The sequence below is a fragment of the Erpetoichthys calabaricus genome, chromosome 14, assembly GCF_900747795.2.
Source record: "Erpetoichthys calabaricus chromosome 14, fErpCal1.3, whole genome shotgun sequence".
In the NCBI taxonomy this organism is placed as follows: Eukaryota; Metazoa; Chordata; class Cladistia; order Polypteriformes; family Polypteridae; genus Erpetoichthys; species Erpetoichthys calabaricus.
In genome coordinates, this window is record NC_041407.2 from 111,761,037 (window position 1) to 111,821,984 (window position 60,948).

Sequence of the window (60,948 nt, forward strand, 5' to 3'; positions counted from 1 at the left end):
GGAGCAATTAACAGATCTGAGGCAGGAGAATCCATCAGGCTGAAAAGGAGAGAAAAGTCATCAGGCACGACTGGCACGAGTGCATGTGCCCACCTCCAAGAGCCCCCGGCAGCACCCCACCGCTCTCTTCGGCATTCTTCACTCATTTCCCCCAGAGTGCCAAGGGGGCTCCGCTGGCAGGTCCTCACGTGCCAGTCATGAGGCAGGGTGCTACTCTGGGCCAACCAACCAACAGCACCAGCTTTCTTTGAGACGGATCAGGCTTGGCCCTTTACGCTCAATAAAGATGGCAGGAGGAGGCACATAGGGCATCATGTCACTTTATTAGAAATCAGAGACAAGTGCAGAAGATGCCAGTCGATACATGAAGGTAGATTGTGCGGTTGGCTTCCTGGATGTGGCGCGTTGTGCGGGTCCTGCTCCTGCGGCATGGCGCTGCCTTTAGAACGAGGGTCCGTTCTTCTTGAGCTTGCTGTAGTCCACGTTGACCGAGTAGAACTGAAAGACAAGGAGCAGACAGACAGGTGAGCGGCGCGCCAGGCACGGCTTATCTTAAAGCCCCGCTTATTACGGGCGCGCTGGCGCCGAGGCTCGCTACAATTTAAAAGAGTCGCAGGCTCAGACTCCAGAGAGTCTTAAAGTTTAATAAATCGTAATCCTGGAAAAGACCCCCCGAGATTTGTGCTGCACTACACCCACCCACCCACACTCACTCACTCACTCAACACGGGCCATAAGACGATGAGTGCCAGGCACATGAGTGGCACTGCATACCTTGTACTGGTCAGTGGGGGCCAGCTTGTTCCAGGGCTCTGGGTTGTTCTTGCGGTCCCAGCTGGAAAGATCAAAAGGCACAAAGTTCAGTCATGAGACCACCGGGCAGCCCCCTGCCCTTGGCCCAGAGAGGCTTAGCCAATTCCAACCCTAGCTTAGCCATCACCGGGCACCCCGACGATGAACTGGCAGGGCAGGAGCGTCGGTCTTCACTCCTGCCACAGAGTGCCAATTAAAGAACCATCAATCAAGTGAGCAATCAAAGCTGAGCTTACCGGTGATACCCGTGGGCATCCGCGCCAGGCCTCCTCACTTAAGACCAAAGTAATTAAAGGAGGAGGTGGCTGTCAGCAGTGGGTGCAGAAGGACTGGCATGACAGAGCCAGCGGGACAAGGAGGTGCCAAATGGCTAAGCGGGGCCACAAGACCCTCACTGGGTAACACAAACCCACCAGTTGTAACTTACCAGACATCAGGATTACGCATAGCCAGGCGGGCAAGGTAGAGGGTGGCACCAGCAGATCCAGCACCAATGAAGAGGAACAGCGGGATCAACTGGAAGACAAAAAGACAAGAATGAGAATGACGGCCAAGGCAAACTGTCACCTGGGCGCAGGCGGTCAGTCCAGAGGTGTGCCACTCAGTAATGCCAGGCGTGCCCTCATCAACAAAGCCAGTGCAGGTCCAATACTGGCAGCAGCTGCCATGAGGTAACGCTGGGACATCAGTGCTGCCGAGACCACCACAAACCGCACAGGCCGGTTGGACGCAACCCTGGCCAATGAGATGGCACTGCCGAACCCAGGTCAGACTACTGTGACTGGCACAAGTCCACGGCAGGGCCAACTCCTTAATCTGAAGCTGCAGCTATGCCGTGACGAGTGCCAGGTGGGCCGCGGTTAACAACAGGAGAATAAAACCTCCATTAACCAGCTGAGACTTGGCGAGTGCCAACATGCTTCTGGATGGCAGCCGGTGCAGGACGGGTGGGGAGGCACTGAATGCCATTTTGGGGCCAAGGCACTGGGTGCCAGGCCAGTGTGGTCCTGCCAATCACGTCACCTTGACATGGAGGACAACGCGAGAACGGTGGCCACGGCCTGGGGCACCGTACTGCCTGGGTGGTCTCCACACTTCCACCACCGACTACAAAACAGGTGCCCAATGCGTCAGCGCTATGCCCACAGCAGATCCACACCCGAGAGAATTAAACTGGCACTGAGATTACTGGGTGGGCCTCTTGATCACCTGTCCAGTAACTGGCAGGCACCCAACCTGGCAGCCACCTGAATTCATTTATCAAAGGGGCACACGGTGACTGGCAGGTCTGTCGACTCAGACACGGTGCCCCTCTTTCTATGCTGGTGCTCTTTACGTTGAATGGCTGGCACGGTGACCCTCACAACATACAAACGACTTGTCATTCACTGGGCATGGTGACCAAGGGGTGCCAACACTAAAGCCACAATGATAGACCCTCTGTCTAAAGCTCACTGTGACCCCCCCCCCCCCAAACATTCCCACAATTCTCAGCCCCCATTTTTACAGAGAAGCAAACCACAGAGCGGGCACTCTGGCAGTGACAAAGCAGGGGGCATCCATGTGCCCCTTTAAGCAAATTCAATTTAAAACTCCAGAATTTACGGCAGACTCCAAAGACGGCCCACCCCCACTCAACAGAACTTTCTAGTGGAGACAAAGGGGGGGTGCTGAGTGGTCCTAGGGACACCCCAAGGTATGTGGGGGGGGGCGATGCTCAAACCATGAAAAACAACAACGCGAAGCCTGAGAAGATGAGACCACCGTGGGCACAAGCAGCCTGCCAACAACTGAAATGAGAAATAAAAAAGCAGGCAAGCAAGTGGAGTGCCAACTGGGGGGCTCAGGGATGGCAAAGGAAATAAAATCAGAAGACGACGATGGCAGAAAACAGAAGCGGACCCCGGGGGTCCTGCGGCGCTTCAGCAACCTTCAAGTCGTCACTTTAGCCAGACTGACCGTCTCCTGCCTCCCACCCTATGCTGCTGTGACCCCTAAATGGACGAGTGGCTCTGCAGATGGCACTACAGGACTGGACTTCTGAGTTGAGAAACGTGGGCACATGCGGGCACTAAGTCACATACAAAGTCACACAATCACGGGCCGGGCACTTGAAAGTGGTGGTCGGAACAAAGAGTGAGGTGCCAGGCTCTGGATGAGAGTATAAAGATCATCAGGTGAGCGGGAGACGGGGGGGCTCAGCGGACCCCCAGTCACACAAGTTCACATTCTGCAAGGAGACAAAACCAACGACCAAAGGGGGCAGTTTGGGGGGGGATGGGCTTCAAATCGCAGCAAAATCCAAAATGGCCAAGGTGACACCACAGACCAGGGGGCTACAGCTTTGTGTCCCACCCGCCTCTTCTCTTCCTGTGTGTGCGCCTCACAAACACGCGAGGACAATCGGGACGAGACCACCAAAGACTGCCAGCCTCGTCCACTTAATTCTCTCAAAATACCATCGAGTGGCGAGGGTCCCTAAAGCCGTCCTGCTGCCCACCCCACTACCCGTTCTCTTGTTCCGTGGTCCTCGTTCTAATGTCTGTGTGACGTTGGCACTTCAAGCCTCCCGCTGTGTCCCCGATGGTCTCATTTTAAAGTCTCCCTTCATCTCCCCTCATCACTCGGCCCCCACACGTCAAGGGGCTATATAACCGTCAGCCCTCGTCCTTAATAAAGAAATATGAAGGCGGTCAGGAGGGTCCGGCTTCTGGTTTTAGCTGCCCTTCCACGATCAGCCTGTCGTGATTGGTCAGTTGGTGGTCTTCATCAGTGGCCTTTCAGCCGGACCCCCTCAACCCTTCTCTAGACACGTCTCCTGTGCCCTCCCTCATACACTGGAGACCCCAGACAACACTTTAAAATCCTCGCCAGCCAACACGACGTCTCCCCCCCGTTCTTTATGAACACACTGCTGCAACTGTAAGGGACAATTAAGAGGACAGGTGGGCTGTGCGGACCCCAACTTGATGCTGTCTCAGAATGTCACGTTCCTCACTGTACCCTGCCGCTGCCCGTTGGTGGGCATGTTTGATTATTTTGGAGGGTCCATCGGCCAGCCTGCCTTTTCACTCCCCTCACTGTTCTCGGACCACCTTGCCAGCTGAGTGGGGCACATCACAACACATTTGCCCACAGGACTCTGGCTGAGTGTGTCAGTCGTGGCGCTGGAGTGACCCGTAATAACATTACTGACAGTAACATGGGGGCACACGGTGCCAGTGTGTGTGTGTGTGTGTGTGGGGGGGGGGGGGGCGGCTGCCTGTGCAGCTCGTTCTCCCATGAAGGACTTTCACGCCCGGCTGTCACAGGGGCTCAGGATTTTAAACATTGGTGGTCCGAGCACTGCTAAGACCCCCACCCCCCATTTATGTGTGTTAAAATAATTGTACAGATGTACATCAAAGTCTGAATATTCCCATCTTCAAGCCCACTCACAGTCATCTGTGCTGCCCACCATTAGTCGTTGGCATTTGGGTGCCACTAAGGCAGCAAACGCCACAGAAACCCAAAAAGTAAGCAGTTAATGACAGAAGCACACGAGAGCTCAAGAGGACAAATAAGACAGGTCAGCTGATTAAACAATGGCATCTGGGGCACCCCCCCGATGAGGCCCATCCCACCAAACTGGTGAAAAGCTGGTAGCCTGACTGGCCACTTCAAGAGTGGGCCGACAGACACTCGATCACAGACCACCACAACCTCAGCCTTCCTCAAAGACCACCTCAGCTCCCCTCACCACTACAAACCCGTGGACCGGTCACTATGGCGACTGACTTGAGTGCCACACTTGGCCCCGCCGACCCTCCGGTTTCACCACACAGCCTGGCACATGGGCACACTTGGTTTAGCGCTAATGTATCAGCTCAGTCCCAGTGCAGGCAGCAATGCTCACCACACCCAGAAGGTAACTATGGTGCCCACTGGATCGTCACACGTCTCCACCACTGTCACTTGTGCACGGGTGACACCCACCAAGACCAAAACGGCAATACTCCCCTTGTGGATGTGAAAGACTCACCTCGGAATACAGAAATGGGGCTCTGGGGGGTGTGATGAGCCCACCACAAATATCCTGCCTTGGGTGTTACTGAATTGGGTGTTAAAGTTCACACTAGCATGTCATTTTAAGCCACCCAAGATATGTTCCCCCCCCCTCGTTTTCCTCCACCTTAAAGGGGGCTCATTCTGTGCCATTTGTCTACCCGGGAACTTGTCACAGCACTATGTCTTCACCCAGTTAAACGGGACTGCAGCATAGCAGGTGGTCCTCAACCACACCTGAGCTCTGCCCACAAGCAGGAGGGTGAACCAAACATGGACATCAGCCAGCACTGAAATACGACGAGCCCCCTGGCATCAGCTGCGCCACCACGTCACTCTAAACACGGGACAACACGACTCCCATATCCCTGGGACCCTTGACATAAACTTGGGCACAGTTCTGCATATCCAGTAGGCGCCTGCCAGCTCCAGTTTACCTATGGACTGAGCCTACAGTGTGCCCAGCGCTGGCAGATGCAGCCCACCTTCAGAGGTCAACCATCAAAGACCTCACGTGAAGAAAACCTTGAAACTCACTTTAGAAAAGCGAGCGACCAAAGAAAGGGGTGTGTGTGTGTGTGTGTGTGAGAGAGAGTGGACAGCCACAAGGAACGAGGGGCTCTGGACCACCTGCGTAAAAAGACATCCTCTTGATGGTGGCTCATGTCCATCACACCACAACAAAACGCAAAAAGAGTGAGCAGACCCTCCAGCTGAAGCCACCAGGCCTGCAAAGCATCCCAGCAGCTCACAAGACGTCCCAAAATGGGCATCGCCAAGGCAATGAGAGCCAGGCCTGCCCAGTTACTCCTGACTTGGCCCCCCGACGAGCAGGCGCCTTGTGCTCTGGGGGCCGTGATGTACACTCGTGAAGATGTCTGCTTCAGGGGTCTAATGCCACGGAGATATCAAGAGGACTTCCAGTGGGAATTTCCAGCACTTCTAGGTATCCTGATGTGAACTGCCAGGGCGGCCATCGCCAAACGTAAACGCATTTCACATCCGTCCCTCCTCAGACCGAAAGAACACGTCAGGACATCGGGAAAGGGCGGGCAGAGTGGCGCACAGAGTGGCGCAGGGGTTACGGCTCTGGACTTCAAACTGTCAGGCTGGGGGTTCAGATCCCACCACGGAAGCTGGGTGACCCTGAGCGAGTCACCTGACCTGCCTGGGCTCCAATTTGTGGGGGGAGTAACCAAACATTCTAAGTCACTTTGGATAAAAGCGGCGGCCAAAGCAACAAATGTAAAGTGGTCCCTACTCCATTTCTGGAATGCATGTCAAGTTAATCTTAAGACCCCCAGATGATATTTCAGGAGACGTCAATCCTCAGGTGTGCTGCCACAAATGTCCCAACAGCAGGGAGGCAGCGTCCGCACTGGCACATCAGTTCCTCAGTTACGCCAAGATGTCTGCCTGCATGCGAGGTCCCAGTGTGACCCCGACAAGCCAAACCGTAACTGGAATATTCCAGTTGTGTCTCCGGTTATGATCTGCCTAGCAACTGCAAAGGCACGGAGGGCAAACCGTTTCAACGTGGTGAACACGCCAATGTGCGTCTGCCACAGAAAAGGAGCAACTGGTGAAGTTTAACAGGAGAAAGCGAAGATCAGAACCAAAGACACAGGAGCCGTTCCTCCACTTTGGTTCTTCACCTGTTGTGACGTTTTTCTGGAGTTCTGGGATTTGTTCCTTCTTAAATTCTCCCTAAACCTTTTTTAAAATGAACTTCACTGGACCGAGACATCCCTTCTGTCACATGTCTGATGTATGATGGATCCCACCTCGTCAGCGGCTCGATTCTGGGAACCTGAAAACAAACAAAACAGCACATCTCTGCCACACGTCTCCCCTCCACACTTAAGGATGCTGTTTGAGGGGCAGGAGCGCCGCTAGCCACGTTAAGAGTGACCCGGCTGGTAAGTGATGTGCCCGTGTGCAGCACTCGCATGACAACAAGGGCCATGGACCACAACTCCTCGGAATACGGGAGAGCAGCCAACCAGAGAAGGAGATGCTGTGATGTGCACAAGCGATTAGATAAGGGCGCTGTGTGACAGATCTGTACGTCCGCCCGTCCACTTACGACACTCACAGGCGTACGACCCTCCATTCTCAGAGGCTGAGAGACCAACGCCTCCGTTAACACATGTAGGGCGGCGCGTGGACAGGCCAGAAACGTACTTGAGACCGGCCGGCAGAAACCCTACAGGAGATCTCGCAAAACCTTAATACACACAAAAGGTCCAAACGTAGAGGAACGTCCTTTTAAATTCCTTCAAACAATAAGCTCACGGCCATTCTGAGATACCTCCCAGTGCCCACTGGCAGGCTGCAATTTGTGGTCCCAGTTGTGGTTTTATGAGAAACAAAGCTGCTGGTTTGCTCTGCTCGACATGCAGTCAACTATTAGCTTTAAACTAAAGATGTTGCGCGGGTATCACAGAGCTCCACATACGTGGTGGGCACAAAAACGCCAGTCCTGAAGGTGGTCACAAGTCAGCCTCACATCCCAATTCAGCTCCTCCGACTGCACCGTTTTCTCCAAATTGTCCCACCGAAACCCTTTCTATGGCATTCATGTGAAACGTCCTACTGGGATACTCCTCACCCACACCTGAGCCAGGGCACGTGGGTGTGCAAAGGTGAACTTGACAAACGCGCACACAAACAATGACCTGACAAGGGTCAACAGAATAAAAGAAACTCCACAAACCAACAGGCGAGGAGGTCCATGTAGGCTGTGAGACGGGCCGTTTCTTGAAAGCTTCATTATTCAAAGTTGCTCACTTCTGGGTATTCAAAAGTGCCAACTTAAAACTACTAGCATGGCACACTCAACATGCGGTCCACGTCTACCATCTCATCCTCAGTCCACTATCACAGCTGCTAAAACTCAAAAATCTTCAGAAAGCAAAGCTTTAAAAGGACAGCCTTCAAACCTTCGGGGACGTGTCCTGTCTCCTACTGCACGACCCTCGTTTTTGAGACTTGCCACCCTCTCGCAGACTTTAATTACAAATCACAGCAAGTGCTTATTCTGCAGCTTAATTCGCTTACAGAAAGCGCTGAACTCAGCAAAACCATTAGGCTGCAGTGAGCGCTTTAATTGGAAGAAAGGGAGACGCAATAATTAGGCACCTCAAGAAGACTGAGACGCGTGTGCGCGCGCGGGGTCTTCATCTCGTGTGTGTCCCCCTCCAAATTCAGACAGCCGCTTTTCTGCAGAAGGGCCCCGGGACTGCACCGAGTGCCCTTGACCCCGACTCCGCCGGTTGCCCTCATTCAGCAGCCACAGCCCCTGCACGGTGCGATTTCTATTAAGATCGTGGAATTTGAAATACAGAAGTCCGCGGAGGTGAAAGTAACGAGATTGGTGGGGGGGGGGGGGATATCCTGCGATAGTCAATTACTCCACGAGCGGCCCGAATAACAACACGACTTGGTGGTCCGCTAACCCGAACTCCTCAAAGCCCGTCTTTTCGTGGAGACAGCCCACCGGGGTTACTTCTCACGGCGATGCCCACTCCACTTCGGCGAACTTTTACCCTACCCAAGTCGTCGACCCCGAGGCTCCTAACAAGTGGAGATCGCGCAGGCCGCGCACAAGGTCGCTCGACAGCGGGGGGCAGACGACATTCACTCCACGGCTCAAGTCCTCCTCCTCTGCTCTGGGCCAAGTATCGGGAGTGGCCGGTCGGTTCTTACATGTCCGCCACACGCAACAGGGCGCGCAGCTGTTCGACCGAGTGAGTGGCAGACCGACCGCCTTCTGTCCTTGCAGCGTGGCGCAGAGCCGCCGCCTTCTCAATGTCACACCTGAGCAGATACGGGATTACTTAGCTCTACTTACACTGGGGTGTTTCCTCGCCTGAACCACCATAGTGCGAAACATGCTGGCGATTTAAATTCACTCCGCAACTAACGAGAACTCAAAAGGAATCACGAATGTCAAACACCACCGTGCAATCAAGGCGAAGGCGAGCCGCGTCTGAAAAGAACTCGGCGTCAGGACCCCAGTGTGCGCTGTCTGTCGAGCGCCTGTCTGCAAATTGCCGGTTTAAAAAAAAGGGGGGACGAGTAATACCCATGAACGATGAAGGGACACGCGTAGCTCATAACTGAGCTGTCGTGCTCACGCGCTTTCGCGTGTTTCCTTCTCTATTAATTGTCGACGGTTGCTTCAGGCACAGAGGGAGTCAGCTATGTGGGCGCCAATTGCGTAGGCCCTCGTGAGACGTGCGTGCGGGTGCCCGTAAAGTCACGCGCTTTAGTTGCTTAATACACTGATGGAGGCTCGCCTTTTTCACGTAAGCAGCCCCCTTGTTGTGTTTGCTGGTGGGTTTTATTACTGAAGACTTTGACAAACCACTGCTTAATCTTACATGGAACACCAAATCACGACGGCGGAAAGAAACATTCTTGTGAAACCCGAAAGTCAGCGCGACAATCAAAGTGGAAACCTGCTGCACGTCGACTTGCACTTCCACCCTTTCACCTTCTAAATACGCCTCATCCCGATTAGCCCCGGACTCCGTACACGTGACTGGGAGGACCCTGCAAACCCCGACATGAAACGTTTAAAAATCCGTTTGGAATTGTGAGACCACCTGGAACCTCGCGAGGGCTTCAAGCTTGTAGTTGGGAACCCACCGACGGACACTGCAACTGAAAATTATACTGATGGGGGTCTCGTATGAAAATCGTTCACCATATCATGTCCATGAGCCTTGGCATGTCAACCCACTGGGCACCCCTCACAGGAGATGGGCACAAAAAAGAAGATACAGTATTTGGAAAGATGCAGAGAAGGACAGGCTGGTGGGTGTCGATCTCTGGACATCTTGGAAGTTACCAGGGACAGGCAGGTGACACTGTGACCGTCACTAGGAGGACAGTGAGGCTTGACTGGAGATTCAATTCTAAAGCTCATTGGCTCACACACCTAACATGTCCACCTTGGGCATGCCGGACAGTGCCCAGAGAGATGCCCCTGGGAGCTCTGAATGACCACTTCACCATCCGGACGCAGAGGCGGTGCCACAGCTAAATAAACCCGCAAGTGCCAATGCGTTACTTGTCTGTCCAGCAGTGGACATAGAACCACCACCATCTGCAGGTCCTTGTATTGCTGTCACCAGTGCTAACTGTCATAGCCAGAGAGCGAATCACCAGGGCGTCTGTCCGTCTGCTGTCACTCGCCTGTAATGTCACCCCGTCGGAATTTGGTTGTCCAACCTGAAATTGGAACGTTTCAAATGGAGCCACGATTTGTTCCCATTTCCCGCAGCATTTGCCCCTTTGCCACGTGTGGCGAATTTGCATTTCTTGAGATTCAAAGCAAAGGGCCATTGTCAGAGTGCCCAAATCTATGTGACCAACACTGTGCCATGTCCTCCCCCTGGTATGCGCACAGTAAGGATGAAAATCCATCAGGTTTGTGTGACACACGTGAGGCTGGACTCCTGACCTGCCCAGGGGAGTTTTGTGCCAGCAGTGACCTTCTGGCAGCCATTTTTGCATTGCGATTTCAGTGCCATCTTCTGATGCCATCTGGCCTCCTTGTGTGTTTTTCTTTTTCGGATTCTGATGTCCTAAGAGCCTTTGCCATGCACCTTCTTCCCAGCACATGGCATGACATGCCCATCACCATACAAACACACATTACTTGTACACACTCGGGCACCACTTTATTAGACACACCCATTCCTCCTCCCAGCTAATCACATGGCTGAGAATGTTGATGACCGGAGTAATTCTGTCCATGGCATGGTCGTGGTGCCAAGCAGGAGCCTCCTAACACCTCCTGGAAGTACAGAGGATGCTGGGAAGATTAGCTGTGTGAGTGGACACACCTGAGAGGAGACGGGCAGACTGACCAGGCCGACTGAAGGGTCAGCAACAGTGGGCATCAACGAGGGCACAAGAGCACACCAACAGAGAAATGGAAGAGGAGGTCAGAGCGGGCATGTGGTCATCAATGATAGGCATCTTAAGACTGGACAGACCTTAATGCCCACCCAGACGTGCAGATGAGACAAGTCCTTGCGTCCCTTTGGTGCAGGCTGGGGGTGGCAGCTTAATGGCAAGTGAAGGTTTTCTTGGCACCTCTTCGGTCCCTTAATTACAACTGACTGTCCTTTAAATGTGCCAGTGTGCCCAACTCTTGTTGCTGACCACCTCTTTGTGGCTCAGTCCACCCTTCATCATACGGATGCCCCAATATGCATTGGCACATCGAGCGCATGCCAGCTCAGACTGAATTGACAACACTGCAGGCTGAATGTTGGCACAAGAAACTTGAAGTCATTAGGGCATGTTTGCGGCACCATGTGGGAGACGTCAGGTGGTTCTGACAGATGATGTGGTCCTCTGCTTTGCATTCAATCCAAGTGACACTCAAATGACAAAAGGCCACTCGAGACAAATCATCCAGTGGGCAGGTGCTGGGAGCCCCAAAGAGAGCCAGGCATACAGCTCAGATGGCAGCTGGCACATTGAGGATGTCCACGTGGTGGTGGTCATCGTCAGGGTCTGCCATATTTGACGTCACTTATTATGGGCTGCGTCACCTCGCTGTGATGTGGCTGCTGTTTTCGGGTTCCTTTTGACTATCGCAGGATTGGCGCTGCCATTTTGGACAAGTGTTGCTAAGACAAGGTTAGGTTTCTAGGGGCGCGTGGCTCAAGGATGTCAACGTTGTGCCAGTTCATGACACTAACTTCTCCTTCATGACCTTCTCAAGTCTTCACCCTGGTTGCTGGCGAGAGAGAAATTGGCTTTGGTGGTCTCGAGCTGCGCTTGGCTTTGGCTGAGCTCGCTGGGGTCTTCTGCGTGTTTGTTGTGCCCGGTCGTTCTTTCTCTTTTGTGTTCCGTGGTGTCCGTGTTCCACCCGTGTGCTGCTGGCTTTCTTACTGGTGCTTTGTGGGGTTCTCCTGCGCTGCCCCCTGCTGCTTGGGTGCGATTGCTGTGTTTCCATCAGTGAGTTTGGTTTTGTGCCCAACTGCTCTGAGCCTGTGGATAGACGCTGGGCAGCCAGGGCATCACCAGCAGGGGTTAACATGTGGGTTACATGAGTGAGGGGCACTTGAGGGGGCAGTGGAGTCACAGATGCCCATTTGCTTTGCTTTTACTGATTTTGCCCTGCAGGTTCTTTGGATTTCATACAGCCCTGGCGTTTGTGCCAGTGCCACCCATTACAGCTTGCTATGAGTGTTGCTTTCATTTTTTTCAAGTGACATTTAAAATTTTATTTTTTGATTTGACACTATGTTGTGCTGCCACCCTGTGACTGGTAGTGGAACTGAAGAATGTGGCCAGCAGCATCTCGATGCCCAACAAGGTGACGCTGCTTTGGTGTCTTTGCCAACTCATCCACTCAATCGCTGGCCTCTGCTATCCCTCTGATGGCAAGTGCCCATCCAGTTGAACTCCTGTAAAGGTGCACACTGTGGGCACACATGCTGACCCGTAGTCACGATATCCGAAGGCCACAGGCTGCCAGTTTGTTTCTGGCTTGTCGTGCCCGCTTCATGAACGTCCATCCTCATTGACTTGCTGGTACTTTGGATGTCATGGACACGTGCCACCTGAAATAGACACCTCACTTTGGGGTGACATTCAGCTGTTAAGGGTGCTATTCAGCGCCACAGGTGTTAAGATTGATGGGTAGTGCCAAGGCTATTGTGTCTGACGATAGATGGCCATGAGTGCCAGTATGGAGGATGCAGATTCCCAGACACAAACAGAGAAGCTGCAGCTCGGCCTGGCACACACGCCAAGGGCGTCAAGTTGTGCATCTGTAGGCACCATCAGCCGTGCGCCCCCCTTTATGAGGATTAGCATGTGAATGGCAGCCGATTTGAATAAGAATGGACGGGCCGATTTATTTCCCGGTGGCTCCAGGCGCCTCATATGTCCTGCACAATGCCAACAGTCGTCACAGCAAATGAGAGACGCGGCCGTGCACCTGCCCAGGGCATCTCCTTTTCATATCGGGCACTGCCACTCCTTCTGAGCATTTCCATGGTGATTTTATGGTAGACAGGCGCCCAGACTCGACTGGCGTTTCAGGTGCCCTTTCAGCGGTGCCATGCATGTTTATATAAATGTAAAATGTTGAACACCAACCCAATGCCAGGCACCCATCCTCATCACACCCTTTGGCCCGATGCCCTCCGTCTGTCTGCATTTGTCTTTACCAGGGATGGGCATTGGCGCCTCACCCCACTTCACATCATGGGTGCAGACTGAGCCCCCCAAAGCCCCCCCGCCCCTGTAGCTCACACTCGAGCCGCGGTAACGAGGGGCTCTGCTTTGTGTGCCGCCGCTCCCCCCCCCCCCCCCCCAATTAACTAATTAAAAATCCACTTCAAATGCAGAGAGCGGCGGCTCGCTGGACGCACATCAAACACGGGACACCCACCCCTCCGCCACCAAGAATCCCCTCAGGGCACAAGAAATGACAAAGGCATCTTCAGGCCGCCGCTAATGAAGTGAAAGTCGAAGCAGGAGCGGCAATTAAATCATCTCAATTAGAAAATGCTAATGAAATTAAGGCACGGAAAAGCCGCGAGTCCTTTGAAGAGCGCCGGCCGCGCCCCTCGGTACACACGGCGGCTCGGGGTTCAAGCACGTGAGGCGGCCACCCCTCGGACCCCATCTGGCCAGCCGGCGAGCGCGCACTCCGACAGATGGGCTGTGAGGGAACAGCTGCCCCAAATTCGCTTTAATGTGCAAAGTTGGATCTTCGGAGATTTCGCCGCTCCGACTTGAAAGAGATCGGTATGCAAATGAGGCAGCCGTCGGTGGCGGCACCGGCACACTGCAGGCTTCCCCCCTCTTCGGAGCGCAGACGCCCGTCAACCCGACGCCCACTCGGCTGCTTGCGCAAGACCCCCGGCAGCCCGCGCTTAGCATGCGACACGCGTGTGCTGAGCCGGCGAGGCGTCGGAGTAACGTGGCGCTCGAGCGGACGAGAAACTTAATTAAAACGATTATGCAAATGCGCTTCACAACAGAAAGCGCGGGGCTCTCGCTGGCCGGGCCGCCTCACGGCTCGCCCCCCCCTCGGACCCCGGTGCCCCTCGAAATGGCCAGCCATGGCCAAAGCTTCCAAGAATCAAATAGCGGAGATGATGCAAAGCTAAACGTTCATAAATAAAAGGTGCCACTTCGCCCAGGCCTCTCTCTCACTGATTGCCCACTGTGCCCAGAGTGCCACCCACTCCACTAATTGTGCCGCTCTCGTGGCGTTTACCTCGGCTGACTTTTAAACGCCATTCTTGACAAAAAAAATATCAAGGAGAGTGAAACCGTCTCTCTGGGTGAAAAGCCTAATAAATCACAGCTGCGAAAGTAATTACGGGAGACGGGAAAGAAAAAGAAAAAAAAAACACCGGGATTTTAATTAGAAACCCTTAGCAACAGCGAGCGAGAGAGAGAGAGAGCGCCGCCTCAGCAGGATTGGACGAGATGGATGTCAGGGTCAAGGGTCAGGCCCACCACTCCGCCCCCTCCTGACACTCATCATCTGGGCACGCACACCTGGCAGGGTCGACGGGTCAGAGGGACCAACGCCACGACAATCCCACCAGGGCACGCAGGCCTCTAATTAGCAGCATGTTGGCCGCTCGGGACCCCCGCTGGAAATGAAGGCACACCGGGAAGCTTCACCTGCCCGCCGTCCTCCTTTATTTAGTGAATCCGCCACATGATAACAATCAGACTACCAATAAAATACAAAAGTCCTCGATAATTTGAGCCGTGCCAGTCTGGATGGGCCACCTCGGGTTCTTCCTAATGGGACGTCTTTTTGGGCCCCTTTCCAAATTTGGCATCGAGTCCCAGGCCTGCAGGGAAATAAGAAGAGAAAGGCGTTTCAGGGGAGACGGTGAAAGACAGCGGACCCCCAGGCACCCAGCGGGCCCCCCACCTCACCAAGGAACACCAGGAACGTGCCGGTCCACTGCATCATGGTCAGGGTGTTGCCGAAAATGAGGACAGAGCCCAAGATGGTGAAGAACTTGCGGGTGGTCGTTATGATGGAGCACGTGAGGGGCCCAAAGTACACCACCGTCATGAAGATGAAGCTCTGTGGAGAGAGGGGGCCGAGCCGTTATGATGCCAGTCAGGCGAGCTCATCCACACGCCCACACGCTCGTTTCCGGCAGCCAACGCTTGAGTCACTGGCACTGGCCAGTCCCCCAAACGCCTGACAGGTGTGCTGCGGACCCCCAGGGACCGGCCCACAAGAGTGCTCCCCGCTTTGATTGCTCGGCTAAGTGGTTCTTTCCCCACAGAGTCACACGCCAGGGATGCTTGCTTTGCAGATGCGCCTGCGGGGGCCGCCATGTTAAGTGCTTCCTCTCCAGCCTACCTGCCCAATGGCACTCGTCAGTCCAAACAGCAGGATGTTGTAGAGGATGCTGGGATAGCGATCGGTAAAGCTGAGGAACTCCCAGAGTTCACCGCTCCACAGGATGCCTGCAGCAACAGAGAAAGAAAACGAGAAGGCTCAGCAGGAATTGGAGACCCCCGGGCCTCGAGGACCACAACGGGGGCTTTTCTCCGAGATGCCATACGGGTGTCGTCAGCAAATCCATCACAATGGCCGCATGCAAATAAAGTGGGCTGGTTCTGCCCCCCAGTGGCAAACTGGCAGTAAGACAACTTCTTGGCCCTCGCTACCCACCTGCCCCCAACACGAGGATCGACCAGAGGTTGACGTTGAGCATCATGTGATTGGAGCCCGTCTGGAAGTGCGCCCTCATGTGGTCCTGTGCCACGCCGGTCAGACCGTCCAGCGTCAGGGAGAGCACCTGCAAGCAGAGAGGGACCGAGAAGGCGGAGGGGTACAAGCAGAGTGGCACCAACAGGCGGCCCACCCGGGGGGCAGTCTTACCAGCAGCATCTCGCCGAAGCCAAAGATGTGGTCGTCTGCATCGGCTGTGCCCTTCTTGGGCCGGTACATGAACAGCGCCACCCCGCTGACGATCAGCAGCACGCAGAGGTACTTGGCCAGGGGGTACTTCTTCCGCAAGATCGTCACCCCTAAAATCATCACTGGAGAAGGACAAGGCCGTCAGTCGTGGGGGTCTGTGCCCCCTACAGAGCTAGACAGGAAATGAGCTGCCTACCTGGAATGGGCTTGCAGGACTTGCCAAGGACCTGCAAAGCAAACACAAGACGTGAGCGCCACCTGGGCAGCATGCTAGGCGGGGCCACGTGGGTACCTCGATGAGCAGGCCTGGCGACCGACTGGCACGAGGTGACTGCAGTGGCCTCGCTCCTTCACTGCGACCTGTAGGACCCCCCCCACACCACACGCGGGGCTTGCTCAATTTGTGCATCGCCAGGACGTCTCCTAATGAGCTGGCATGATTTATCGAGGCGCCGCTCCAAGTAAACGACTTGGGGAATTTATCGAGGCGCTCGTTGAGCTCCTAATTTGCGCCCACGTCTTTGTTTTCCGCTGCTTGATTCATGGCTGCTGACCCCAGCAGATCTGTGCACCTCAGCCAGCTGGCACTCTGCCTGTCCCTTGGCATCGACCTCTGCGACCATGCTGTTCAGTACACAGTGCAGGGCACAAGGGGCACGCTGACCTTCCTCTTCCGAGAAGCACCAGTGTGTCCTGGTGTCACAGTGGGCCACCCCAGGATGTGCCAGCTGTGGCATGCAGTACCGGTGATGCCATCCCCAGGCGGTCACTCACCTGTGTCGGGTAGTTGACGTACTGAAGGGCCGAATTGCTGGACACCATGGCACCCAGGTAGGACAGCGAGCACACTGCATAGAGCCAGCTGCTGGTGCGGTCAGGCTTGGCCTTCTCGAATATCTGGATGACTGGCAGACAACGAGATACAAGAAGGTCATGAGAAGATGGGGCGGGGGGCACACGTGCCAACACACACACACATACACACACTTACGAAGCCTGGCGAAGAAGGCGTTGATGATGCACTGAATGAAGACCAGCGTCGTGGCATACTTGAACTTCTCCTGCACGTCTCCTGTTCGGTACTCTCCTCTCGTGCTGCAGATGGGTGGGCAACAAAAGCAAACAGATGTACCCCAGAGGTCTTAAGGAGGACACCGAGACTTTTAGGAAGTCACTGCACCCTGGGGGGGGGGGGGGGGGGGGGGGGCTCTGAACGACTGGAAAATGCAAGCTTAACAGGCATCACAGGGAAACGAATGGAAGGAATAAGACAGACTGGCACAGGACAAGGGCAGTCAGAGTGGGCTCAGCCGAGGTGGGGGTCCCGTTTTACTAACAGGCTGGAATTCTATGATGTTATTTACCAGAAGGTGGCACACGAGAGAGAGGGTGGGCATCCAACTACAGGAAGGGGGAGTTCACGGTGTGGTGTGTCAGTTGGAAGCAGAGGGTGGTGGCGTGATGGTCCTCAGAAGAATTGGCCGGCTGATGTTAAGAGTGCTGACCAGCAGGGGGCAGTGATGGGGGGCCGCTGCTGTTTGTAATAATTCTAAATGACTCAGATATGAATATAAAGGACAAGCTGGTGAAGTTGGCAGAGGATACCAAGAGAGGTGGACTGGCACAATCTGTTGAATCATCACAGAGGGCCTTGGACAGCAGGCAGGCATGGGCAAATTTGTGGCAGATGGCATTTAATGTAAAGTGTGACATGTGGGAAATAAAAATGTGAATACACATAGGGGGTCTGAAAATTGAGAGACCACCTTAAAAGAAGGACTTGGGAGTCGTGGTGGACTCGATGACAAATGCCAGTGTCCGGGTATATACAGCGCCTTGACGTGTGCCATCCAAGTCCCTTGAGGGTCTGCTTTATAACACACTGGTGAGGCCTCAGCTGGAGTCCTGGGGGCAGTTGGAGTCCCCATGAAGACACCACAGTGACAGAGAAGGTCCTGATTACAGGGGGCAAGTGATCAGAGAGCTGAGACCTGACTGAGGTGTTTGAGTTATGACAGGAGTCACTCCAGGGGACCGAGGTGACAACTTTAAAGTGTGTCCTTCAAGGCCACAGGGACACCGCTGGTGACTTCAGGGAGAGCCACAAAGGCGTGGAGTAGGAGACCACCTAGTGTGCTGGTCAGGAGGACTGCAGAGACCCTCATAACTCGACTCGATGCTTTAAGTGGACAGGACTGGCGAGCTTCATTCTCGTCCAGATGGTTCTAATCAAGAGGGCGAGGGGCAGAGGTGCCAACACACTGGCATCAGCACATTTACTCACTTTGGTGCCTTCAGCTTCAAGCCCTTACTTTGGTGCCATTTTTAAATCTTCCACCATGTGAGGTGACTGGGTGTAGAAGCCCTGGTGCCAGCCGTCTCTGCCCAGTGCCCTGTCCCCCTGAAGCTAATCCTCTTTGGGCCCTGCCAGTATTTGGATGGAAGGCCTGGGCCGCTGCTGGAAGTGGTGTTGGTTTGGCCAGCAGGGGGCGCTCAGCCTGTGGTCTGTGTGTGATGGGCACAGTTGGCACCAACTTTTGGGTGTGACATAAGGCCGGGGTCCCAACTCTCTGTGGTCACAAACGATCCCTTCAAAAAGTGTGGGGGGGTGGTCCCAATGTTAGAGGCCTCGTCCACTCTGACCCCCTAATCACCCCTTTGGCACCTGAGAGCTAATGTGAGGTGAACGTACTGGCACAAGAATGGCTTCACCCCTGGGTGTTACACCCCTATGGTGGTTAATGAGGGTCCCCAGTATAGAAATGTAACGCTCTAACCACATATCTGTGAGCCAAGTGCCCTTCTCCCCTGTGAGTGCCAACCCCCCCACCCTGTGCCAGTGCCCATTTCCTTTCTGTTCTGCCATTGTGCCTTTACCCCGCTGCTTGTCTCTCCTGGACAAGTGGCACTGAAAATGGGGAGGGGGGGGGGATTAATGAACCCGCATCAACAGCGGGCATTCCCAGGACCTGAAGTGACAATGGGAGGACTGGCACTACACGCCAAGCTCTGCTCTGCCTTACCAGCTGACAGCGTGCAGAGGGGAGTTTGCCATGGGCACAAGACTGGGCACCACTCAGGGGGGCTGCAGCACCCGAGGGTTCAACTCGAGCCACTTGCACCGTAGACGACTGGCTGTGTGTGTGACACGTGGAGGTGGCCTGTCCTCGTCCTCAGACCTGGGGGGCACCAAACAGGCAGCCCCGCTTTATTTTCGTCCACGTCTGCTGTTTCTAAATTCGGACCAACGCACCAGACGGGCACATTCCTATTACTACTTGACCTCTGACCCCCCCCTCTGTAGGAGGCACCGGCGTGTGGCTCTCTGCAGTGGGTCCCTGCCAGCTGCCAAAGGCGCTATATAAAGCCAAACAATAGGCCTGACATACAACACCCACCGCCCCCCGGCGAACCCCCGGCCCCTCACATGCTCTCCTGCAGAATTCCGTAGTAGAAGTAGCAGACGAACACCCCCAGGAAGCAAACCAGCAGCCGGACCCTCTCGTTGTGGAGCAGCCACCCTTCGGGGGCGCTGCTCTGTCCCGGCGCCATGGCCGGCCCCCGAGCCGGCAGAGTGATGCTCACAGTCCCGCTCTCCTGCTCCGCTCCCACCTTGGAGCCCGAAATGATGTGGCCGGATCCCCCGAAAGGGGGGCGCGTGCTCCCCGGGATGAGGGCTCCCGATCTGCCCGCGCGGCGCCCGCTCGAGTCTTGTCCGCTGCGGTCGCACCGCTGTCCCCGTGCGCTGCTGTTCCGCAGGCCGCTCCTCTCGCTCCTCGGCTGGGTGTTCCCGGCACTCCGGTCTGCCTGTGCGCTGCTGCCCGGCTCTGCTCTCCTCTCCGCTCGGCCTCCCGGCTCCGTGCTCCCCCTCCGTCTGACGGTGCGCTCCCCGCTCCTCCGCGAGGACCCCGGCGGCGGGCATCAACGCGCTTAGGGTGTCCGTGTCGCTGCCTGACCGTACGCCGCACGTCGGCACTCTCGGACGCGCGTGTAGCCCTCTGAGCGGACAGTCGCTGCTGGCACGGGTGCCAGTCTGGTGCCCATTGGCGGCGGAGGAAGACCAAGGAAGCTGCCATTGAGGACGTCATGTCACCTGGGTGGGTCCTGCCCGGGTGGTCTGTTTTGAGAGTAGCTGTAGGGCTCTTGCACATGCACAATCAGGCACAAGCCAGGGCACATTCAGGGTGGGGGTGGATTTATGGGCACACTTGCATGGACGCCCAGCCACATTCACTTTCATCAGGTCAGTTGTGGGGTTTGGGAGCCCCAACTGAAAATCCACACACAGACTCCATGGAGGCTGGGACCGGGCTGTCGATTGAACCCAAGTCCCAGGAGATGCCAGGCAGTGCCACCCCACGACATGATCGTTTTGGCCTTTCAGACTTGTCACTGGGGGAATGGAGTGGGCGGTGAATGGTGACCGTGAAGAAGAAACCAGTCCAGTCAGTCACTGGGGCTGTAGCAGGTTGCCATGGGCTCGGCTGGCCACATGACACACAGCGTGGGCACCAGAGCTGGCATCTCAGAGTGCCACCCAAGTGAAGAGTCCTTGTGTGGTTCAGTCTTAGTCCATGGTGCCAGCGCCCACACAGTCACTGCTTAGGAGGGTCCCCATGGTCATTATAATGATTGCTTATCCTGCCAGAACCTGAGGTGACTTACACCATTTGACATTCAATAGGACACATGTCACTTATTGTTCCCCGTTAGAGCACAGGCAGGTCATGTGACTTGCTCAGGGTCACACTGTGTCAGCAGCAGCTCAGAGTATGAAGTTCAAAGGCTTCACCCTCGTGCCACGCTGCCTGCCCATTGGCGCTGGCACACTCCTTTCCCATTTTGCAGTGTCTTTGCACAGCCTTGGAGAAAATTTCAGGTAACGCAATTGTGATGTCTTCAGGACAGGAAACATTAAACCGCGGCATTAGGGGGCTTCTAAATGTATTTATTCATTTATTTTGTAATCTCTCAATTGGGAACAAATAAAATATCATCATCATCTATCTATCTATCTATCTATCTATCTATCTATCTATCTATCTATCTATCTATCTATCTATCTATCTATCTATCTATCTGTTATATAGCGCCTTTCATCTATCTATCTATCTATTATATAGCACCTTTCATCTATCTATCTATCTATCTGTTATATAGCGCCTTTCATCTATCTATCTATTATATAGCGCCTTTCATCTATCTATCTATTATATAGCACCTTCCATCTATCTATTATATAGCGCCTTTCACCTATTTATCTATCTATTATATAGCGCCTTTCATCTATCTATCTATTATATAGCGCCTTTCACTTCTATCTATCTATTATACAATGCCTTTCATTATCTACCTATTTATTATAAAGTTCAAGTTTAGTTTATTAGCCATATCTAAAGACGAGAAAATTTCTCAAAACCAGAAAATGACCAAAAGAGGGAAAGCCACAAAAAATAAAACCATAAAAAGTCAATAAAAACAGTACAAAGACACTGCTAAGTTTGCCCGAGTCCAACCAATATTCTAGTTAAAAATATGAAATAATAAATTAAAAACTGCAGTCAAAAATAAATAATTAGGTGTATTAGGCGGAGTGGTGGCTCTGAGGTTAAGGGTCTGCACTGGCAATCAGAAGGTCGCCGGTTCGAATCCCGTAAATGCCAATAGGGACTCTGCTCTGTTGGGCCCTTGAGGAAGGAAGGCCCTTAACCTGCAATTGCTGAGTGCTTTAAGTAGTGAGAAAAGTGCTATATAAATGCAAAGAATTATTATTAAAGGCTGTCTTCACGGTGGCGCAGTGGTAGTGCTGCTGCCACGCAGTAAGGAGACCCGTCTGGGTTTGCTTCCCATGTTCTCCCCGTGTCTGCGTGGGTTTCCTTCCACAGTCTAAAGACATGCAGGTTAGGTGCATTGGCGATCCTAAGTTGTCCCCAGTGTGTGCTTGGTGTGTGTGTGTGCCCTGTGGTGGGCTGGCGCCCTGTCCGGGGTTTGTTTCCTGCCTTGCGCCCTGTGTTGGCTGGGATTGGCGCCAGCAGACCCCCGTGACCCTGTGTTTGGATATAGCGGCTTGGATAAAGCCTGTCTTAGTCCCTCTCGTATCTATCTGTCTTGATGCCCAGTGCTGATGCCCCTTTTTATTTATATGTAAAGAATTACAGAAGTAAAAGGCGCCATATAATGCAGCGGTGTCACAAGCAGAGCTGCGCATTCAAAGTGCGCCTTCTGCACGGCTCACTCGATTCGGGTCAGGCTGTCCATTAAAGCCGCAGTAGAATCTCAGCTAAACCAACGTGTGCCTGCTGCAGACTGAGGGCAGACCATCCATTAAGGACAGGGGGCATATTGCCCCCGAAAGACAAAGTTTCCCGGCATGGCAACACAAGTCAGACTTAAACGCCGAGAGCGGCTCAGGCACTACGACGGACAGCCGCCCCCATTAGGAGGGCGGGGCTACTCGGCTTGCAGGCCGCGGCACTCTGTGCTGACGTAGATGAATGTGGCTGACAACCATTGGTGGAAGTGGTGGGCGGGCCGATGAGGCCAGACAGTGGAGCCGGAAGCAGGTGGCTGACGACTTAGTAATTCTATAATTGCCTGTTATTGTGGAGCGGGCAGTCATAACAATAGTTAGGAGGATGTTGCGTATCACGCGCGTATCTGGTATTGTTTGTGGTTTATGAGGTGCGTCTACGGCCGGGCCATCAAAAGTTCAAAACTCTTTTCATTTTTGTCAATTCGTGTCTTTGTGTTTTAGCAGCTTTTGTAGTCATCGCGCGAACAACGAAAGCCTTTTGTGTAGAGTCACCGCTGGTCAAGAGCTGAAAGCGACCCGTGAACGATAACGTCATTGCTCACATCCACCGATAAAAGAGAACGTAAGCGTGCCCGTAGACTCGGGGTCGGTGGGACAAAACGCGAGGCGAGCACTGAGCTCCCGGGCCGCAGCCATCGTTCACGTCCGTCAGGTGGCGCTCTAACTGCGCCTCGGTGGTCTTGTATGTGGTACACGGAGCGCGTCATTAGAAGGTGGCCAGCAAAAGAAATCAGTAAAGCTGTAAAGTGTGCGAATGTAGCGAAGCCATGGACATCTGTTGTTGGAAGCCGCCTTATTCTATCTGTCTATCTATCTTTCTTTCGGCTGCTCCCGTTAGGGGTCGCCACAGCAGATCATCTTCTTCCATATCTTTCTGTCCTCGACATCTTGCTCTGTCACACCTGTCACTTGCATGTCCTCTCTCACCACATCTATAAACCTTCTCTTAGGCCTTCCTGTTCTTCTCTTGTCTGGCAGCTCTACCCTTGGCATCCTTCTCCCAATATACCCATCATCTCCCCTCTGCACATGTTCAAATCAACGCCATCTCGCCTCTCTGACTTTGTCTCCCAACCGTCCAACTTGAGCTGACCCTCTAATGTCCTCATTTCTCATCCTGACCATCCTCGTCACACCCAATGCCAATCTTAGCATCTTTAACTCTGCCACCTCCAGCTGTGTCTCCCGTGCCACTGTCTCCAGCTCATATAACACAGCTGGTCTCAGTACCGTCCTGTAGACCTTCCTTTTCACTCTCGCTGATATCCGTCTATCACAAATCACTCCTGACACTCTTCTCCACCCACTCCACCCTGCCTGCACTCTCTTCTTCACTTCTCTTCCACAATCCCCGTTACTCTGTACTGTTGATCTGAAGTATTTAAACTCATCCACCTTCACCAACTCTACTCCCCTCATCCTCACCATTCCACTGACCTCCCTCTCATTTACACACATGTATTCTGTCTTGGTGGTCCTACTGACCTTCATTCCTCTTCACCTCTCCAGGATCTCCTCAACCTGCTCCCTACTCTCTCTACAGATCACAATGTCATCAGCAAACATCACAGTCCACGGAGACTCCTGTCTAATCTCGTTTGTCACCCTGTCCATTACCATTGCCAATAAGAAAAGGCTCAGAGCTGATCCCTGATGTAATCCCACCTCCGTCACTCCTACCACAGACCTCACCACGGTCACACTTCCCTTGTCCATATCCTGTACCACTCTCATGTACTTCTCTGCCACTCCTGACTTCCTCATCCAATACCACCGCTCCTCTGAATCACCCTAGCATTTGCTTTCTCCAGGTCCACAAAGACGCAATGCAACTCCTTCTGGCCTTCTCTCTTCTCCATCATCATCTTCAGAGCAAACATCACATCTGTGGTGCTCTTTCTAGGCATGAAACCATCCTGCTGCTCACTGATCATTACCTCACTTCTTAACTGACCTTCCACTACTCTTTCCCATAACTTCATGCTGTGCTCATCAATTTTATCCCCCTGTAGTTACTGCAGTCCTGCACATCCCCCTTATTCTTAAATATCTGCACCAGTCCACTTCTTCTCCACTCCTCAGGTATCCTCTCATTTTCCAAGATTCCCATACACAATCTGGTTAAAAACTCCACTGCCATCTCTCCTAAACACCTCCATGCTTCCACAGGTATGTCATCTGGACCAGCGGCCTTTCCGTTCTTCATCCTCTTCATCGCTGTCCTTATGTCCTCCTTGCTAATCCATTGCACTTCCTGATTCACTATCTCCACATCATCCATCTTCTCTCTCTCTCCTTCTCTTCATCCATCTGCTCAACACACTGTCTTCTCTTGTGAGTACGTTTCCATCTTTCTCCTTTATCACCCTAACCTGCTGCACGTCTTTAGTCAAAGTGAACTTTATTGTCACCTCAGCCATATACAAGTATACAGATAGGCGAAATTGTGAAGCTCAGGGTCCACAGAGTAACAACATGAAGTGTGAATAATAAATTAATAATAGAATTAAAACACAAACAGGACAAAGAAGTAGCAGCAGTATTGACGAGTAGTTAGCAATATGAACATTGACACACTGGATGGTATTTGCAGTCTAGATATGTACATAAATATAGTCAATAAATATGGAATATAATAAATACATAATAGACATAGATAATACAGAAACGATCAGCCTACGATAATAGTTGTTTAAGACGTGTAGACAATGACAGGTGAGGCCCGGACACAGACAGGCAGACATGGTTTTAAAGCTCCACACACATTTATTTACACAAACGAAGCACAGAACCCAGTGGCGCAGCACCAATCACCCTCAGTCCAGGGGCCTCATGCATAACGGCGTGCGTAGAATTCACACTATAACATGACGTAAGCACAAAAGCCAAAATGTGCGTATGCACAGAAAAATCCAGATGCATAAATCTGTGCGTATGCCAACTTCCGCGTTCTTACGCTACATAAATCCCAATCAGCGTGAAAAGTCGTGCATGCGCCTTCTGTCCCGCCCCAACTCCTCCCAGAATCTTTGAATATGCAAATCAATATAAATAGCCTTCTGTGAAAAGACAATGGGAAAAGTACGAGGAAAAATAGAAGAATTTCAGCGAATACCAAATGGAGGCAAAGAAAAACGTAATATTTGTGGGTTTAAACAGTGGGATAAACAACAAAAGGAAGTTGATCGAGTGACAAAGCGTGTCGGAGAAACTCGATAGCTCAAGTTCACAAAGTCGCACAGTGCCCGAAATAAAAAAGAAATTGTCAGATATCAAAGTCGGTATGAAAAGGGGAGTCATAGCCCACCGTCTGAGTGTCATATGAAGGCTTATTAGGGTACAGAGAAAAAAAATAGGCACACAGTGGGAAAAAAAGCATGAAATGTCAACTTTAATCTCGAAATTTCCACTTTAATCACGTAGTTTATTTTGTCATTAAAGTAGAACATCATAAACTTCATCTTAAAATCATTTAATTTGCTAGATTCTCAAATCCCATCGTAACTAAAGTAGCACATTAAATGCTTTGTTGTGTGTTTGATCTTCTGTGTGCTCAGTGTGTGTGAATCACGACGTGCTCTTCCTCCGACAGCACACAGAATCCATGACGTTCGTGATATTACAGCTCTCTGAATAATTCAAATACTGAGATGTATACGTGATATCATTTTCATGATGAGGAGTTAAAGCGTGTTATTAAACATGGGCACACGGTGACACAGTGATTGGTCGTGTCTCACGCAAAAGGCTTGCTGCGCCATACGTGACCTTCAATGAAATAATTTATCACAGCAGTCTTGTCTCTTTCAAACATACGAACCCCCAATTCCTGTCCTTCCTTTTCTTTCTCCAAATATCCAATTGCCAAACAATTTAAGGAACATTGAAATATCTTCGTAATGTTTAATTATTCTATCCGTCTATCCTTCCAGTGTCGCGCCAGCCACAGCATGAATACAGCATGAGGCAGGAACAAACTGTGAACGAAGCTCAAGTTTCTCGCTAGCGCTGCGGCACCGTGTAGTTAAAGTTAAAGTTTTATCTGTATAATATAATCAATATATTTTGCTGCATTTCATCTTAAAAATGATATTGTCATCATACAAGCTTTATAAAGGGGGTCAGGGTGTGTGATATTAAAACTGTATCATAAGTACAATTACCTCACGGTAACTTGCAAGTCCAGACAGTTCTACCAGGAGCACTTGATGGACTGATGGAGTGCGTTTAGAGCTCTTGGGATGAAACTGTTTGTGAACCGCGAGGTCTGAACAGGAAAGGCTGTGAAGCGTTTGATGTATGGGAGCAGTTCAAATAGCAAATGGCTGAGGCAGCGAGTGTTTGATTCTGTATTCCTGATAATTCTCTTTCCAATCGCTGTAGATCTGTGATTCACACTCAGATACAGTGATATAAACACTCCGAGTGGTGCAGTGAGACTAATTTGGATAAAGATGATCCGCTGTGGCAACACCTAACAGGAGCAGCTGACAGAAGAAGAAGAAGGTGCAGTGAGAGTCACAACGCTAAAGCAGTTCTGCTATTTAGAATGGTTTGACCATTCTGTGCACCATTATATTGTTACTTGTTAATTACAATCAGATGCATTAAACTAATAAACGATATGCGGTAATTTCAGTGTATTTATAAAGGCGTGTCAGGGATGTTGATCTGAAAAAGAAAGATAAACCACACAGGAACAGTAGCACTGCTTTGACGCTGGGTGCCGCCAGTCTGCAAAACCGAGCAGAGAACTTGCGTACGTCAAGGTATGAGCTACCGTGGGAAAGTGCGTGGCTTTACGCCAAGTGTAGGTTTTATACATCGTGATTTGAACATGGAAACAGGAGTACGCAACATTTCTGTGCATACGCACCGTTTATACATGAGGCCCCAGGCCTCTCCTCTCCTCCAAGTCTCCGTCCTCTTCCTCCCGACTCCAGCCATCGAATGTAGGGAGGCGGCCCCTTTTATCCCCACCCAGATGTGCTCAAGGTGCCTCCTGATAAATTTCCGTCGGCCCTTCCTGGTGTGGCAAAAGTTCCGGCTGTGCACCTGGAAGCACTCTGGGTGTCCCTGGTCTTCTTTCCCCCAGTGCTGAGGGCCAGGGCTCCATAGGCATCGGGGCGACCCCTGGCGGTGACCACGGGCCCCTATAGGGTTGAGCTTCTGAGCCACGGGTGTCGAACTCCAGTCCTGGAGGGCCACAGTGGCTGCAGGTTTTCATTCTAAGCTTCTTCTTAATTCATTTGCTGATAATTAACTTCTTTTGCCTTAATTTGAATTAACTTGACTCAGGCCCCTTAGTTGTTTCTTTTTTTGCTTATTTAGCAGCCAGACAGTAACGAGACACAAAATGAGGTGCCACACGACCAACTCGCCTGTGCCATCAGACAATATCTGAAAATAAAGAAAGGTGAAGGTCTTGATAAAGTTGATCTCTCAGGCCACCAAAACAATTTGACATTGGTGTTCTTAGAAGACAGCAGATAATCAATAGTTTTAGGAATGTCTGCTGTGGCAGAATGAGGACATCAGTACATCCTGGAATTAAATAACAGCAACAATCGGCTTCTTGTTAAGTAACTGGTTGGAGTCTGAAGCTCCAGTTTTGCCGGCCATCTGTTGACTTGTTTCACATCTCATTTCTGTTTGGCTGCCATTTAATGAAGAAAAGGATCAATTGAGAGGAGTGAGTCCTTAAAAACAGGGGGGCCATTCAAACGAAGGGAAAACTGGTCACTGATTAGGAAAAGAGTTAGAATGAAAACCAGCAGCCACTGCGGCCCTCCAGGCCCGGAGTTCGACACCCCTGTTCTAAGCTCTGGTGTAAGCCCTCCTCCGGTCCTTCTGGGCGCCCCGGCTGGGTAGCACCCCCAGCCAGTTGCCACACAGGTCAGCAAAGTCCTTCGAGGTCAGTAGGAGATTTTCAGTTCTCCTCTCCCCGCACACTCGTCTTCACAGCACAGTGGCTCGCATGTATAAAAGTTCTGTTGTTAAAGGTGCTTGAGGCCGTGAGGAAGGTCCCAGGGGGCAGCCTGGTGTTAAGGAGTCTGACAGCTTGGGGGTAAAAACTCTCCTGCAGCCTGGCTTTGATGCTGTAGTATGTTCTCTTGGATGGCAGAAGTGTGAAAAGTCCCTGTGAGGGGTCTAAGGGCTCCTGCTCAATGCTGCGTTTGTAAGACGTGTCCTGTAGTGAAGGGAGAGGCACCCCAATAATCTTCTCTGCTGTCTTCACTATCTTTTGCGGTCGGACATGTTGTAGTTTCCATACCAGACCGTGATGCAGCTGGTCAGGACACTCTCAATGGTGCCTCTGTAGAACATGGTGAGGATAGAAGGGGGAAGACTCAGGAAGTGTAGTCTCTGCTGGGCCTTCTTGTTTAGTGATGAGATGTTATGTGTCCACGTAAGTTCATCAGTTATGTGCACACCGAGGAACTTGGTACTCCTAACAGTCTCCACAGCTAAACCGTTGATGCTGAGTGGGATGTGCGTAGGATGTGATTTTCTGAAGTCCACGATGATCTCTTTTGTCGACATTGAGAGATAGATTGTTGTCTTCACACCATGTGGACAGCCGTTCCACCTCATCTCTGTATGCTGTTTCTTCAACCCTGCTTATCAGTCCCAGCACCGTCGTATCAAAGTTGATGATGTGGTTGGTGTTGTTGTGGCTGTGCAGTTGTGAGTCAGCAGGGTGAAGAGCAGTGGACTAAACACGCAGCCCTGTGGCGCTCCAGTGCCCAGTGTGATGATGCTGCTACGAATAGCATCCTGACATAGGTGTGTCTCTTTTGTCCAGATGTGACAGGGAGAGGTGAAGGGTGAAGGGCCGAGCATATGGCATCCTCAGTTGACCTGTTTGAGCAAACTGAAGAGGGAGATTCGTCTTTATGTGTGACGTGACTAACCTTTCGAAGCACTTCATGATGATTGGCATGAGTGCCACTGGTCGGTAGTCATTCAAGCATGTCACTGATGACATCTTCGGCACTGGTTTGATGGTGGTCGACTTGAAGCATGCTGGGACTGACGACTGGCTCACAGATGTGTTGAAGATGTCTGTGAGGACGCCAGCCAGTTGACTGGCACATTCTTTGAACACACGGCCAGGTACAGTATGTTGTCAGGTCCTGCAGCCTTGCGTGGATTGACTCTGGATAGAGTCCTCCTCACGTCAGTTATGGAGAGACAGTGGAGGGAGGTGTTGCTTTTCTCACAGGCTCTTTGTTCTGCACCTCAAACCATGTGAAGAAGTTGTTCAGCTCATCCAGAAGGGAGGCATCACCATCGCTGCTGTGTCAGTTGGGCTTGTAGTTTGTAATTGTAGTCTGAACGCCCTGCCACATGCCATGTGTGTCTCTGGTGCTGCTGAAGTGTTCATTAATCCTCTGTGCGTATGCCAACATAGCTCTCCTCATAGCCCGAGACAGGCTGGCTCTGGTCACCCTGAGGGTGGTGTTTCTGATCTTCAGCAGCGTGCGCACTTCTCTCCTCATCCAGGGCTTTTGGTTGGCTCTTGTGGTGTCCAACCCCTCATACCACTCATCATACGCCTTTTCTTTAGCCTTCATCACCTCTCTCTTCACCTTGCGCCTTATCTCCTTGTACTCTTGTCTACTTTCTGCATCTCTCTGACTATCCCACTTCTTCTTTGCCATCCTCTTCCTTGGTATACTCTCCTGTATTTCTCCATTCCACCATCAGGTTTCCTTTTCCTCCTTCCTCTGTCCAGATGTCACGCCAAGCACCCTTCTTGCTGTCACCCTTACTACATCTGTTGTAGTTGCCCAGCTGTCTGGTAACTCTTCACTGCCACCCAGTGCCTGTCTCACCTCCTCCCTAAACTCATCCTTGCAGTCTTCCTTTTTCAACTTCCATCATTTGATCCTTGGCTCTGCCCTCACTCTCCTCCTCTTCTTTTTGATTTCCAACGTCATCCTACAGACCACCATCCTATGCTGCTTAACTACACTTTCACCTGCCACCACTTTGCAGTCTTCCGTCTCCTTCAGATCAACTCTTCTGCATAGGATGTCATCTACCTGTGGGCATCTTCCTCCACTCTTGTACGTCACCCTATGTTCCTCCCTCTTCTTAAAATACGTATTCACCACAGCCATAACTCCTACCCCATTTCTCCTCCCGTCCACACCATGATAGAACAATTTGAACCCCCCTCCGATCCCCCTGGCCTTCCTCCTCTTCCCTTTAGTCTCACAATATATACAATACAATACAATACAGTTTATTTTTGTGTAGCCCAAAATCACACAGGAGTGCCGCAATGGGCTTTAACAGGCCCTGCCTCTTGACGGCCCCCCAGCCTTGACTCTCTAAGAAGATGACGAAAAACTCCCAAAAAAACCTAGTAAGGAAAAATGGAAGAAACCACCGGAAAGGCAGTTCAGAGAGAGACCCCTTTCCAGGTAGGTTGGGCGTGCAGTGGGTGTCAAAAGAAGGGGGTCAATACAATACAATACACTACACAGAACAGAACAAATCCTCAATAAAAAAATAAAAATTTTTTAGAAGTACAGAGCAGAATTTAACAGTAGATGATATCCCATAATAAGATTTAGATAATTTTAGACTCCTGGAGACCTCATCCTTCAAGCTGCCTCCCCCATTTGGCCATTTCACAGCTGAAACAGCGCTGGGCCGGCCATCCGATGAAAGGACCCCTCTTTCTCACGATTCCTGCGATCCTCCATCAGAGATGACTTTACCTTAGGCAGGCAAAACAACTTGGCAGGTGGGCCATGGCACCAAGTGCCACATTTGAGTACCAAAAAGAGAAACAGAATAAGTGAGGGTTAGTATACAATTATAACTGTCATGTTACTTATGTTTAAGTGCTAATGACTAACAACAGAGATGCAGTCTGTACAGTTAATCAGCAGCTCTAGTCAGGGTGTGCTAAACTGAAGTAGTGAGTCTTCAGCCTGAGACTGAAGGGGCATCTCTTATAGTAGCAGGCAGACCATTTCACAGTTTAGGGGCCCTGTAACTAAAAGCTCGACCCCCCACTGTTATTTTATTAATCCTTGGAATCCTAAGCAGACCGGCATCTTGAGATCTTAATGTGCGCTGAGGTTTGTAAGTCATGATAAGTTCAGACAAGTAAGCCGGACCTCGACCATTTAATGCTTTATATGTTAAAAGGAGGATTTTGAAATCTGCCCTAAACTTAACCGGGAGCCAGTGTAAGGATTTAAGAACTGGAGTTATGTGTTCGTATTTTCTTCTTCTTGTAATAATTCTTGCAGCCGCATTTTGGATTAACTGGAGGCTGTATAAAGAACAGTTTGAACATCCAGTGAACACCGCATTGCAGTAGTCAATCCTACTAGAGATAAATGCATGAATTAGTTTCTCAGAATCCTGTTTATGTAGAAAGCGCCTTAATTTCCTAACATTTTTAAGATGGAAGAAACATGATGTGGACAACTTTGTAATATGCGCTTTAAATGACCTGCTAGAGTCAAAGATAACTCCTAGATTGCGGGCTGATTCAGTAAAATTGACTGGGATTCCAACTGAGTTAAATGATGACAGAATATTGTTGTGATCAGCGTCATTCCCTCCAACAATTAACATCTCTGTTTTATCTGTATTTAAAGACAAGTAGTTCTTATTCATCCACTCCTTTAATTCACTAACACAACTAATTAAAGACAACATTGGAGAAACTTCATTTGATTTAAATGAAAGGTATAACTGGGTGTCATCTGCATACGAGTGAAAATTAACATTATGTTTCCTAATGAGAGATCCCAGTGGAAGCATGTACAGTGAAAACAGTAAAGGTCCCAGTACTGAGCCCTGCGGGACACCATATTGAACTTCTGTGTATAATGATGGAGTCCTGTCAGCACATTTCTGTACATATTGGAATTGATTTGATAATAAGAACTAAACCAAGCGAGCACGGTGCCTGTAAGCCCAACATCATTGTCTAGCCTGTGCAGTAAAACAGAATGGTTGATGGTGTCAAACGCTGCACTTAAGTCCAACAACATCATTACAGTGGAGTTTCCTTCATCAGAGGATATCAGAATGTCGTTAGTGCCATTTCTGTACTATGACCAGTGCGAAAACCAGACTGGAATTTCTCAAATAAATTGTAATGCATGAGGTGTGTCTGAAGCTGACTGGCGACTACTTTTTCTAGTATTTTAGAGAGAAATGGTAAATTTGAAATAGGCCTATAATTATTTAGTATATGTGGGTCAAGGTCTGACTTTTTAAGTAATGGTTTAATGACTGACACTTTTAGTGTATCAGGTACTGTGCCATGCAATAATGAACTATTGATAATGTTTAGGATAGGCGCTGCAAGAACATCCATTGCACTTTTTATTAGTTTTGTTGGCACTGGATCAGAGAACAAGTAGTGGGCTTCATTTTAGAAATTAAAGTTAAGACTTCCTGCTCAGTTACAGGATTAAAATGACTAAAGTGCTGAGTGCAATGTGAGACAGGGTCTGCTAAGCTAGTATTTGGTTTGTACTGTGATGCAGAGATCTGGGATCTTATATTTTTAATTTTCTCATTGAAGAAGTTCATAAAGTCTGTACTGCTAATGTCTGTTGGTATTTTGTACTGTTGATCTGAATTTCCATTTGTTAATTTAGCAACTGTTCTAAACAGTACCCGAGGATTTTTATTATTGCTATCTATTAATGTAGAATAGTATTCTGAGCGAGCTTTAAAGAGGGCTTTTTTATATTTATTAACACTCTCTGTCCATGCAATTTGAAAGACATGTAGCTTTGTTGTTCTCCATCTGCGCTCCAGTTTTCGACACTCTAATTTAAGAGCTCGAGTGTTTTCATTAAACCAGGGAGAGTTTCTATGTGCTTTGATCACTTTTGTTTTAAGGGGAGCCACTGTGTCCAGAGCATCTCTCAAGGTCACATTATAATGTGATGTTAGCTCATCTAAATTGTTTTCCGTGTTTACATTTGATGTTAACTGATCTAAATGGTTTTCCACAATTACACTCGACTTACTCAAAGTATCTATAAATTTTGAAGCAGAATTACAATCTAGATGTCACACTGTCTTTGTTTTAATCTGGGAGTGTGTTGGCAAGGGCAGGACTAAATCAAATGTAATTAAGTAGTGATCAGAAATAACTTCATTTAATTGAGTAATAATTAAATTTTGAATTTCAACTTTGTAAGTTATAATTAAATCTAATGTGTGGTTATGATTATGAGTTGGACCTTTGACAATCTGACAAAATCCTGCTGAATTTAACAAATAAGTAAAACATTTGCTAAAAGTGTCAGTTTCCACATCAATGTGTACATTAAAATCCCCCATCAGTACTACGTGATCATAATTTATAGCCAAGTCAGATAAAAGGTTGCTAAATTCAGACATGAACAATGAATACGGCCCTGGTGGTCTATAGACTAGCACTATAATTGTGTTGGAATCTGTTTTAATATTTAAAATGAATGCCTCAAAGGATGTAAAGTTGCCTAAATTTTTAGAAGTGATTTGCATTTTGTTACGATGAATTATTCCAAGGCCTCCTCCTCGACCTGAATCTCTAGTCTTATGAAGGAACGAGTAGCCATCTGGTGACGCCTCAGCTAGGGGACAGTGTCACATTTACTAAGCCAGGTTTCGGTGAGAAGACACAGATCAGATTTTGTACTTAATATAATATCATTTACCAAAACAGCTTTAGTGCCAAGAGAACGAATGTTCAATAAGCAGCATTTAAAACTGTTTGCTTCTTTCTGAACTGCTGATATACTTTTGTAGTAAATTTCTATTACAGATGCCCCTGGTGGAGGGTCTGGTTTTATCCCTTGGTCTAATTATACACCTTATTTTTTGGTTATCAATTAATTTAAGGTTTGTATCAAGACTAAATTTACTGGATGCCCCAAGACAAGGATTATGGGTAACAGCTTCAGGAAAGTAACAGGTGGGATAAACAACAGCCTGTGATTTAAGATCACATGACTGCGGCCTGGATGGTGTTCTAATCAGTCAACCAGGCAGTTTTGCTGCCATATTTTGGGATAATACATAAGATCCCCTCCAGTTAGGATGAAGACCATCTCTTCTGAAAAATCCAGGCCTTTCCCAAAAATCCTCCCAATTGTTCACAAACGCTATGCTTTTGTTTGCACACCAGGTTTCTAGCCAGCAGTGAAGGGAATGCAATCTGCTATAAATCACATCCCCTCTATGTAATCTTGGTAAGGAGCCAGATACAACTAAATTCTGACATTTTCTTTTAGCTTTGATGCATAGAGAGATGAAGTTCCTCTTTAATACCTCAGATTGCTGTGAATAAATATCATTAGTGCCGACATGCAGCAATAAGGTAGATACTTCATCGTCGGCGACACGGTGCAATGCGGCCTCTATGCCAGAAATCTTGGCCCCTGCGAGGCACTTAACATGAACTGCTGGTTTAACACAGTTTGGAATTCTAACATTCCGCACTATGGAATCGCCAATTATGAGCACTTTCTTATTCTCAGTTTCCACAGGCGCGCTGCGGAGTGCTGAGAATCTGTTCTGGGTCCGAATTGGTGACCTGGGTGCCGGGGGACTACATTTTGGATTCTTAGACCCCCGTCTTACTGTCACCCACTCGCCCTGTGGCTGAATTGGTGCTGCTGACTTCGGCCGTGCACTGACTACAGTGGGACCAGGAGAGACTGAAGCCGAATCAGAAGTAGCCGAATTGTCTAAACAAACCGAGTCGATCCAATTTTCGGTTTGCCTAATCGCTATCAGATTCCTAACGCGGTCCTCCAATTCGCGTATTTTCCTGACCAACTCTAAATTAACTAAACACTTTTGGCAGGTGAAGCTGTCTACAATGTCAGCCGGAAAACCTGAAGTGTACATGCTGCAGGACACACAACATATAAACGTGCCCTCAACGGGCAGAGAGCAGATAGAACTTACGTTTAGTGTTGATGTCATCTTCTCCGTTTTCTGTAGTTACTTAAGTGCTTTCTGCTTCAGAGACCGCTGGCTTTAAGTTTCCACCACCCGCTGAGCGATCGACTTTAGTTTCTCACTGCCGGTTATTTCTGCTGATCAGCTGCCGGCTTTACTTCAGATGAACTTGCTCAGGTGTTTGTGAAGGGCTACGTGCCTGTGGGAGACGCCGCCGCTCGGTGCTTACACTCGCTGCTACGCTCGGTGTTTCTGCCTGAGAGAGACAGAGATTAGATTATCAACCTTCCTTCTCTCCATCATATCGGCTAACTCTCTCCCCTTGCCAGTCACACTGCCAACATTCAAAGTTCCTACCCTCAGTGCCACTCTCTTTACCTTCCTCCTGTCCTCTTTCCTCTGGACACGTCTCCCTTGTCTTCTTCTCTCTCCCCCCCCCCCCCCTTCTTCTTCTCCTTTGGCCAACAGTAACCCATTTTCTGCCAGTACCCTGTTGGCTAACAGTACTGGTGGCAGTCGTTGTTAACCCGGGGCTCGATTGATCTGCTATGGGAATTTGTATCGTTGTCCACATATTGATTTGGCAAAATTTGACACCAGATGCCCTTCCTGACGTAACCCTCCCCATTTATCTGAGCTTGGGACACACTGGCTTGTGCATCTCCTGTGGCGGGGTTATAAGCCACCTTAATAATAATCATAATACATTTTATTTGTACAAGGAGCCTTTCTAAGCACTCAAGGACACCAAACAAACAATAAATAAAAAGACACATTATAATCAAAACTTAAAAAACATCAGAAAATATGAAAATGAAAACCGAACAAAGCCACTGTAATCCTAAAGAAGACGCCATTGTGGACAGAAGCCTTCTACGTTTTTACATTTGAAAGACTCCAGTGAGCAGCGAGTCCCAGAGCGGCCGAATGCTCCGCTGCCATGCTGGTCAGACGGGCGAGAGGGACGGTCAGGTGGATGGAGGAGGAGGAGGAGGAGGATCTGAGGTTACAGGAGGGAATGGCAACATGAAGAAGGTCAGGCAGATATAGAGGGGCGATGTTATGAATGGCCTTAAATGTTAACAGCAGAATTGGAAAATCAATTTGAAACTTAATGGGGAGCCAAAGAAGCTGCCAGACGGGAGTGATGTGGTGAACAGACGGGGGTCCAAGTGAGGAAGAGAGCAGCAGAGTTCTGGACCAGCTTAGGTTTAGATAATCCTGAGACCTCTGGTCCTCCATCTTCTGGTGATGAGATGAATCTTTGATAATCCTGAGAGCGCTGGTCCTCCATCTTCTGGTGATGAGACGAGTCTTTGATAATCCTGAGAGCTCTGGTCCTCCATCTTCTAGTGATGAGTTGAGTCTTTGATAATCCTGAGAGCTCTGGTCCTCCATCTTCTGGTGATGAGACAAGTCTTTGATAATCCTGAGAGCACTGGTCCTCCATCTTCTGGTGTAAATGTCCTGCAGATATGGTAAAGCCGACCTGCAGCAGTGTTCCTCTGCACAGATCGCTCCCTGTAGGGCTTTACGGTCCTGAACACAGCAGTTTCCAAACCAGGATGTAATGTTCTGTGTCAGGATACTTTCCACAGCGCCAGAGTAGAAAGTCTTTAGAATCCCTGAAGAGACCCCAAACTTCCTAAGCTGTCTGAGATGGTAGAGTCTCCGCTTTGCCCTATTGGTCTGAACTTGGATGTGTTCAGACCATGTCAGGTCCTCAGAGATGTGAACCCCCAGGTATTTAAAACTGTTCACCCCTTAATGATGAGGGGCTTGTAGTCCCACTGCTGTCTCCTGCTGAAGTCCACCACCAGCTCCTTGGTTTTGCTGACACCACAATGTCAGGTTCTCATCTTCATCCATGTAGGCCGTCTCACCGTTGTTCGCAATGAAGCCCAGTGCCACCGTGTCACCTCGATAGTGACTTCTCGATAGTGTTGGAGGAAAACTTGGCCGTGCAGTCAGCAGGGGGCTGGGGACACACCCTTGTGGAGCTCCTGTGTTGATGGTGATGCTGTTGCCCGCCCTCACTGCCCGTGTTCTGCCTGTGAGGACGTCCAGCACCCACGCACATAAGCGGCCGTTGAGTCCCTCAGTTTCGTAAGCCGTCTACAGGCTGTGATCGTATTGAATGCTGAACTATAGTCAGGGTGGGGTGCAGTACTTGAGAAATGGCGGCCTGTTAGGACGGTAGGCGAACTGGAGTGGGTCAACGGTGCTTGGGGTGGAGGATGAGATGATGTCTTTCAGTAGCCCCTCGAACACCTTCATGACTACTGATGCCAGTGCAACAAGTTGGTAGTCATTCAGGCATGAGGGCTTATTGTTCTTTGGCACATGAACGATTGTTGGATCTTCTGAAGCACATTGGAACTGCGGACTGCGCTAGACACTCGTTGAAGATGGCGGTGAGTACTCCAGCTAGTTGGTCAGCGCAGCAGGCGTCCAGAGATGCCCCTGATGTTTACTCACTTCAGTGCCACACGCACATCGCGCTTGGCAATGCTGATGACGTCACCGTCCTCCGTAGTCAGGCAGTAGTTAGCGCTAGCGGCGTAAGCAGCCTCAAAACGGGCGTAAAGCGCGTTGAGTTCGTTAGCAAATGCGGAGTCTGCGCTTACCGTCACGTGACGTTTTCCTTTGTAGTCCGTGCCACCTGCTCCGTATGCCGCCCTGTTGAAAAGGCAGCTCCACTCGCTCCTGATGCCGGTGTTTGGCGTTGAACGCCGTATGAAGCCGCTTGGCAGGCGCTCATATCGCCAATAGTGAGTCCGGCATTATAAGCGGCGGTTCGAGCTTTTCCTGCCGTGCGGATCGGTCTGTCAAGACACCGTTTCTGGTTGGTAAAGATGGAACTCTCGCTGTGGGGACAACTTCACCAACAAGCATACTGTCAAGGCTAACTGTGTGAGCTCCTGCCACCCTGCTGCTGCTGGGCATAGCGGGAGTGTGTGTGTGTGGGGGGGGGGGGGGGGGGGGGGTCCTCTCTCTGTCTGTGTCCTACTTACACACCCCAGGCCTTTAGTAGCCCGTAACACAGGACACGTCTCCACTGGTGGGCGGCCCTCCAGCTGGCACTTGGCGTAGCCGCAGAAGCCCCCCAAACCACAAGGCCTCAGTTTGTGTGACGCTGCTGTGTGGCTTCCAGGGTGCCTCTTGAGCCCACCAACACCGATGACGTACCCTGGGATGAGCCAGCGGATGGGGGCACGACGTACAAGTATAGCAAGGGGCAGGTGACCACCGAAAAAACAAAATGGCGTCCAAAGTGCAGTGAGGAGCTCCCACTTGTAGACGAGCCCACCCAGCAGGCGCGGCCCTCACCACCCCGACCCCCATCTTGCCAGACCACCCGGGGTTGGTTGTCCTGTCGTCTTCCTCCTCGCTCGCCCTGAAGAGGATGCCACCTCGATCGCACCCACTCCGCTACAAGGATTCAGTGGGGACCACCCACTACAGAGCACCGATGCTCTCCACAGGGCCACTGACTGACCGCGCTGCCCCCCCCAATGCTCTCTTTCCCCCTTCTGTCCCATACAGACTATTCTTATGTCAGGGTGGGCACAGTTGCTCCTGGAGGGCCGCGGTGGCAGCAGGTTTTTGTGCCAGTCAGGTCTTCCTCCGGATGTGCTATCGGTTGATAAGCAATCGGGCGCCAGAGTGTGAACGGGCGAAAGAAGCCCCCCACCCAGGACTGACTTGGCCCACCCCTGTCTTGTGCCAGGGCACATGTGTGAACGGGCCGCGCTGTTCAAGGATTTACTGAGGAAAGCCCACATGTCATCAGACGGGCACCCCCAGCCGTCCCCTGAAAGAAGCCCACTCAGATCCCAAGCCCCCACCCCCCATGCAGGGCACGATTGTTTATTTGAATTCACAGTTTGGATCTCAGAGGGGCGGCCAGTTTTGTGTGTCTCGGTGGTCCCGCCCAGTGAGTTTGGGTGGTCTGCCACTGCTGCTGGTCCTCCACACTTGCACTTCACAGCAGTGACACTTGGGGGTGACAGGGGCAGACATCGCCCATCCTGACTTGTCCTGACACCCTGTGACAGTGCCACGTTTGATGCCACCAGGCTCTTTAGTGCAACCGACTCTGCTGCCAGCAGATGCCACGTGGCTTTATGCCAACAGGATGCTCCTGAAGTCAGTCCCACAGACGGCGGTCCCCTCCCGTTTGGACGTATCGTGTGTGTCGGCTGTTCTCGTCTTTCTCTTCCAGTTGTTAGGCCATCTGCACCTGAAGACGATCTTAAAGAACGGAAAGCCAGAGTGACCCTTTAGGGACCACCACTGATCTCTGGTCGCCAAGGTGTTTGTGACGGCCACCCCATCCAGGGCTTCTTTGTGCTTGTGCCCCCCAAGACACCGAGTTGGCTTTAGAGGAAACAGCAAGTTGACACGTCACTTTAGTCCTGGAAGAGTCGCCGTGTCACCAACTGCAGCTCTCGATACCTTGTGCTGGCAGGGCAGGGCGGGCACATCAGCGGTTGGTGTTAAACTGGCATTGCGGCCTTAGTGTGGCTGGAGTTCCTCTTTTTGTGCTTTTCCCCCTCTGACGTCCCCCTTTCTTGTGCCTGTGTCTGTCACCAGGTGTCCAGGTGCTGCCTTTGGGCGTGGTGGGTGTCCTCGCCCGCCCCACACCTGCTGCTCCAGCCTCTTTATTGCACTTTTAGGGTTTTATTTTGTGTTCTTTCCCTTCAATTAACGGCCGCTGCTCTCACGTTGATTTTGCTCGAGTTTTTGACTTTTGGAGTTTTGTTGTTGTCCCCAAAGTTCCCAGACGTTGAGTGGCACTGTTTTGCCAATTAGTGTCACTTTAGTCCTGTGATGCCTTTCCATTTTAGTTGTTAATTTTGATTCTTGGACACTTTGGACTTCTTGGATTCATTTTCGGTTAATGACAACTTAATAAGTCGGACTTTACTCAGGTGGGCCCTGGCAGTGACGTGAGACACCCGTGGTGGGCTGGGCAGACCTGCAGCTACACGTCACAAAATTAAAAGCCTTCATCTCAAACTGAAAACATGAAATGCCCTCTCTGGATGTGGAAGTCACTTTGGAAAGCGTCATGAGCATCACAGGCACAACATAATGATAGAGTGAAAGGCGCTATATGATAGATAGATAGATAGATAGATAGATAGATAGATAGATAGATAGATAGATAGAGTGAAAGGCACTATAATAGATAGATACACACACACACACACACACCAGAATAATTCCAAAGACCCCAGTTGTTCACTGACTGGACCTCCTCGGTGTTGGTGGCCATGGAGGAGGAGGTGCAGCGTTGTTCTTAATGTCATAATGGCCATCCCACCATCTCCTTTGTTGTTGTCTCCCAGGGTCCTGCCCCTTTAATTACCTTGTCATAATGGCGGCCGAGTGTGGGGGTCTTTGCTGTGGTGAAAGTCGATCCGTTTCTTCCCACCCATCACTTCAGATGTGCCTCCTGCCGCTCACCCATTTGCCCTCCAAACCTATTTTTCCAGAGCAGGATTGCAGGAAAGTTGCAGTCAATTCCATCAAACAACAAGCTCAAGGGCAGAAACAATCCCCGGAAAAGCTGCCATTACATCGTGGGGTGAGCACACACACACGGGCACACACACACACACGTGGGCACACACACACACGGGCACACACACACATGGGCACACACACAGATGGGCACACACGCGGGCACACACACATGTGGGCACACACACACACATGGGCACACACGCGGGCACACCCACACATGGGCACACACACGGGCACTCACACATCAGCCGCCAATGTCGCCTCCCTGATTCAAGTACCCTGCGTGTCTTTGGGCTGAGAGCACCCGGAGGACATCGACACAACTTGCACCCTCCATGTTGTGACACAGAAGGGCTACCACTATGCCACTGGGTCACCATTCCTGCATCCACTTTCGGGGTCCTGTGTACGCAGCTACACTAAGTCAGGTCTCAGCTACGTATCTCCTCAGGCCAGGAGGCGCTCGTGAGTAGAAGTGAAACAGGACAAACTTTACAAATCAATAGACGTCGCCACCGTGTCTGCCAGTGTTCAGCTCTGATGAGACAGCGTCCCCCCCAGTGGCCGTGATAGCTGTGCCAGTCAGCAGGTGCCCTCTGATCTCTTATCTCCAAACATCAACCGTTGCTCCTTCACAATCTCAAGGTATAATGTCTGCTGAACAAACAGGTATAACAGCTCGGTAAGTGGAGGCAAAGTGCACTCCAACAAGTGGCGTGAGGTGCAGCGACTTGAACGGAGGCTCCTCCCCACGGCCCCGCCCACTCCCTCGGCCCGCAGCTTGGTGACACACGCGAACTCTGATACTGAGCGTGATGAGAGAAGTCGCAAAACCAACCGGAATATTCAAGCAAATTGAAGCCGATCTCAATCCGTGAAGTGGCTCTCTCGTGAGAAGCGGGCAAGCGGGTAGGCAGGCGGGCGGACAGACAGACGTTGGATTTGATATCTCAGGTGTATTTATTTAAACACACACACCGTTATTTTACAGCATTTGTTCTTGTGGTTGACTCGGGTGTAACTTGTACCTTACGGGTGTAAAGTATCCCTGCACCGCCTGTAGCGGGCACCAGTGCTCCTGGTATTGACTGCCCATCCATCGTCCATTTCAAAGAGACCCCTCAAGAGACCAGGAGGCCATTCTGAGGTGCCAAGCTCAAGAATCGGCCCCCATAACGTGTCCCGTGAGCCGCTCAGCTCGCCTGCAGGTTAGCGGAGTGTTACTTCATAACATCAAATGGTTTTTTTGCAGCCCAGAATTGAGCCTTTAATTGTTGATTTCACTTCACGTGGGACACAGCGGGATGGACTGGCAGCAGTTGGCCCTTTGAAGGACCTTTGTGGTGCCCCTCTTCGCTGCTCCACACGCTCGCTGATGACCCAGGCACAGTGCCAGCCACCACACTTCTCCAGCTCTGTGGGCCGATCCAAAGCCAGAATCGTACCCGACACCCTCTGGTGGTCTCACTCCTAGGCTCATAGCAGCGGCCTTCTGTAGAAGGAACTCGGGGATGAAGAGAAACGAACGGAATGAAGGACTGCACAGCACGTCTTGGTCTGGTGTTTGGAATTTCCGGCATTGAGGCTGCAATAAAGTCCCCCGAAGACCCTTCCAGTCTTCTCTTAAACGCCTCCCCTTCTGACAGCCTGGCACCACCCGAGAAGTGCGGCCCACCCTGGACTTGGACAAGGACGTCACAATGTCATGTCAATAAAACAAAAGAGAAATCAAACAATTCAGTTCTTCACACACTGAGGCCTGCCCATCAGAGGGCACAGTCAAACACCAGCTGGCATGCTTGTGAAAGGTGGGACAACAGCCCAGTGCCAGCTGGGTACTGAAAACGTGCAGCCAAAGTCCAGCACATCGACAGGTTAGGTTACCACGTCTGGTGAAATGGCACGAGAAAAAGTTTACAGCAGCCGTCAGCGGAAAAGCAACTCGACTGTGTAAGTGAGTGTGTGTGTGTGAGTAGGTGTGTAAGTGAGTGTGTGAGTGTATGTGAGAGTGTGTAAGTGAGTGTGTGAGTGTATGTGAGAGTGTGTAAATGAGTGTAAGTGTGTGCATGAGTGTGTAAATGAGTGTGTGAGTGTATGTGAGAGTGTGTAAGTGAGTGTGTGTGTAAATGAGTGTGTGAGTGTATAAGTGAGTGTGTGTGTAAATGAGTGTATAAGTGAGTGTGTGTGTAAATGAGTGTGTGTAAGTGGGTGAGTGTGTAAATGAGTGTGTAATTGAGTGTGAGTGAGTGGGTGAGTGTATGTGAGAGTGTAAATGAGTGTGTGTAAGTGGGTGAGTGAGAGTGTGTGAGTGTGTAAATGAGTGTGTGTAAGTGTGTGTGTGTATGCGAGTGTGTAAGTGTATGAGTGGGTGTGTGTGAGAGTCCACTGAAACGAGCCGAGTGTGTTGCCAGGGCAGTGAAATCACCAGTGAGAGGGCTGGCAGCATCACAGAAATCGAAGCCACTGGACTGGTGACAAGATGCCCACCATAAAGTAATGAGACATTCAGCCGCTGTCATCAACTCCATGAGTGGTCACAGCCCCTGATTTTCTGCCAAGGGTGCAGCAGATTTCCGAGTCTTTTGCCTGCTCAACCCAAACAAAGTTAAACTGCTGTGGTTACATTTGAGCTTTGGCACAGAACCCGTAATTGTGCCATGTGACTGCTGCAGAGATTGGGTATGAAATGACACCAGCGGGGAGTCCCACTTCTGCTGTGCCAGTCGCCTCTCTAATGTCCAAGTGGGTGGTCTTACACTGCAGTTGCCCCTCTGCTGTTGACTGTCCTGACAGAGCAGATGGCTCAGTATCGTCTTCTTGAACCCGTGTCCTGCGCCAGTACTACGCCAGTAGATCTTGTAACTCGTGTGCCCTGTGGGTCATTCAGTTTATACAAACAGATGCCATTCTTACTAATTTTAGGAACGCGGATATGTTAAGAGTGAACCCTAATCCTTAACTGGCCGTGTGGTTCTCTGTGTCATGAGAAATGTCTTAATGTTTGTGTGAAACTGACCCTTAAGAGGAGCGGCATGGTGGCACAGTGGGTAGTAAGGAGACCTGTCTGGGTTCGCTTCCCGGGTCCTCCCTGCGTGGAGTTTGCATGTTCTCCCCATGTCTGCGTGAGTTACTTCCCACAGTCCAAAGACATGCAGGTTAGGTGGGTTGGCCATCCTAAATTGTCCCTAGTGCCGTGTGTGTGCTTGGTGTGTGCCCTGTGGTGGGCTGGCGCCCTGCCCAGGATTGGTTCCTGCCTTGCACCCTGTGCTGGCTGGGATTGGCTCCAGCAGACCCCTGTGACCCTGTAGTTAGGATATGGCGGTTTGGACGATGACTGACTGACCATCAGAGGAGTCCAGCTGTGCTCCTGCTGACCTCACGTTAAAGTCCCAGCCTGACCCAGTGGACGTCATCATGTTGCCCACTTCACTCAGGCCTCCTCTTCATCTCCTTTTCTTTTCCTCTTTCCTCCTAACTGATGGCCCGGACTCAGCCCTGTTGCTCTTCTCTGGACTTTTTCTTGTGCTGTTTTGTCTTTTTGTAGCCCAAACTGCCCCAGGACTCCAGATGAGGCCCCCCACCACGTCATGGCACTATATAACGGACATTTTCATATTTCAGACGTTTATCAAACATAACAATACTGTATGCAAAGTAAAGGAAAGTATCCATACGACTGAGATACTAAAGTCAACGGACAAAAGCCACATTGACCACTGGACTATGTGCCACTGCCATGCTGACCCCTTTTGGGATCACCTGCTTTGCGCTCTTACCTTCCACGTCCGCACTTCTCCATTTGACAGGGCGCCCTGGCCCACTGCTCGAGTCTTTGCTCCATGCTGGCTGCCGTCCATCCCACGACCGACTCCGACTGACCGGACCGACGCCGCCAATGCTGCCACGCTTTGCGCTGACTTCTTCCCAATGGCGCTCTGATGTGTGTCGTGCTGTAGGGAGGGTCCTAGGCACTGTCCAGAAGGTCGCTTCATGGCCTGGCCGCTCCCAGATGCCCGTCCCATTCCGTGCTTGTGCCCGCCACGTCTTCTGATTTCAAGTAGCGGGAAGCCGCGGTCCGGGTCTCCAATGCGCGGTTCAAGCCGCTCCCGGGCTTTGTGCCCTGATGGACTGGGCGCTGCAATTGGCTCGTGGGTGAACTCGGGTGTGAAGCAGCTCTGTAGTTAAAAGCTTCAGCTCCAGTGCCACCGCAGGGTCAATAAACAAATAAATAATACAAAGATGGCAGGGCGGCAGCAGGTGGGCACGACTAGAACTCACCCTCCAGAGGACTTCTTAAAAAATACAGGCGTGTGCTCAAACTAGCGGGTATTCAGACCGGTGTGCCAACTGCACAAATAACACGGTAGAGTGGGTACGGGTCATTGCAGGGGTCAGGGAGGAGATGCGGATTTCCGGGAGACTCCCAGAAGTTCCAGGAGGCTTTGTTCTCTCAGGTGTTTACTCAGCCATTCAAACAGCTGGCGTGTCCTTCTGCGCTCAGCGGCTTTTGTTTTGTTTCTTCCTTTCAACTTCTGTCAGTTATTTGATGTCACAGACACCACTTGGCTCTCTGTTTGAAAAAGTAATTGCCCCCCCTAAGTAAGTGACCCCCAATTAAAGTCTAATGCTTGAACACAGCCAGGCCCGCTTCATATAAGGTGGGCTTACATTGATACTCACCATTAGTGTGAAGTCACCAACACAAAGTTTCAAAAAGCACGCCATGAAATTTAGAAAACTGCAAAGGCCTGCAATGCCAAATCTCAGTGGGAGCCATGATGTGCCAACAGAAGAGGAGGAGGAGCAGCCGGCCTGCCAAAAAGACCCCAAAGGTGCCAAGGCATAAAGATCTTTACCTGTGGCAGTGGTCGTGACAACACAGCGAGAAGGACGAAAGGGAACTGGACTGGAGAGCAGCAGGGTGGAAACCATGAAGAGCACCAAGGGCCAGCACCGCCAACCTCTGGAGGACCTTCTCAGCTGTGTTGGCGTAAATCAAGCACAGAAATCCAACAATCAGGCAGCCAGCAAACATGGAGCCCCCGTGTGTGAAGGAGCAGGGATGCTGCATGTGCTTCTTGGGGTCTGCAGGACCTGCCGTCACTGAAGGGATGAGGAATTCTGCTCTGATCAGGACGTCCTAAACGAGATCATCTGCCTGCCAGCGAGCTGAAGCTCCAGGGTCGTCACGTCACGTCACATGACATGACTTGACGTCACGCACAGAGACGATGATCTCAAACACGACGTCAAGTCTGCAGAAGCGCTGGACTGGCCGGGGCTGATGGCAGTAGGCACCCCAGGGTGGCACCTGAAGTGAGCGGCTGGGTGTCCGAGGGTTAAAGCAGCAGCTCTGCCATCTCCCCCGAGACCTGAGAGCCCGATGTTCAATAGTGGCAGTCATGGCAGGTGAAGGTGGCGCAACAACAGCATTTGCACCTTTTGAAAATTTACAGAACATTTTAATTTCAAAGTTGTGGCTCAGAGTGTTTTACAAACAGTAAACAGAATAACAATCAATAAAATGGAAACAATGCAAATGGAGTTCAAAGGAAAGAAAAACGGGCGGCACGGTGGCGCAGTGGGTAGCGCTGCTGCCTCGCAGTTGGGAGATCTGGGGACCTGGGTTCGATTCCCGGGTCCTCCCTGCGTGGAGTTTGCATGTTCTCCCCGTGTCTGCGTGGGTTTCCTCCCACAGTCCAAAGACATGCAGGTTAGGTGGACTGGCGATCCTAAATTGGCCCTGGTGTGTGCTTGGTGTGTGGGTGTGTTTGTGTGTGTCCTGCGGTGGGTTGGCACCCTGCCCGGGATTGGTTCCCTGCCTTGTGCCCTGTGTTGGCTGGGATTGGCTCCAGCAGACCCCCGTGACCCTGTAGTTAGGACTATAGCGGGTTGGAAAATGGATGGATGGAAGAAAGAAAAACTCCAGCTGATGGCATGCTGGGAAAAGGGGACCCCCGGGGCCCTGCAAATCACGGGGGGCACATACTTTTTCACAGCATTAGATATCATTACATGTGGCGGACTCGGCCGGCTTCACTTCACGTTGTTCTTTTGCGGCCTTCTGCTCAAATCTTCCAAATTCTTTTCTCGCACATCCAGCAACACAAACTGCCCAGAAGAAGAAAGCGAAAGGCAAAAAATGGAAACAACGAGTCGACAAACGCAGTCGCAGTGCATCCCATTCTACCGATCATCACCGAGATGTCTGCAGAACGTCCCACCAGTGACGGTTGGGCACAGGACCTCAGGGAGGTGACACAGAATATCCTGCAGCATTGAAGGACCCCAGGGACAAAGTGGCCTCCTTAAGTTTAGGAACAACCACCCGGCCAAACTCAACAATCATGAGAGAAGAGAGATGGACAAGAATGTGACGGTCACTCTGGCTGAGCTCCAGAGACCCCATGTGGAGATGGCAGAAACTTCCAGAAGGACAGTCCCTGTTGTGGCAGAAAGACGCTGCTGCTCAAAGAAGGCACACGGAATCGAGCGTTACTGCATGATGCCAACACAGACCCCGATCAAATGAGACGAGCGCCCAAAGCTGGGCAAACCGTTTTAGTCTTACAATTCTTATCATCATCATCATCATCCTCGTCTGACACCCAGTCATCTCGTAGCCTTAGACCTGCTGCCCCTACGTAGGTCCACCAATGTCTTCAGCTTAATGAGATGAGCGCTTTGTCCTGCCCACTCGGCTGGTCTTTCCCTAATGCCCATCAGCTTAAACTTTCCAACACGGCTCCTTATCCCGTGCAGGTGTCTGAAACCTGTTTGTCCATCGAATTCCACCAGTAAGTCGGTGTCAGGCGGACCCACTCATATGACACTGGGCTGGAGGCTGGGCAGCTGTGCCCGTAAAACAATAAGGATGTTGTTGTAAACTTGATTTGGCTTGACTTGTCCTCACCTGTCCAGATAGATGGGCAGACAGACGAGGAGGCCGAGGCCCAGCCCTGAAAGTGGAGGCGCGCCGCCCGTCTGGTTTTTCTCTCCTGGCCAAGGCCTCAGACAATGGGCACTCGCCCTCAAGAGTTGACAGCGTCCTCGACTAAAGTCCAAGCTCAGCACCCAGTTATGGGGGCTTTACAGCTGCAAAGAGGACCACGCGAGGGCTTTTCAAAGTTTAACCCTTGCTGTGCCCGTCTGCGTTATTTTCATATATGCTGATGATTCTCTCCTAGTATATTTAAGGAATATTCTTCTCTACGTCACCACCGCGATATTCCACCAAGGTGGGCTTGAAGACAGAGTGGCCAGAGAGAAGCCTCTCCTGGTTAAGGACACGTGGACCGACTCTCAGGCCGTGCGAATCGAGACCCTCTGGTCTGGTGAAACCAACGTTAGCGTCGTGTCTGGAGGACACCAGGCACCTCTCATCGCTGTGCCAGTAGTGAAGCACTGGTGTCAGAAGCCAAAGGGACTGGGAGAGTGGAGAGGGCCGAGGGGAAGTGGAATGTGGATCTCCTCGATGAAAACCTGCTCAGAGTGACCAACGGGTCACAAAGCAAAGACAACTCAGTGGACAGCGTAGGGACAGTTGCCCAGCCAGAGCCGAGACTTGAACCCAAGTCTGCAGAGACCTGGCACTGGCACTGCACCAGTGGTGCCCATCCATACAAATCGAGCTGAGCGACTCCAGGCTGGAATGGCAGTGAAGACCCTCAGTACTCGGGGCAGTGGGACGGCTCAGGTTTGTTTGCTTTCTTCTTTAATTAATTTGAACCGTTTGCCGCGTTCGCTTTCTCATCCTGCTGCACTGCGTGTTGCTTGGCGAGTGGAGACGATTTGAACAGAAGGCCACAAAGAGCTGAGGGGGTGAAGACTTTCTGGAGGCGCTCGGCGGGTATTCAGATGCTTAACGTAACTCAGCCTCACCCCACCTACGACCCAAGATGGCGGTGGTCCGGCCCAAGGCCTGTAACACGGGAATAGCGGGCCACCGAGACCACCAAACGCATCTGTCATGAAGGGGGACTTGTGGGTGACTGCATCGTTCGTTGGTCTAACGTCTGTAAACAGGATGGTAAAGCGGGCACTGGGCTGCCATCAGCATGCTCAGTGCGCTGGATGGCAGTCTTCGGACACCGTGACTGGCAGGCGGGCAGCACGGCTCAGTTCTACTGACCAGAGACTCTCCTTGTGTGTTTCATGCATTAAAACGTCCGGCCATTTACTGCTTAGGATGTTGCTGTGTGGGAGGAGGAGGAGGAGGAGGCATTTAATGCAGGCTGGGACACAAAGTGCCAACATCTGGCATGCCCATTGCCCCCAGAAGCCCGAACAAGGCCCGCATGTGTGGGAAGCTCCTTGCCAACCGGGCACAGTGCTGTGCCACTCTGAGGCTGCCTTGCTTTTAGAGCTCTCAGGCGGCTTTAACAAAAGTCCTGGGCCGAAGTGAAGGCTCCCCCAGACTTGGGCACCCCTGGTGGGATGAGACTGGAGGCCGAAATGGACCTGCGTGTGCCCCCCTGTGGACCGCAGCAGACAGATGAGCTTCAAGCTTAGCCACCGAAGTGTGGCCACTAGAGGGCACTCGTGCACCACATCTGTGCTGTCTGGGCACACAGGAGGACACCTGGCATTAATCAAAATCAGTGGCACACGGACCATCAATTGTGAAAATCAAAGGGACGCCAAGTGACACGGTATCAGACTCCCGAGTCACACTCATTGTCCAGCTGTGGTCACACCCCTGCCAGCCTCCCAGGTGGCCAAGCGATATCCCAGTGGCTGGCACTTTCCTGCCCAATTGAACCCTGGTCACGACACAGGCCTTGTGCTGCCTTCTGTTTGGGCACAGCGCACGCTGAAAAAGAGCAGCTGGCAGGCCAAGGAGATAAACAGCAGCTCCCCAGCTGGCATGGGTGGGGCTCTGAGATAAGCTCAGCGTTGGCGCGTTGACTCGGTCAGCCTGCGAGATTCACTGCTAAACTTTAAGGGTGGGACTCGTCGTGGTGAATGTCTAACCGTTCCCTTTATATAGCGCCTTCTGTGCACTGAGCCAGCAAGCTGGCACTTAACACCAGCAGGTGGGCAGCAGAACACCTTCGGATAGACCCAGGTTGACCACTGCAGCCACCGGCGAGCAGGCATGTCTAAAATGGAGTGTAAGGCGCTATAAGGCATCAAAGGTGAAGAGCCGATTAACCCCACACTTCACACGTGGTGCCCTTGAGGTGCCCAGGTCAAACCAAGCAGGTGCCACAAAACATTCAGGGGGCCATCAAAGAGCTCATCAGCACAAGAAGGTCAGCTCACCTCGGAAGGCGAGGTGGGAAAGCAAAAGACAACCGGCAAGAGGAAGGTGGGCACAGGCGAGTAGATGCCCCTGTCCTTACGGCGGCTGGCCTGTGGGAGTCAGGAAGTCCACCGTGTCATCTTGATGGTGGCCAGGGACCCGCAGGTGGTAGACATAATACTCCAGGATGTGCATGTCTTCCGGGGTGATGTAGTGGAATGAAACGGAGAGGTCGGAGCAGCAGTCAGGACCCTGCAGTGGGAGAAAGGGCATCATGTCAGGTCAGGCCTCGGAGGAGAAGAGGAAGGAAGAGGGGCACACTGAGTGCCAGGCAGAGACAGACAGAGGAGTATAAAGTGCCAAGAGGAGTACAGCAGGCCCGACAGACAGAGGTGCAGAGGCGAGAAGGACAGCCAGAAGAGGACCCCACGAACCCAGCAGAGGCCACTCCGCACCCAGAAGCGAGTCTCCCCAGCAGAAAGCAGACGGGCACACGTCGCCGGCCCGCGGGGCGGAGGCACACTCACGTTGCGGGCCTTGTAGAAGCTGTACTTCCAGTACCAGTGGCTGGGTGCCAGGATGCCCGGGATGAGGTGCAGCTCGGGGTACAGGGGGTGGAAGCTCTCCCTACGCTGCACGTCCCGTGTGTCCACCACCCGCACCCCCAGGCTCTCCATGCAGCGGCCAATGGCCAAGTCTTCCACCGAAGACGTGTGAGTGCAGGTGCCATCCTTCAGGCCTGCCACATAGCGCCTCAGGGCCTGCCGGCTCAGCACGTAGCCCGCCCCGCCGCTCATGTAGCCCTGCCGGACATAAGGGCTGAAGCGGCGGCCCAGGTAGAGCGGCTGACTGCTGTCGTGCTTGGAGAGCAGCAGCCGGAGGTTCTCCATCACCACATACGTGTCGTCATCCGCCTTGAGGAACCAGTCGGCCGCGTGCAGGTAACGGTCGTGGACCAGCGTGAAGGCGGCCATCGTCTTCCGGTAGAGCTCGCCTCGCCCCTCGGACGTGTTGAGCCCGACCGCCGGTAGGCTGGGGTCTGCCCTGGAGCTCATGAAGAGCAGCACGGTGCAGCGGCGCCCCCAGGTGCTCTGGACTTGGCGCGCCTTCTGGAGGGACTGGGGCGAGGTCATGACCCAGCAGAGGACCCTAAGGGCACTAGAGTCGTCCTGAGGAGCCTGCAGCTCTGCAAACAGACAGGAGAGGCTCAGGTGAATGTGCAGTGGCGGCAGCTGGCGCTTACCTGGGCGAGTCAGAGGCCTGGCTACCCACCTGATGTCGCGTTGCTCGGGCGCCGCCGGTGGATGCCCTGGTGCTGCTGCCATCTGGAGGGCCCCAGCCAGCCCCGCAGCTCCCCGCCGAGCCTCGTTTGCTGGAACGTGAAGGAGCAGAGGAGGCAGCCGAGCACGAAACCCGCGGCGAACTTGAGGCGTGTCGCCGCTAACCGCGGCAGCATCTCCTCTGGAGAAGGGACGGCGACACTGGTGCTCGGGGTAGTGGCCACCCAAACCTGGCACGACTCAACCCGCCGTGTCGCCTGCAAGGAGCCGCCCGCTCTCGGATCGGAAAGCAAACAGACGGGGAGCGCCGCCGAGTCGTTCAGCTGGGTTGGGGTGGTGGTGTGTGTGGGGGGGTTATCTTCGCCGGCACCTTCGCTCTGCAGTCCGAAGTCGCGACTGACGGGGCTGAGCTGTAGCAACGGCCGTCTCGAAGAGGCTCACCTGCGCGCGACCCCTCATTTGCATACGGCACGCCTGACGAAAGCTGCGTGTTAAGGTGGAACGAAGCGGCAGGCGTCATGTGACCTGGCGCGCGGGGCGCGGCTTCCTCTTGAGACTGGCACTCCGTTATGCCCTGCAGCACTGGCGGCAGCACCTCGCGGCGCAGATGCTCGGAGATGATGGGCACTGCCCAGGAGCTGACGGCTGGGCACCTGATGACATCTGCTGACCGATAATAACACACTCGGGCATTGGCAAGCAGCTAAACGCGGCACTCGAATTGTCCAAAAGATGCGAGGGTTAGATGGACCGAAGAAGGCAGCTGCGGGGTTGGGGGGGTTTGCATGGGGGGTTGGTTTTGGGGGGGTGATGGTGGTTAAGGCGTTCTCACTTACTCGCTGCCGCTTGCATCAAAGGACAGTTGGCATGAGGTTTGGCAGCAGGCCAGCATCTTGAGTCCCTTCTGGTGGCATGCCACTTGTGCCATTCTCACTAGTACCGCACACACTCTCTTCATTTTCGAGTCTCTTGCAAGCAGGGACCCCAAGTGTCAAGCGCCAGCCGGCTGACAGGTCACTACGGGCCACACACAGTAAGCGGACACCAACAACACCCGCCATGCCCCCGGTGGCGAGAGAATGACACGCGCAAGACTGGAGGGAAGTTAACAGATTTATTGAGGGACACTTCATGGGGGGGTCCAGATGACCCCAGGGAGACAGACAGACAGCGAGGGGGCGGGTAATGTAAAATTAACTGGGAGAGATGGCCGGACTGGCCTCGGTGCTGACGGTGACCAGGCACTCGCTGGACTTGAGGCTGGCCAGAGACTTGCAGCTGGGGAGCGACGCCAGGGAGCCACAGAGGCCCAGCATGGACGGCGTGTAGTCTTTGCCTGCAAGAGGAAAAGCAGCGTGAGGCGATTGGCATGGCGGCACGGGCATCAGCACCAGCGGTCATACCTACCTGTGGAGCACCAGGGCTCTCCGTTGGGCTTCCCCTCTATCCTCTGTGAGTCCGAACCCAGGCTGACCTCGACGGAGAGCTGGTCCACACTGTGGAAGCTTCTTCTGCAGAAAAAGGAGAAAGCAAAAGTGGGATCTGGCAGGAGGACCCGGGAGAGCCAGTATGGCACCATCAACGCCAGGCTGGCACAAACCTCCTGTACACTTTGACCTCCTCCTCACCGCTGAAGGCCCCTAGCGATGACCACTGGCTGGCCAGCGGGATAGTCATCTCTTTGGACAGATGGTTGGAGTCACAGGGAATCAAGCCGGTCCTGCAGAAGAAGCAAAGGGAGAGCGTGCATGAGAGCGGGCGCATGCCGCATAGCTGGCACCCCCCCTGCCTTCAGCGGGCACGGCCACTCACAGTTGCTCCTGCAGCTCCAGCACAATGGCCTCCAGCTCCTTCTTCTCCAGCTGGTTCTGCACCTTGAGCTCCTCCAGGCGCAGCTGCAGCCGCTTGTTCTCTGCCTCCAGGTTCTTGAGCTGAGACTCGCGCAGACGCACCAGCTCCTCCAAGTACCCCTGGGTGGAGGAGAAAGGGTGCCCAAGGGTGAGGAGCTGGCACTCGCTGCTGCCCGGCTGACCGTGGCCTCCGGCTGACCGCTTACCTTCTGTGCATAGACGATCTTAAACTTCTGCTCCATCTTGCGGCACTTGCTGCCCCAACTCTCGTCGTCGGTGACCAGGGGGAAGTAGGGGTGCTCTGGAAGACTCTCATCACTGGTGCTGCTGTCGACGCTCTGCCGGTCATCGTCGTCACTCAAGTAGTCATAGCTGCCAGGCAAAGGACAGAGAGGTGGACAGGTCAAGGGGCCAGGCTGGGCTCAGCTCGTAGGGACGGAGGAGGTGACAAAGGCCAGTGCGTTTGGGGTCAGCTCATAGGGACGGAGGTGACAAAGGCCAGCGTGATTGGGATCAGCTCATAGGGACAGAGGTGACAAAGGCCAGCGCACTTGGGGTCAGCTCACAGGGACAGAGGTGACAAAGGCCAGCGCGCTTGGGGTCAGCTTATTGGCACAGAGGTGACAAAGGCCAGTGCGTTTGGGGTCAGCTCATAGGGATGGAGGTGACAAAGGCCAGCATGTTTGGGGTCAGCTCATAGGGATGGAGGTGACAAAGGCCAGCGTGTTTGGACTCAGCTCACAGGGACAGAGGTGACAAAGGCCAGCATGCTTGGGGTCAGCTTATAGGGACAGAGGTGACAAAGGCCAATGCCTTTGGAGTCAGCTCATAGGGACGGAGGTGACAAAGGCCAGCGTGATTGGGGTCAGCTCATAGGGACAGAGGAGACAAAGGCCAGCACACTTGGGGTCACCTCATAGGGACGGAGGTGACACAGGCCAGCATGTTTGGACTCAGCTCACAGGGACAGAGGTGACAAAGGCCAGCGCACTTGGGGTCAGCTCATAGGGATGGAGGTGACAAAGGCCAGTGCATTTGGGGTCAGCTCATAGGGATGGAGGTGACAAAGGCCAGTGTGATTGGGATCAGCTCATAGGGATGGAGGTGACAAAGGCCAGCATGTTTGGACTCAGCTCACAGGGACAGAGGTGACAAAGGCCAGTGCACTTGGGGTCAGCTCATAGGGACAGAGGAGACAAAGGTCAGCACACTTGGGGTCAGCTCATAGGGACGGAGGTGACACAGGCCAGCATGTTTGGACTCAGCTCACAGGGACAGAGGTGACAAAGGCCAGCGCACTTGGGGTCAGCTCATAGGGACGGAGGTGACAAAGGCCAGCATGTTTGGACTCAGCTCACAGGGACAGAGGTGACAAAGGCCAGCGCACTTGGGGTCAGCTCATAGGGATGGAGGTGACAAAGGCCAGTGTGATTGGGATCAGCTCATAGGGACGGAGGTGACAAAGGCCAGCATGTTTGGACTCAGCTCACAGGGACAGAGGTGACAAAGGCCAGCGCACTTGGGGTCAGCTCATAGGGATGGAGGTGACAAAGGTAAGTGCAGTTGGGGTCAGCTCATAGGGATGGAGGTGAAGGCCAGTGTGATTGGGATCAGCTCATAGGGACGGAGGTGACAAAGGCCAGCATGTTTGGACTCAGCTCACAGGGACAGAGGTGACAAAGGCCAGCGCACTTGGGGTCAGCTCATAGGGACAGAGGTGACAAAGGCCAGTGTGTTTGGACTCAGCTCACAGGGACAGAGGTGACAAAGGCCAGCACGCTTGGGGTCAGCTTATTGGCACAGAGGTGACAAAGGCCAGTGTGTTTGGGGTCAGTTCATAGGGATGGAGGTGACAAAGGCCAGCAAGATTTGGGTCGCTGGACTCAGCTTACAGGGACAGAGGTGACAAAGGCCAGCACGCTTGGGGTCAGCTTATAGGGACAGAGGTGACAAAGGCCAATGCCTTTGGAGTCAGCTCATAGGGATGGAGGTGACAAAGACCAGCATGATTGGGGTCAGCTCACAGGGACAGAGGTGACAAAGGCCAGCACGCTTGGGGTCAGCTCATAGGAACAGAGGTGACAAAGGCCAGCGTGTTTGGGCACACTCCCTAATATTGTCAACTGATCCAGTCAGCAGAACGGAGTGGGCAGTATTAGGCCACCATGACAGGCCCCAGGACAGACAGATGCTGGCATCCCCTTGGGTGATACACTTAGGTCGTGGGTTCAGGACACCAAGTGGAGATCGGCCAGCAGTGCCACCTGATGCCACATGTCACAGCACCTGATGCAGTTTATGGCCCATGTGTCCAATTACTAAATCGTCACTTGACATTCCATCCTTACCTCTGGGTAAATTTCAGGTAGGGGGTGTAGTCGATCACCGCCGGGGTCTTCCCATCAAGGACCTCACCTTTCAGGCAAAAGCTAACAAGAGACAATGAGAGAGAGAGAGAGAGAGAGAGGAGACTGGCTGGAGTTCTCGTCTGCGTGATGCTGCCCCCCTGTGGTGAGGCCCTGACCTGGCACCAGTGGCTCCTCTTACCTACCTGAAGTCGATGGCACTCAGGCCGATCAACATGCCCGTGAGCACTGAGGCCTCCTCTCGCAGCATAATGGCACCCTCATCGTAGAACCTCCTGAAAGAGCCACACGCAAGCTGTGAGTAGGCACAATGGGATCTGGGAGCAAGCTGCCAGCCGTGTGCCCCTCGAGGGGCTTTCTAAGACACCTGATCCTGTGACCCACTCACTGACCTGTGCAGTCTGATACAGTGTGCCCAGTGGCACACCCCAGGGGTCCCTCTCTGGGGACCAGTCGCTCTGCGTAAAGCTGTACAGGAGTAAGTCCACTGGTCACAGGGTGCCAGAACCCACCACACCATGACGAGATGTCCCGGGTTCAACCCTGTCACCTCTCGGCCTGCCCTGCCAGTCGGACCCTGCAAGTCTTTTCTCAGACTCTGATCCTGTCGGACCTCCGCATCCTCTGCCTGACCCCTTCTCCGTGTCACTTTTGCACCTTTCAGCTGTCACCGTCTTGTCCTGTGCCAGTCAGTTCTGTGACCGTAGTCCGGGAGGTGGCTGCTGTTTGCCCCCTTTAAGCTGTTCACCCAATTAGCCATCCATTGCTTCTACTTTACACTCCCTGGCCTTGCCCTGGCATCACTAGAGGTGGCGTGGCTTGTTCCTGCCAGACCTGCATGCCCTCTGTGTAACATTCTGGCATCAGATCTTCAACTGCTCAAGTTTAGACCCCTAGCAGCTGGCAGTACCCAGCAGGTGAACCCAAGCAGGGTGATCCTGGCATATGTCAGCAGCCCCAACCTTGGCACTTGTCCACGGCCTCTCATTTAACCCTGTGCCAGATCCTTCAAGGGAGCTTTACCTCAATGATACCTTGAGGGTCTGCAGAAGCCCCCCACTTTAAAGGTCTGCTGTGTGACAACATGTCTGGCAGCACCACTGGCCAGGTCAGTCCACAGAGCCCTGTCGTGCCACCCTGGGTGCCCTGATCTGATAGTCAAGCCACCCCACGTCTGAGCAGAAAGCTTCCCCAGATGTCGGACCCCCTAATTTCACCTCGTCAGACTCGCTTATCTCAGTGGATCACAAATTCACTTGGCGCCTTTTGTAAACGTGCCCCTTGAATGGGGTCAGCAGTGCAGGGCGCGTGGGCGTGGCAGCACACCTGGTGGTCCTGGTATCCCTCAGTGCCGTGGCGATGTACTCGGACAGGCGCTTCTCCATCAGGGCGACGCGGATCCAGGCGCGGCCCTACAGACGAGCACAGGTACGCCGTCAGACTTGGCAGCCCCAGTCCCACTTCCACTCGGCTAAGAAGTTCTGAGCAGCGCCCAAGACGCAGACACTCTCTCTGGCACTCACCTTGGCACGCGAGTTGTTTATGTTCTCCATGTTCTCGATGCTGCTGATGCAGTTATTGGTCACCTTGCCACATGCCAGCCTGATGTAGTCCCAAAAACTCCGCTGACTGTCATAGCTGAACCAGGTGCCAGGACCTGAAAGGCAAGAGGGCAAAAATGGCCAAGAAGCCGGAGGGCAGGCCGTGGTGGTGTCCTCAAGGGACAGTTTGCTTACCTTTGAAGCAGTGGCTCAGGATCTGTTCCAAGATGGCAGCGAAGTTAATGAACTCTTCCGACGAGTCGTCGATGGGCTCTGCTGTGTACTTCTCGAGCAGAGTCTTCACTGAAAACCTGTGCCCGATAAGACCGAGAGTGAGTGGCACACTACTTTCATGAAGCGGTGGCCAGTGTGACCTGGAAGGCTGGACAACGCACGACAAGTGAAGCTGACCAGCGGCCGGCGACGGAGTACGAGGTGGGCATTTTGGGCGGCACACTTTGTACAAATCGTCCCTCCAGCTGTGACAATGGCCAGAGCGCCTGGGCAGCAATCACTTGACTACTGTGATGCCAGCTTCATCCCGTGCCCCCTGTTCCTGTATGCCATTGTTGCTTGTGTTTGAGAGAACAAAGTGTGCCTAAGTGTCTGAGCGACACAAAGGCTCGCTGTCCTCGGCTCCCATAGCACATAGGGGTATCGTGGTGGGCTGGCACACGCTGAGACTTTACCTCTAAACTCAGTGTAAAGACTGAGGTCAAACAACAGGGCACTCCACCACCTGGAACGCAGGGAGGGGCACCAGAATGGGACGCAAGAAACTGCAAGCGGGACAAACCGTAGGTGGGCAAAGGAAGCTTAGGCGTCAAAACCCGTCATCAGGCCTGGGCACATGACAGAAGCAGGTAAGCCCAGCAAAACAGCACCTGTGAGTTGGGCACGGGCACCCCGTAGTGCTGGGCTGGGCTGCCATGCAGTGGTCCTCCCCACCGAGGGCACGATGACTCAGCTCCCGAGGGCAGACTCCTGTACCCCTCTCTTGCCCTTTCACCCATCGCCCTTGTGGTGACCTGCGGTCCTGTTAAACCCGCCCTGCGCGTCACCACCGGCGCCGTATGTAACGAACCCCGACGAATGGCCCAGTTCTACGGAATCCGCTGGCCCCCGCGATCGTCATGGAGACGGCCTGCCTGACTCGAGCCGGCTTTGTGACGGCGAACGGACGCGTTTGAAGCCCCCCCCCCCACACACACACACAAACACTAGCATCGTTCGCCTCCCCCCACCCCCCCCCATCTTCCCGGCCGCCCAGTAGCCAGCCGAGCCGCGCACCTGCACACGGTGATGAGGTTCTTGCGCTCCACCGCCACGCTCCGACTCGACGCTTTTTTGGAGGACAAGCCCATTGCCATCGCTTCCCTTCACCGAGGCCCCGGACGCAGCGTCAGGCCGCTCAGGCTCCGCATCCCGGCGCTGTCCGTGGTGCTGCGATGCGAGTGCCGGCCCCGCGCGCGCGCGCTCCCGAGCGCCTGTCACGCGCGCCTGGCGTCAGCCGGTGGGGCTCCCCGGCATGCTCTGCGCCACGGCGGCGCTCGCCTCCCTGCTCTCCTCCTTCGCGAAGGGGATGACGTCATTGTGGAAAAAATAACCACGTGAAGGAAAAGGAGGGGGAAAGAGAGGTCGGGTAGTCGCGCAGCGCCGAGGACGTCGCCTGCCATTGGTTAGAAAACGAAAGGGCGTGGCTGCGCACTGGGGGAGTCACGCCTCCTGAGGGTTGTAGCAGGGTGTGTGCCGGCCGGGGCCTTAAGACTGAAGATGTCGGAATTGGCGTAAGCCGCCCTAGGAATGTCATGCTTGACATCAGGAGGTTAGAGTGGCATCCAGTATCCGAAATAGTCAAGGGTGGGCTTCAACTGTGCCATTTGTCACCCTCTGGACGCCCTAATAAAGGATCAAAAATATCACCTGATCACTGACCTTGAATTAGTGGAAAACGATATCCCACCTGCTTAATGTTTGAATTTCTTAGAGGGCTGGGACCACCGTAATCAATCAAATGTCACAAATTAAACGACACGCCATTTTGTTGATGTTTTGTGGCCGCTTGTATCCCATTAAAGGTGAACTCCTGGGGTCTGCAGAACTTCAAGTCCTTCTGGTCATTTTTGATGATGGGGCCGATTGGTTTATACAACACAATACAATTTATTGTTGTGTAGCCCAAAATCACACAAGGAGTCCCACAATGGGCTTTAATAGACCCTGCCTCTTCACAGCCCCCCTGCTTCGACTCTCTAAGAAGACAAGAAAAAAACTCCCCAAAAAAAAGGGGAAAAAATGGAAGAAACCTCAGGAAAGGCAAAGAGAGCCCCCCCCTCCAGATAGGCTGGGCGTGCAGTGGGGGGTCAATACAATAACACAATACACAGAGCAGAACGAATCCTCAATGCAGTATAAAATAAGAATTTAACAGGAGATGGCATCCCATAATAGGATTTGAAATGTAACTATTTTATTAATTTTTATTGTAATCATTCCATACAAACAGATCAATTTATAACCAAAGAAATTAAAGACAAATCAGACCCCACCCCTGAGAAGGAGAGCTTAGCTAAAGGAGAATTGCTTTGGGCTTTTTAATAAGACAACGATAAGCAAAGGAAAGGGAGAAATAAATATCTATGTAAATAAGAGATAGAGAAGGGAGTTAAATGCGGTAATAGTTATTTGTCTTATTCTAAAATAATATTGATCAGATCCTGCCAGGTTTTGAAAAAATTTTGTACAGATCCTCTGACTGAGAATTTGATTTTTTCCAATTTCAAATAATATAAAACATCGGTGTCCCACTGACTTATCAGAGGAGAGTTAGGATTCTTCCAATTTAACAGAATCAGTCTGCGTGCCACAAGTGTAGTGAATGCAATCACCGTCTGCTTGTCCTTCTCCACTTCAAGTCCGTCTGGAAGAACATCAAACACAGCTGTTAATGGGTTAGGGGGGATTGGGACCCCAAGGCTGTCTGAAAGGCACTTCAACATTTTGGTCCAGAATGATGTTAATGTGGTGCAGGCCCACAACATGTGACCAGTGAGGCAGGACTTTGGTTGCAGCGCTCGCAGGTTGGATTTTGCCCTGGAAACATTTTGGACAGTTTTAAGCGAGACAGATGAGCTCGATGTATAATTTTGAGTTGAATAATTCTCTGCTTTGCTACCTTCCACTCCTTTTCTGATATATTGATTCAGAGATCTTCTTCCCAATGTCCTCTTGGATCTTTGAAAGGTAGGGACTCTAATAGGATTTTATATAATGCGGAAATGGTGTTTAATTCCTCGGCATTGAGCAGTATTTCTTCCAGCATTGTGGAGGGTGCAAGGTGGGGGAAATCGGGCAGTTTCTGTTTAACAAAATTTCTAATTTGAAGATAGTGAAAGAAATGTGTAGCTGGGAGGTTGAACTTTGAACGTAATTGTTCAAAAGATGTAAATATGTTGTCTATATAAAGATCTCTGAGCATTTTAATCCCAAAACCCATAATAGGATTTGGATTGGTTCAGAGTCCTGGAGACCGCCCCCTATTGGCCACTCCGCAGTCAGCTGAGTTTACTCTTCATCACAAAAAATGCTGCAAAAGTGAGCCTGACGTCTGGCATCACTGGACATCAAGACGAGTGGGCGCACCCAAAGGGATCTCAAAGCGGGCAGAAGGAATTCACCGGAACACAGCAGCAGAATTGCTTGGTCTTTTGATTAAAAAAAAATAAAATAGGAAGACATTAGGGTGGGGGAGGGGGGGGCAAGGGGTCTCCTGAAATCACCACAGACAGCTCTGTCCGGAATTCAGCCGACTGCAGTGCCACCTTTAGTGCACGCAGTGCCACACATGGCACACATCAGGGCGCCCCGCACACAAAACACCATCACTTGTCTGTTTTGTGTGCCCTCACCCCATGCCAAGGGCACACCAGATAAACTCACCCCAAAGTGACTGCCCCCCCAATGACGAGTGCCAACACCCCTCTGGTAGACAGATTTACAGCACGAGACATTTGGCAAACGAGAGGAGGCCACTCGGTCCATCGGTCTGCTCAGCTCCATCTTGGAGGTCCGTGTTTGTCTC

The 60,948-nt window shown here is 52.1% G+C and overlaps 4 protein-coding genes and 1 long non-coding RNA gene across 12 annotated transcripts; 1 reads left to right on the forward strand and 4 right to left on the reverse strand.

The window, feature by feature from the left end:
• Positions 1-306: 306 nt before the first annotated feature.
• On the reverse strand, positions 307-8,889 carry ndufa4a (NDUFA4 mitochondrial complex associated a). The gene is made up of 4 exons (XM_028819005.2): positions 8,711-8,889; positions 1,241-1,329; positions 775-835; positions 307-498 (listed from the first exon to the last, which is right to left on the reverse strand). Exons 1-4 carry the CDS (start codon positions 8,750-8,752, stop codon positions 442-444), a joined length of 249 nt encoding a protein of 82 aa, XP_028674838.1. The 5' UTR covers positions 8,753-8,889; the 3' UTR covers positions 307-441.
• Positions 8,890-14,533: 5,644 nt separating this feature from the next.
• slc35b1 (solute carrier family 35 member B1) lies at positions 14,534-19,531 on the reverse strand. The gene is made up of 9 exons (XM_028819003.2): positions 19,227-19,531; positions 16,791-16,894; positions 16,574-16,704; positions 15,996-16,026; positions 15,761-15,921; positions 15,551-15,677; positions 15,236-15,342; positions 14,797-14,950; positions 14,534-14,708 (listed from the first exon to the last, which is right to left on the reverse strand). The coding sequence occupies exons 1-9, from the start codon at positions 19,349-19,351 to the stop codon at positions 14,656-14,658; spliced, it is 993 nt and encodes a 330-aa protein (XP_028674836.1). The 5' UTR covers positions 19,352-19,531; the 3' UTR covers positions 14,534-14,655.
• Positions 19,532-46,067: 26,536 nt separating this feature from the next.
• Positions 46,068-51,545, reverse strand: LOC114664969 (glycoprotein-N-acetylgalactosamine 3-beta-galactosyltransferase 1-like). Of its 2 annotated transcripts, XR_007933491.1 has the most exons (4): positions 51,103-51,545; positions 50,358-51,016; positions 47,661-50,082; positions 46,068-47,610 (listed from the first exon to the last, which is right to left on the reverse strand). XR_007933491.1 is itself a non-coding variant. In XM_028819307.2 (3 exons), exons 1-3 carry the CDS (start codon positions 51,284-51,286, stop codon positions 49,927-49,929), a joined length of 999 nt encoding a protein of 332 aa, XP_028675140.2. In that variant the 5' UTR covers positions 51,287-51,545; the 3' UTR covers positions 46,068-49,926. The 2 variants fall into 2 exon arrangements, 1 of the variants encoding a protein (XP_028675140.2); XM_028819307.2 differs by having other exon boundaries at positions 46,068-50,082.
• Positions 51,546-52,210: 665 nt separating this feature from the next.
• LOC114665355 (RUN domain-containing protein 3A-like) lies at positions 52,211-58,382 on the reverse strand. Of its 2 annotated transcripts, XM_028819881.2 has the most exons (11): positions 58,158-58,382; positions 57,063-57,178; positions 56,850-56,983; positions 56,653-56,738; positions 55,512-55,601; positions 55,309-55,389; positions 53,167-53,332; positions 52,923-53,080; positions 52,711-52,830; positions 52,518-52,621; positions 52,211-52,446 (listed from the first exon to the last, which is right to left on the reverse strand). In XM_028819881.2, exons 1-11 carry the CDS (start codon positions 58,235-58,237, stop codon positions 52,304-52,306), a joined length of 1,278 nt encoding a protein of 425 aa, XP_028675714.1. In that variant the 5' UTR covers positions 58,238-58,382; the 3' UTR covers positions 52,211-52,303. The 2 variants fall into 2 exon arrangements, with proteins under 2 accessions (XP_028675714.1, XP_051775022.1); XM_051919062.1 differs by lacking the exon at positions 57,063-57,178 and having other exon boundaries at positions 58,158-58,374.
• On the forward strand, positions 53,403-55,066 carry LOC127525888 (uncharacterized). 6 transcript variants are annotated; one of them, XR_007933498.1, is made up of 5 exons: positions 53,403-53,492; positions 53,713-53,756; positions 54,590-54,677; positions 54,863-54,906; positions 54,995-55,066. It is a non-coding gene; the product is annotated as an uncharacterized LOC127525888 (long non-coding RNA). The 6 variants fall into 6 exon arrangements; XR_007933494.1 differs by having other exon boundaries at positions 53,408-53,536; positions 53,669-53,756; XR_007933493.1 differs by having other exon boundaries at positions 53,408-53,536.
• Positions 58,383-60,948: the final 2,566 nt, after the last annotated feature.

What these genes read in the sequence shown, in the direction of transcription:
- ndufa4a (XM_028819005.2), bottom strand. Translation starts at nt 8,752, where the DNA reads ATGTTTCGCACTATGGTGGTTCAGGCGAGGAAACACCCCAGT. An exon ending in ATGCGTAATCCTGATGTCTG is followed by an intron (nt 836 to 1,240) that starts GTAAGTTACAAC and finishes TGATCTTTCCAG; the next exon opens with CTGGGACCGCAAGAACAACC. An exon ending in CCCCCACTGACCAGTACAAG is followed by an intron (nt 499 to 774) that starts GTATGCAGTGCC and finishes CTTGTCTTTCAG; the next exon opens with TTCTACTCGGTCAACGTGGA.
- LOC114665355 (XM_028819881.2), bottom strand. Translation starts at nt 58,237, where the DNA reads ATGGCAATGGGCTTGTCCTCCAAAAAAGCGTCGAGTCGGAGCGTGGCG. An exon ending in AGGGATACCAGGACCACCAG is followed by an intron (nt 55,602 to 56,652) that starts GTGTGCTGCCAC and finishes TGGCTCTTTCAG; the next exon opens with GAGGTTCTACGATGAGGGTG. An exon ending in TACCTGAAATTTACCCAGAG is followed by an intron (nt 53,333 to 55,308) that starts GTAAGGATGGAA and finishes TTTGCCTGGCAG; the next exon opens with CTATGACTACTTGAGTGACG.
- slc35b1 (XM_028819003.2), bottom strand. Translation starts at nt 19,351, where the DNA reads ATGGCGCCGGGACAGAGCAGCGCCCCCGAAGGGTGGCTGCTCCACAAC. An exon ending in GGAATTCTGCAGGAGAGCAT is followed by an intron (nt 16,895 to 19,226) that starts GTGAGGGGCCGG and finishes ACCCATCTGCAG; the next exon opens with CACGAGAGGAGAGTACCGAA. An exon ending in GCTTCGGCGAGATGCTGCTG is followed by an intron (nt 15,678 to 15,760) that starts GTAAGACTGCCC and finishes CTCTGCTTGCAG; the next exon opens with GTGCTCTCCCTGACGCTGGA.
- LOC114664969 (XM_028819307.2), bottom strand. Translation starts at nt 51,286, where the DNA reads ATGCTGCCGCGGTTAGCGGCGACACGCCTCAAGTTCGCCGCGGGTTTC. An exon ending in CCCGAGCAACGCGACATCAG is followed by an intron (nt 51,017 to 51,102) that starts GTGGGTAGCCAG and finishes GTCTGTTTGCAG; the next exon opens with AGCTGCAGGCTCCTCAGGAC. An exon ending in GCTTCTACAAGGCCCGCAAC is followed by an intron (nt 50,083 to 50,357) that starts GTGAGTGTGCCT and finishes CTCCCACTGCAG; the next exon opens with GGTCCTGACTGCTGCTCCGA.